This window comes from Podarcis tiliguerta, assembly GCF_965153285.1.
Source record: "Podarcis tiliguerta genome assembly, chromosome: 6".
NCBI classification, from domain to species: domain Eukaryota; kingdom Metazoa; phylum Chordata; class Lepidosauria; order Squamata; family Lacertidae; genus Podarcis; species Podarcis tiliguerta.
This window is the reverse complement of record NC_139539.1, coordinates 1,409,473-1,480,141: the sequence shown is the minus strand read 5'-3', so window position 1 is coordinate 1,480,141 and position 70,669 is coordinate 1,409,473. Positions and strand designations below refer to the sequence as shown.

General features: G+C 47.6%; 3 protein-coding genes and 1 long non-coding RNA gene across 4 annotated transcripts; 2 read left to right on the top strand and 2 right to left on the bottom strand.

Moving 5' to 3' along the window:
- Positions 1-2,376: 2,376 nt before the first annotated feature.
- On the bottom strand, positions 2,377-10,242 carry LOC310680239 (ring finger protein-like; the record flags this gene model as incomplete). The annotated part of the gene is made up of 2 exons (XM_083446592.1): positions 2,377-4,681; positions 10,171-10,242. 2 exons carry the CDS (start codon positions 10,240-10,242, stop codon positions 3,422-3,424), a joined length of 1,332 nt encoding a protein of 443 aa, XP_083302718.1. The 3' UTR covers positions 2,377-3,421.
- Positions 10,243-26,668: 16,426 nt separating this feature from the next.
- On the top strand, positions 26,669-31,580 carry LOC310680721 (veswaprin-a-like). Its single transcript, XM_083447740.1, has 4 exons — positions 26,669-26,858; positions 29,183-29,320; positions 30,382-30,522; positions 31,395-31,580. Exons 1-3 carry the CDS (start codon positions 26,777-26,779, stop codon positions 30,519-30,521), a joined length of 360 nt encoding a protein of 119 aa, XP_083303866.1. The 5' UTR covers positions 26,669-26,776; the 3' UTR covers position 30,522; positions 31,395-31,580.
- Positions 31,581-32,240: 660 nt separating this feature from the next.
- Positions 32,241-35,591, bottom strand: LOC310679460. Its single transcript, XR_014512277.1, has 3 exons — positions 35,509-35,591; positions 33,115-33,261; positions 32,241-32,409 (listed from the first exon to the last, which is right to left on the bottom strand). It is a non-coding gene; the product is annotated as an uncharacterized lncRNA (long non-coding RNA).
- A 13,342-nt stretch (positions 35,592-48,933) lies between these two features.
- LOC310680728 (WAP four-disulfide core domain protein 18-like) lies at positions 48,934-53,756 on the top strand. Its single transcript, XM_083447749.1, has 3 exons — positions 48,934-49,068; positions 52,554-52,688; positions 53,597-53,756. The coding sequence occupies exons 1-3, from the start codon at positions 48,984-48,986 to the stop codon at positions 53,599-53,601; spliced, it is 225 nt and encodes a 74-aa protein (XP_083303875.1). The 5' UTR covers positions 48,934-48,983; the 3' UTR covers positions 53,602-53,756.
- Positions 53,757-70,669: the final 16,913 nt, after the last annotated feature.

Here is a 70,669-nt window from a genome sequence, read left to right as displayed (position 1 = left end):
AGTGAAAAAAGAGGGGGGGGTGGAGGAAAAAACTTTTATTTTCTTTGCCTATGTGAGTATTTATAAACCCCCACCCCAAAGAGACGAATCGTTGCCTTTTACTAATCGCAAGCAAGAATTTAAGAGCTGTGTGGAGTGAATTATTGATTGAAGAGAGGACTGGTAAATATTGGAGAGCAGAGGGAAAATTCTATGACGCAGTTTTTAATGACGTCCTGCTAAGACAGGCTTGTTGAAGAAAAGCGAGGGGAGGAGGACCAGGGTCATTGGAATGTGAATGATAGATTGAAATGTGATAACCTGGCAGAGCCCCTTTGTGAAATACGTGGGAAGCTTGGGAAAATTAATAGGACAGACCGAAGATAAATTTTTGAAGAAGGGGAGGAATGGCAGCTGTCCTTACGAGATATGACTCTTGGACTGTGCAAAACCCACGCAGATGTTGTTTGTTTCTAAACTGCTTGTGAAGACTATCAGAGATCGCAAAGAAAGGAATATATAATAACAACAAAAAGACGAAGAAAGTAATAAAGAGACTGGACAGATCTGGATAGAACTGTTTGATAAAAGCAGGAACAGAAGTGATGTTTTGATCCTCGTTCAGAGCTTGATGTATGGGTACCCCCAATAAATTTAAAAATTTGGCTGTATAATTTGGAATTATGATTTGGAAATAATGTGATTGGATTGGCCTGCTAATAAAAATTATGTTTAAAAAAAAGAGAGAGAGAAGAGAAGACTCCCTGGAAAAGACCCTGATGTTGGGAAAGATGGAAGGCACAAGGAAAAGGGGACGACAGAGGACAAGATGGTTGGACAGTGTTCTCGAAGCTACCAGCATGAGTTTGACCAAACTGCGGGAGGCAGTGGAAGACAGAAGTGCCTGGAGTGCTCTGGTCCAGGGGGTCATGAAGAGTCGGATACGACTAAACAACTAAACAACAACAAGAGTTGGAATGGATGCAAAGGGTCATCTGGTCCAATGCAGGAGTCATGGCTTAACAGGACCACAACTTTAATATAGTTTGAAAAATCCAAGCAGTGTACAAAGGGGGGGGGGGGGAATGAATAAACACATTGTAACAATATGCAAAAACAGCATAAAAATACAACCACGCAGCTACAAAGTGACCTGTAATATCTATGTCTGACCAATAGCACTATTCTGAAATGGTTTGGGTGAATTATTATCAGGGCTTCTTTTCAGCCAGAACTCAGTGAGTTCCTCTCAGGTCTCACCAAGGCCAAGGCTGCCTTGATTTCTAATCTGCAGTGTGTGTGTGCAGAAAAAGATAAAAAATCAAAGTCTGCTTAGGAAAGCAACTCCCCTGGAGGAAGGGTATTTCCCAAGGTGACCGCAGAGCAAACCAAACAGAGGAAATGGCAGGAGGAGAATCGGTGACGCCAAGGAGGTGAGTTTGATTCCTATAGGTGCCAGCTGCGAAAGGTGGAAGGGATCCCCCAGAGGTCATCCAGGAATCATAGCTATTAAATCCTAGAATGAATGACGGGGAAGGGACCCTGAGGGTCATCTAGTTCAAAGGGTGTTGCTTAGGGAATGCTATTCAGCCCCATGGAACCCTCAATGTGGGATTCCGCAGGGCTCAATCCTGTCCCCCACATTGTTTAAGATCTATGTGAAACCTCTATCTGGAGGTTTGGAGTCTGATGTGAGCAATATGCTGATGACACTCAGATCTCTTTCTCCTTTACTTCTCAGGTGAGGCAGTGGAAGTTCTGAACCAGTGTCTTGCCTCAATAATGGAGCCAACAAACTGAAGCTCAACCCAGATAAGACGGAGGCCGTGTTAGTGGGTGGTTCCCTAGAATGCCTGGCTAGGAGGTTGCATGCTCTTGATGGGGTTACGCTCCACCTGAAGGAGCAGGTTCACAACTGGATCCTTTGCTGTCGCTTGAGGCTCAGGTGGCCTCAGTGGCCCAGAGTGCCTTCCATCAGCTTTGGCTGGTGGCCTAGCTATGCCCCTATCTGGACAGAGACAGTCTAACCCCTGTTGTCTATGCTCTGGTAACCCCAAGGTTAGATTATTGCAATGCGTTCTACATAGGGCTGCCTCTGAAGACAGTTTGGAAACTTCAGCTAGTGCAGAATTCAGCGGCCAGGTTGCTCACCGAGACAAGATGGTTTGAGCCTATTGCACCGATTCTGGTCCCACTGCACTGGCTGCCAATTAGTTTTCAGGCCCAATTAAAAGTCCAATTTTGACCTATAAAGCTTTAAACGGCTTAGGACCGCAATACCTCAAGGACTGACTATTTCCATATGAACCTACCCAGAACCTTAGATCATCTTCTGAGGCCCTTCTTTGTGTGCCACCTCCTTCAGCGGTCCAGAGGGTGGCGACATGAGAACGGGCCTTTTCTTTTCTCTTTGTGTATAATTTTTATTAAATTTTCTGTTTTACAATTTAGAATATTTATTTAAACAACCTGAAAATGTCAATGACTTCCCTTGTTCTCTTTCCATAGTTCATTTCACATTTCATAAATTCCTTCATATTTTACATAAACTAAACCATTCAGTCATCCATTATTACATCCATCAAAACTTGTTTGCATTGTTGAATATATATTAATGCTGCCAACGTTTTCAAGTGTACACAAGGCAAGAATCACAGTTATAAGAACATGGGGTGGTACAATAGGATGGGATGCCCCGGGTCATGTAGCCCAGACCGCTGCAAGGCAAGAATCTCCAGTAAAAGGATGGTCTCCCCGACCCCCTAGCAGGGGTGGGGGTGGGGGAGGAGGAACCCCAAAGGGCTACAGCAGCTGACTCCATTTCGCAAAAGGGAGAAAGAAAATCCTCCTTTACTTGGCCCATAGCTAAACCCTGGAACTCACAGCTGCAGGAGGTAGTTTTGGCCACCAACTTGGACGGCTTTAAAGGAGAGGTCGATAAATTAACGGAGGAGAAGAGGGATGAGGACGACTCCCAGCCATTATAGCTCTGTTTCTTGAATATCCCATTGGAGGTTTCCGAGCAGAGGTTGGGTGGCCATCTGTCCTGGAGGCTCAGGTGGAGATGCCTGTCCCGCAGGAGGTTGGGCTGGATGGCCCTCGGGTCCCTTTCCCCCTTCCCCACCACTCTGGGCTCCCAGAAGGACGCCACTCTCGTTTCCACGGCCCAAGCCCTCAGCACTTTCGCAGCTGCTTGGCCGGCGGCAGCAGGAGGGGCGAGGGGCGCCACTCTCGAATTCGAATCCTTTTTGGGCTCTGCAATTCCTGCTCAACCGAAGGCTGCTCTTGAGTTCGAATCCTGCAATGCGCAAAGAGCCTCCCGCTCTCATGTTGTGTAAAGCGCTTCCTCGCCTCCGAATCCTGCAGCCCTTTGAAAGGCCCGCGCGCGCCCCTCCCGCGAAGATCCGACTTGGAGAGCCACTCCTCTCCTATCCGACGGAACTCACCGCCACCTCTCCAGGATGGCGAAGAGCAGAAAGACCACCAGCAGCGGCAGGAAGAAGACCAACAGGCTGAGGGTCTCGGCGGCCAGCAGCCCCAGCAGGACCAACCGGTAAAGCCAGCGGCTGCGCCGCTCCAGCCGCTCCAGCGCCTGCACCATCCCGAGCGGGTAGCGCAGGCAGGGCAGGGCGCCGTGCTCCGGGCGGCTGGCGCGGAAGCGCATCTGGAAGCGGTGCTCCAGGCGGCCCCAGGCGCCGGGCCGGCGTTCGGGCAAGGGTTCGAATTCCGCGCGCCCCGCCGCCGATTCTTGCGGCGACTCGAGCAAGAGCATCTCTTCCTGAAGCTTCCGGATCTCCCACTCCATCACCGGCGTCTTCTGGCGGCACAGCGGGCAGCGCGCGCGCCCGATTTCGGCGGCGCCCGACGCCTCCAGGACAGCGCCCAGGCAGCGCGCGCACAGCTCGTGGCCGCAGTTCAGGCGCGACGGGCGGTGGACGTCGCCGTCGTAAAACTCTGTGCAAATCGGGCACTCCGCATCCTCCTCTCCGTCGGGGGACGCGCGGGGCAGCGCCGAAGGAGGCTCGTTCTCGCCCGTTCCCGCCGCGCCGTTCGCATCCTCTGGTCCACCGAGCGCCGGGAGAATGCAGTCGAACTCCCCTTCAGACACAGACGCCGGCCGCTCGGGCTCAAGCGCGTCCCCGGGGAGCCCTGGGGACTTTCTGGGCGCGCCGTCCTCCTCGTCGCCACTCCTCGCCGCGTCCTCGGGCACCACCGGGTCTCCTTGCCCTGCTGCCGAGGCGACAGTGGTGTCATCTTCTCCCGGCGCTCCCTCCTGGGCCTGGCAAAGGGTGCCGGTGTCCCGCGGGCCGCCCTCGCCTTCCTCCGGTGCGGCGAACCCCTCCGAACCGCTGGGGCTGGTGCTCGAAATCTCCGCGGGCGAACCAGGCCCGGGGCCCGCGACTCCGCCGCTCCAGGCCAGGCTTCGCTCCGTTTGGCGCCGCCGAGGCTCCGGGTTCGAGGGCAGAGAGCTGCGCCAGGCGGCCCCTGGCGATCCTCGGGGGCCGGTTCGGAGGTCCGCGCACCCCACTGGTGGGTGCGGCTGAGCGTCTCGGAGTTTGCCGGCTCTTTTTGCCCGTGGAGCGGTGAGGGTTTTCAGCTGCCAAATAATACGAGGACAGATTCTCGACGGACCGGTTTGGCGACTCGCAAGGCGGCTGTTTCCGTATCTGGAGACAGGCGCGACCTGCTCCACAGAGGAGGCCTTTCAGGTGGGCGGCTGCTCAACCGAAGCCACCCACGAATCTTTCGACGGAACGACCTGGCGCCCTTGGGCTGTTGGCTTGTTTTTGACGGAAGGAAGAAGAGGTCGATCCGAGGACGGAGCCCCGAGGATGAAAATGTGCTTCTCTCTGCCCCCCAAGCCGCTTCATGGTTCGAGGAGAAATGTCCTAAATTGTAGAAGGGGAGAAGAGGAGAGGAGAGTGGGAAAGGACCCGCTGAGGATCCTTCAGATATAAAAGCATAGAGTGGTACAATAGAATGGGATCCCAAGGGTCATCTAGCCCAACCCCCAGTGGGGCAAGAATCAGAGATATAAAAACACAGAAGGGGAGAGTTGGAAGGGAAGCCCAAGGGTCATCTAGTCCAACCTGCTGTAAAGCAGGAATCAGAGCTATAACCTCCTAGAAGGGAACCCTAGTGGTCATGTAGTCCAATCCCCCTGCCCATAGCAGTTCCTCGGTGGGCTCAAACCATCAACCTTCTGCTTAACAGCCAGACACCCTTACTCATTGTGGCACTTTCAGGCAAGGTAAAATAATAACAATGTTGTTCTTGTTTAGTGGTGTCCGACTCTCTGTGACCCCATGGACCAGAGCACGCCAGGCCCTCCTGTCTTCCACTGCCTCCCTCATGCTGGTAGCTTTAAGAACACTGTCCCACCATCTCATCCTCTGTCGTCCCCTTCTCCTTGTGCCTTCCATCTTTCCCAACATCAGGGTCTTTTTCAGGGAATCTTCTCTTCTCATGAGGTGGCCAATGTCTTGGAGCCTCAGCTTCAGGATCTGTCCTTCCAGTGAGCACTCAGGGCTGATTTCCTTCAGAATGGATAGGTTTGATCTTCTTGCAGTCCATGGGACTCTCAAGAGTCTCCTCCACACCAGAATTCAAAAGCATCAATTTTTCGGTGATCAGCCTTCTTTAAGGTTCAGCTCTCACTTCCATACATCACTACTGGGAAAACCATAGCTTTTACTATATGGACCTTTGTTGGCAAGGTGTTGTCTCTGCTTTTTAAGATGCTGTCTAGGTTTGTCATTGCTTTTCTTCCAAGAAGCAGGCATCTTTTAACTTTGTGACTGCTGTCACCATCTTAGAATTACAATTCTATTATTCTGGGGTCACTAAGATGTAAGTTTGAATTGTTTATTGCACAGATGGATCCCTTTACAGACTTCACACTTGATGATCTTATTGCACATTTAATAGAATGTGTAGAGAGAGAATAGCAATCTCCAAAAAGGAGTTCAAGACACTGTAACTCAAGCTATGTGTCCCAATTGAAAGAGGGTGGGGCAAGGCTCAACCCAGAAAAGTCATTTGCTTTAATTGCAACAAGGAAGGACATGTGGCAAAGTTTTGTAGAGCCCCCAAAGCATGGAAATCTTCTGAGAGTAAACAACCAAACCAGAACACATGAATCTCACTGCAACCAGTAGTGATGAGAAATCAGACAGATGGTTGATTTTAAATTTGGGGTGGCCACTTCACCGTTCATAAGCAATCTAGAGTTAGGGTTGAACGCTAGATTGCTTGTGAACCAGGTAAAAAAAATAAATCACATGTCCCAAAGGTGATCCTTGGGGGAATCCACTTTCTTCACCCCTCCATTGGGGGAACTGTCCGTTTATTCCTACTCTCTGTGGAGACACATTTCCACAGCTACTAACTCTACATGTGACCTTCCACACAGGGTTGTTGTGAAGATCCTAGGGGAGAATGATGAACAAAGAGCTGAACTGAAGCCACTTCCTCTTCACTTTGTTCAGCCTCCAAGTGGCTTCAGTCACCCACGAAATATTCTTAACCCTGCTTAAGTGCTTACAGTCACTCTAAGCACTCTGAAACTTGCCATCACATTTCGTAACTAAGGAATAGGCATTGCACAGAGCCATCTAGTGGATGCCTCTGAAAACTCACAGCAGTCCTTCTGCAAAAACTTACTCTGCATAACTGTGGCAGCAGCTGGCTTCCGTGAGCTTTAATGGGGCAGGAAATTTTCAACTGCTTCTCAGAACTTTGCCCAATTAGACCCAGCACTAACATATCCCCCGGTTGTACTTGTGGAAGACTCTGGAAGGTGGCTTTGAGGGGGTGGGGGAGATATTCAATGAATTGATTAAACAATTACAGGTATGACTTTTCCTACAAGGGCAGAACCTCTCCGTCAGCTTTAACTCTCTCTCTCTCTCTCTCTCTCTCTCTCTCTCTCTCTCTCTCTCTCTCGTCTACATCAGTACCCAGGTGGAGACCCAGAATCATTGTCCCATCCTGCATGGTGTCTAATGCTCTAGAGGTCGAGGCACATCTTCAAATCACTATGCCATAAACACAAAATCAAAGAGTACTCTTCTCTGCTCTCATTCCAATAAAGAATAGTCATCCCACCCCACCTGGTCTCCTTCTTGAGGGTTTTCCCTTCTCCTCTGAAACCAGCTCCTGCCTTTTGCCATATTGCTGCTCCCAAGCGGAGAGGGAAGGGGCTGAGAGCGGGGGCCACTTTCAGGAGGAAATTACTCAGTGAAGTCAGGGTGTCCTTTTGGCATCCTGCAGTTAAGGCTGCTATCGTGCACACATATGATTGATCAAACATCATCATCATCATCATCATTTATTATCTATACCCCGCCCATCTATCCCCAGCTACTCTGAGTGGCTCCCAACCAAATATTAAAAGCACGATAAAACATCAAACATTAAAAAAGGTTTGATCAAACCTTCCACATCCCTCAAAGTCGCTTCTGAAAATCATGGTGGCACCCATTGCCACTGAAAATGGCAATTAATCAGGTTGCATGACACCCCAACCTCCAAGCAGTGCAAGAATCCAGGGCTACCAGTCACTTACCCAGGCATTGGTTTCCTTGGATTCAGGGACAGTGGAGACTATGATGTCTTTATGATATATTTATTTACACATATAAACAACTTAGCAACTCTGCAAGTCTATGATTCTGTGAAATGAATGTCTTGTTCTTACAAGGAGGAGGGAGGGCATAGGTGGGAAGAGTGTTCTTCTGAGAAATGCCACCTGCCAGAAACCTCCACTTCCCAGCTGGCAAGACCCATTTCGGGAAAAGGCTCCCCAGGCAGAACAAGACAGGCAGGCCTGGGATCTGCTGACTGGTGGCATGAAGTCTGCTCCCACCAAATCCTTCTGCCACCCCGTCTGGCCTGCTCAGCATTCCAGGACTCCCAGGTGGAAGTGACATAAGGCTGGGATGACAGACCAATGGATCTGTCCCCATTTCCAAATGATTCTCCAAGCCAATGCTGGGGGCTGCCTCAGGTCAGTGTTGAGATTTCCATTCCACCTTAAGGAGCAGATGTGTGGAACTGTTGAGTGCCACATGTCTGTTTACATTCCAGCACAGCCTGCTGGGAACTTCCATTGTGTGTATAGCTTTTCCTTTTCCCTGTCTCTCAGAGAAGACAAAAAAAGAGAGACGACATGTTTCTTTGTCCGTAGTTGTAGTATGCTTTCACAAGCCTCATGCCTATTTTGTGTGCGCAGTTCACTCTGCTGATAGTGTGCCCTGGCTCTGAAGCCCAGGTCGCTGATTTACATTGGAGCAGAGGCCGATGGGTCTTCACAGCGGGATGGCTGGAAGGAGACAGCCAAGCAGGGGCTAGCCAGCTGGCCTTGTGACCCTCTGCATGTCTACAGTCAGGTCTTGTAGAAACACTGACAGCTCCAAGGCAGCAGCTTGTTTCATTGAGCCAAACTGGGCCTTCTGAAGTCTCTGCCCCCACGTAATTCTTCTAAGCTCTGCTGCCTTGAAAGGGCCAACCCTCTCTCATGAAGGTGGACCCTCCATGGCCTCCCACCCATTTCAACCCCCTGTGCTGGTTGCTGGGTGATTTGGGAGCCATCCAAAGTAGGATTTGCACAAGCCCCACCCTATTTCTCAAGGCCGCCCATACCTGTATAACATCACGTCCTGGGTATGGCTTGCCCCAAATGGTATTGAGGACCAAACGTGGAAGGCTGGTGGGGCAAGATCGGCAGGTGGGCTGAAGGTTCCTCAACCCTGCCCCATTGGGACAACAAAGTTGGGGACAACGCTGGCGAAGGAAGCAGGGAACACACACACACACTGTCTAGCATGCAAATGAGTCAATGCCTTTATTGTGCAAAAGAGAAAAGAGGGTGCCGGATGGAGCAAATTTTGCTCAATCACCAGAACCTGACAAGCTGGTGGAAAGCCAAGGTCTCAGATCGTGGTGCCTTGATTGCCATATATGGAGAGGTCAACAGGTCTTCAAATGATACAGGCTAAGCTCCACTCACTGTTTCTGGGCATCCGGTCCAGCCAAGGTCTGCTGCAGAAGAAGAAGAAGAGAAGAAGAGTTTGGATTTGATATCCCGCTTTATCACTACCCAAAGGATTCTCAAAGCGGCTAACATTCTCCTTTCCCTTCCTCCCCACAACAAACACTCTGTGAGGTGAGTGGGGCTGAGAGACTTCAAAGAAGTGTGACTGGCCCAAGGTCACCCAGCAGCTGCATGTAGAGGAGCGGAGACGCGAACCCGGTTCACCAGATTACGAAGACAATGGACAGCTGCAGCTTCCACACACAAGCTCAGTACTAAAGTCCTCTGAGCCATTGCAAGTGCTCTCCAGTCCACATGATGAGTGGGCAGGGAGAATCATCCCCTCGTCTTCTCTAAGGTGGCCACTAGCAGAGTCAATCACTTGGGGTGTGTGGATTCCGGTGGCAGATGCACCAGGCCTGGCAGGCAGAAAAGCCAGAGGAGCAGGGCAGCTGCTGCAGTCTGCTGCATACCCTTGTGGACTGCTCATTCACCAACTCTCATCATGCCCGCATCAAGCTTGCAACTCCACCTTCCTGTGGCGAAACTGCGGTGTGGCAACATTTCACTATTTTATATATTAAATAGATATTGAGGGCCATCTACAACACCTCCAAATATATACATTAAACAGAAGAAATTTGGGAAAGAAGGAAAGGCCACCAAATATTCTGAGCTCTGAGTCAGGCTGGGGATCCTCTCCAGATGTACTGTATTTTTCGCTCTATAAGACGCACCAGACCACAAGACGCACCTAGTTTTTGGAGGAGGAAAACAAGAAAAATAATATTCTGAATCTCAGAAGCCAGAACAGCAAGAGGGATCGCTGCACAGTGAAAGCAGCAATCCCTCTTGCTGTTCTGGCTTCTGGGATAGCTGCGCAGCCTGCATTCGCTCCATAAGACGCACACACATTTCCCCTTACTTTTTAGGAGGGAAAAAGTGAGTCTTATAGAGCAAAAAATATGGTATGTCTTTGAAAGGGTATGTGAAAGGTCATGCATTTAAGTTGTGGGTAGCAAAGCATAGACAGATTTACAAAGGAAAGGCTACTGGATATTTTGAGCTCCACAAACCCCAGTCATTCTGGCTCCTGCATTAAAGAAAAAGTCTGTGCAACTGCTCCCCACCCTCCACCAAATTCAAAACCATCTCACCTTAGACAGGATTACGGCAGTCTCGTGGGCATCCACCGCAGCACTTCTGAACACCGGGGCAGGACCAGTCATCTTTACACCGTGCAATGCAGATTCCCACACCCGTATCCCGGGGGCATCGTCCAGGCTTGTCTGCAAAAGAACAAAACTCCTGGTGACCCTTGGGCAAGCTTCCAACCTGACAGTTCTAGGGTTCTGTGGCTGAGAGACACCTTTTGGCCAGAGAGACCCTCACTGTGCAGCTGCAATGAAGTTCTCTCGTGTCTGGAACCCAGAGGATCCCAGAAATCCTCAAGTGGGCACTCTTGTCTTCAGAGGTCTGCCTGGAACTCCCCCAAAACACGACATCCCAATGACACAACCACCCGCTTCTCCTTTGCTGTTATCTTGAGAAGGAGAAAGGAAGGCATTTGTCGATGGGTAGACAATGCTGGAGATCTTGCTAGAAGTCGATGTTCATGCCAGCACATTGGAGGAAGAACTGCCTTGGGAGGAAGAGAAGAAAGTTCTTACCTGGCTTCTGGCTAGAGGCAGGTGTCAGTTGACCCCAGAGAGCGAGGAGCCCCACAAGGAGGAGAAGGCCACCACAACGCATGATGGACAGGCTTTGTCTGCTGCCCAGACCACCAGCTGACTACTTGATCTTAGGAAGCAGGTTATATAGGGAACTCCTGAAGCAGGAGGGACAGAGGAGGGGACTGTAAGTGGGACAGAGGGGGCATTCTTTTCTTTCCAACATGTTTTTGCAATAAACCGTTGTAAAGAAGCTAAAGCCGTTTTGTGACCCGCAGGCAGTACTGGACTCTAGGAAGGGAAGCAGGAAGTGCAAATTGTCCTTTGTCATCTCCCTGGTAAAAATCCCCCATAATTGAGATTCTTTGGCCTTAGGACATATCTGATCTCCCAGGCCTTTTAAGACCTTTGTGGTACAGATGGCAGTTAGACTTGTCTATGCATTTAATTACTAGCTTCCTTTTTCATTTTCAGTTCTGTGCTGTGTATTACCCTTTCCTGTGCTAGTTTTCTTGAAGTGTTATTTTATTTATTTATTGGTTTTCACATATTACATTACAATACAGATGTACCAAAGCCAACACCATTTCCTCCCCATCCCCCATACATTTACATTTCTATTTCCTCAATCCATCATATTATTCTTTTCTCCTTCCTCCCACTTCCCTTCGCCCCCGCTCGATTTCCTCCACATTATACAATTTACAATTTACAATAATCCTTGAATTCTACAATCCTCTCAAATCATCTATATATTCTTATTATCTTTCATTACTAATTTTTCTTCCATCCAGTACTTCACATTTTAATCTAGGCATATTAGCATATCTTTTTTTTTAAGCAATATTTTGCCATATATTCATCAAAACATTTCCACTCCTTTTTACATTTTTGATTTGACTGATTTCTTATTATAGCAGTTAATTTTGCCAAATTAAATATTCATTTAGTTTACAAATCCATTCCTCCTTTGTGGGTATAGTTTGTGACTTCCACCTAGCACCAATCACTATTCCAGCAGCTGTACCTGCATACAGAAAAATTCTCCCCCCCCCCCCCGTGGTATCTCTTCATCTATCAATCCAAGGGGATATGTGTTTTTATTGATATTTTAAACATCTTCTTTAGTTCTTCAAGTACTACTATCCAAAATTTCTTAATTTCCTCACACTTCCACCACATATGTATTGTTGTTCCTATTTCTCCACCACATCTCCAACAGAGGTTGGATTTCAATTTATATATCTTTGCCAACTTAACTGGTGTTAAGTACTAACTATAGAACATCTTTACAAAATTTTCTTTAATTGTATATGAGGCAGTAAATTGTATATCCTCTCACCAGAGTTTCTCCCATTGCTCTAGATAGATAGTATGTCCGAGATCCTGAGACCTTGAACTGTTATTTAAGCACGTTTTAATAACAGGCTTTGCCTGCTGTCCAGACCCCAGGCTCACTTATATCTCAGAAAACAGGTTCTATGGGGAATTCCTTGAGCAGGAGGTGAAGGAAGGAGGGACAGAGGTAAGGGCAGCAGGTGGGACAGAGTGGACATTCTTTTCTTTTAACCAGGTTTAACAACTAATGATCAAGGAGTAAGCCATAGCACTTCTTTTGACCTTGCTGCAGGGATTTCCGGTCCCTAGGAAGGAAGTGAAAATTTCCACTTGTCATCTCCCTGGTAAAACAGCAACCCATCACTGAGACTCTTGGGTCTTAGGACATTTCTGTTCTCCCAGACCTTTTAAGAGCTTTGTGGTACGTGTGGAGATTAGACCTGTCTATGCATTTTAATACTAGCTTTCTGAAATATACTCGGAGTCCTGTAGTGATTCCATGCTCTTTATTGCAGCTTGTAAAACAGTGATTCAATTGCCCCCCAAACTCAGGCTTTTATGTACATTATTTACACAATGCGTCCTGTCTGATTGGCTGATTCTGCTTCCCTCTGGAGCCTGATTGGTCTTTTCATGCAGGTCAATAAGGTCTCTGGTAGGGTAACAACAACAGCTACAACTACAACAACTACATCAGCAGCAGCAGCAGCCCTTTCCTCAATTACCTGTTTACTCTCTCTTTAAGCCAGGAGATCATGGATCTCTCTGCAATTTTGGCAAAAGCTGCTAATACTTGATTAAATCCCAAAGATCAGGGATGGGATTCTTTTCCAGGTGACAGGCGGGATCCTGGGCTCCCCCATCCCTGGCAGGTCACTTTGACAGGTGAGTGAGGCAGTGGTGGTTATGCTGCCAGGGACCTTATGGTGAAGGGCAGGTCACAAGAATTTTAAAATGTGCTTAAACAATGGACAATTTTCACTTCTCCCCTGCTGCCCTTCCCAGAGTCCAGTAATGCATGCAGGCCACAAAAAGCCTTAGCTTCTTTGTTGGAAAGAAAAGAATGTCCCCTCTGTCCCACTTACAGTCCCCTCCTCTGTCCCTCCTGCTTCAGGAGTTCCCTATATAACCTGCTTCCTGAGATCAAGAAGTCAGCTGGTGGTCTGGGCAGCAGACAAAGCCTGTCCATCATGCGTTGTGGTGGCCTTCTCCTCCTTGTGGGGCTCCTTACTCTTTGGGGTCAACTGACCCCTGCCTCTGGCCAGAAACCAGGTAAGAACTTTCTTCTCTTCCTCTCAAGGCAGTTCTTCCTCCAAGGTGCTGGCAGGAACATCAGCTTCTAGCAAGATCTCCAGCATTGTCTACCCATCGACAAATGCCTTCCTTTCTCCTTCTCAAGATAATAGCAAAGGAAAAGCGGGTGGTTGTGTCATTGGGATGTATTGTTTTTAGAGAGTTCCAGGCAGACCTCTGAAGACAAGAGTGGCCACTCGAGGATTTCTGGGATCCTCTGTGTTCCAGACATGAGAGAACTCCTTTGCAACTGCACAGGGAGGGTCTCTCCAGCCAAAAGGCATCTCTCAGCCACAGAACCCTAGAACTGTCAGGTTGGAAGGGAGCCCAAGGGTCACCAGGAGTTTTGTTCTTTTGCAGACAAGCCTGGACGATGCCCCCCGAATCCAGGTGTGGGATTCGGAAGGCCAAATCCTCTTCTTTGAATTTTATCCGTTTAATAACTTGAATTTTATCCGTGGCTTCTTCTTTTGCTTTGGGGTGGAGGAGCACCTTCAGTTTGCCCCTGAGTTTTGCCATGGTGAATGTTATGTACTGAAGTTCTCACCCTGGGCCAGCAGGGGGATACTGTAGATAGTTATGCAAATGAAGGATCGAAAGTGACGTTCAGTGATTGGATAGTTTGTATGCAAATGAAGGATCGAAAGTGACGTTCAGTGATTGGATAGTTTTAGAAAGTTGCTACAGTTAAGTTGTTCTGGAGCTCTATATAAGCAGGCTGACTGAGCTCTTCAGTTCAGTTCTGTTCCAGCTTACAAATAAAGAGCTGCTTTGGAAGAATCACTGTGTCGTCTGATATGTTCACCCACAACTTAACAGTCCAGGCAGCCTTCAGGGACCCAGGCTGAGCCCGTCAGGGGACTTGGGGAGGGCAGAAGAACCTCTCCCACTGGAGCTCCACCGCAGAATCACAGAATTGTAGAGGCAGAAGGTACCTTGAGGGTCATCTAGTCCAAGCCACTGCAATGCAGGAATCACCTTGCCTCCCTCTCTGCTGCCAGTGCAACTGGGAATAGCATGGAAGGGAATCCTGGCTTGCAGAATATTAGCCCCAAGTCCCCTTCTCCCTTGGGAGGTGGCAGGTGTGGTTTCAAACCACCCTCCTCACTCTGGCACCGCTGTGGAAAGGCTGACCACAGCTTTTCAGCCGTTGGGACGGTTTGTTTCAAAACCTGGTGAGGGAGGAAAGAGGTTCCACTCTGTCCTGCTCACCACCTTCCTGGGCGTGTTGTGGTTCTGCAATCCCCTGATGCTTCTGGGAGATATAAAGAGAGAGAAGCCAGGCTGGGCGATGGACTGCCCTCTTAGCCTGTCACACCATGAGGTCTGGTGGCTTGGTGCTTCTTGTGGGTCTCCTTGCTCTCTGGAGTGAGCTGACACCCACCTCTGGTCAGAGGCCAGCAGGTAAGAGATTGGGTGAAGGCAGGTGGTATGTGTTGTGAAGAGGGAGCCTAGACGGGGTTAATGGAGCCAGAGGGACTGCAGAAAACTCACTTCCTGGTCCCTGGTAAAACTGCCAGGTATGTTCTTTGTCAAGGAAGCAGCAGAATGGATGACTGGACTAAGAAGGCCAGGAACTTCTTTGGAAAAGCCAATTGGTCCAAATCAGAGACGATGACATTTAACTATGAGGAAGATGAAACACGAAATTTTTTGAAGGAAATAAAAATAGATGTAAAAGTAAGAAATGTATTCAAGTACTTGGGAATAAATATAACAAGAAATTAAAATATTTAGAACAAGCATAGGCAAACTCCAGCCTTTCAGATGTTTGGGACTACAATTCCCATCACCCCCGACCACTGGTCCTGTTAGCTAGGGATGATGGGAATTGTAGTCCCAAACATCTGGAGGGCCGGACTTTACCTATGCCTGATTTAGAACAAGAGAATATTAGCAAATTAAAGAAAGAAATTAAGGAAAAGCTAGAGGAATATAAGAAAATTAAGCTTTCACGGTTTTGAAGAATAGAGATTATTAAAATGAAAATTTTGTCTAGACTATTTTGTTATTTAGAATGTTACCAGTTAAGATATCAGAGACAGAGGGTTGGCAAAGCATGATGAATAAATTTTGTAATGGGGATAAGAAACCTTGAATTTATAGAAGAAGATTGTATAAAAGATTGGATTAAAGCTGACCGAAAGTCAAGAGGTATCATTATTATCAAATGACGATGGGGTGGGAGGATCACAGGCTGTGAAGGACTTGCTCACTAATGTATTGATAGCTGCACAAATTATTATAGCTAGGAAGTGGAAGGGGCAAGCAGAATATAAAATGGAAGAATGGTATAAAGAGGTGTGGGATCCAGTGGCACCTCAGGTTACAGATGCTTCAGGTTACAGACTCTGCTAACCCAGAAATAGTACCTCGGGTGAAGAACTTTGCTTCAGGATGAGAACAGAAATTGCGCAGTGGCAGCGAGAGGCCCCATTAGCTAAAGTGGTACCTCAGGTTAAGAACAGTTTCAGGTTAAGAACAGATCTCCGGAACGAATTAAGTTCTTAACCCGAGGTACCACTGTATAGCCATTAAGGTAAATTAGCGTGGGCCATTAAGGTAAGACGGGGAATATGCAGGAGAAATGATTTTGAGGAGATATGGAGGGTGTTTGTACAATTTCTGCTGTTAAAACGGAAAAGGGGTCAAACCACCGCAAGAGGTGTTGAAATCTTGGGAAATTGGATAGTTACAATGGAGTGGTCTCGGGGGTTGGAGGCACATGATTATTACTTATGATTATTACTTGTACCCTGCTAAAAAGAAAATTTTAAAAGGGAGGACCAAGAAGTAAAGGGTCTGGAAACAAAACGTTCTGAGGAATGGTGGAGGGAGTTGGGTCTGCTTAGCCTGGAGAAGAGATAGCCGAGAGGAGGTAGGAGAGCTATCTTCCAATACTTGAAGGGCCACGACATGGAAGATGGAAAATTTTTGTTTCCTGCTGCTCTGAAAGGCAGGACTTGTTCTGCTCCTGAGCTGCTGAGAGTGCAGGGACCACCCTACGGCAGGGGAGGGGTGCCACTGGGAAGTCTAGTTTTGTGTGACACCTCGGACCCCAGAGCAGAACAGAGGCCACCTTAGGAATCCTGGGCTCCTCTGGCTACTGGATGCAATGGAGCCCCATCCCACGTAAAGAGAGAGAGCCTCTCTGGCCAAAGGCATCTCTCAACCTTGGAATTCTGCTCTGTTGCAGGGAAGCCTGGGCAATGTCCTGGGGCTCAGCCAGGTATGGTCGGACCCTGCGTGGTTTGGTGTAAGAATGACTGGTCATGCCCTGGAGCTCAGAAGTGCTGTGGGAGTTGCCCACGAGCTTGTGCTAATCCTGTCAGAGGTGAGACCATTTATTCTGTGGAGGGTGGGGTGGGATAGGAAGCTCCTCTTCTTCGTGAACCAAAGCCATTGTGACTTATGAAGAATTGCAGAATCTCTATACTCAGAAGTGCTTACCTGGATTCTGGCTGGAGGCAGTTGAGGCAAGGAGCCCCACAAGGAGGAGAAGGCCACCACAACGCATGATGGACAAGCCTTGTCTGCTGCCCAGACCATCAGTTGACTAGAACTTTCAGGTTGGAAAAGGAGCCCAAGAGTCATGGACGGTTTTGCTCTTTTGCAGGGAAGCCTGGGAGATGCCCCCCGAACCAAGGTGTGGGAATCTGCATTGCAAAGTGTAGAGATGACTGGTCCTGCCCTGGAGCTCAGAAGTGCTGCGGTGGATGCCCACGAGATTGCCGTAATCCTGTCTAAGGTGAGATGGTTTTGAATTTGGTGGAGGGTGGGGTGCAGTGGGACAGACCTTTTCTTTAATGCAGGAGCCAGACTGACTGGGGTTTGTGGAAGATCTTGGAACCTCAGAGCTCAAAGTATCTGCTAGGCTTTCCTTCTTTCCTCAATTGATGGATTGAACGAAGTAATGCTTCTGTTTAATGTATGTATATAGTTGCATTGTGGATGACTGCCAATATCTATCTAATACAGTGGTAACTTAATTCGTTCCAGAGGTCTGTTCTTAACCTGAAACTGTTCTTAACCTGAGGTACCACTTTAGCTAATGGGGCCTCCCACTGCTGCTGTGCCGCCACCGCACAATTTCTGTTCTCATCCTGAAGCAAAGTTCTTAACCCGAGGTACTATTTCTGGGTTAGCAGAGTCTGTAACCTGAAGCGTCTGTAACCTGAGGTACCATTGCATATAAAATGATGAAACGTTGCCACACCGCAGTTTGTCCACAGGCAGATGGTGTTGCAAACTACAGAAGGTTGCTGAGATGTGGCAGTTGCGCCTGCCATCTTATGCAGAAATGACTTGTAGTTTTAATATTTTGTTGGGAGCAGGCCAGAGTGGCTGGGGAAACCCAACCAGATGGGCGGGGTATAAATATTAAATATTAAATATTAAATAGTAGTAGTGGTTGTTGTTGTTGTTGTTGTTGTTGTTGTTGTTGTTGTTTCAAAGCAATCTATTGCAGCCCAACCGGACGGCCTTCTGAATTGGTTACACAAACATGCACACACACACTTGATGTTGTAAATCTGTCTATACTTTGCTACCCACAACTTAAATGCATGACCTTTCACATACCCTTTCAAAGACATACCTTTGGAGAGGATCCCTAACTTGGCAGAGAGAGAGAGAGAGAGAGAGAGAGAGAGAGAGAGAGAGAAGCAAAAATACAGGACAAACTGTGTCCTATTGAATCAATACACGATGTAACATTTAACATCAAAATATGGAAGGATCCTTTATTATACAGGATGGTGGCAACCCTAGCAGTGTGTGGGAATTTTGTGGATAGTAGGAGAGGATAGCTTGACTAAATGTTATCACACTACTGAGTCAGTAGCAGAATACATTCCCTGGTATATAGCAGAAAGCTAGTTGGTAGATTTGTTTGAATCTCTTTACTTAAGCAATCCAATCTGGCTTGTCCAGATTGGGTTTGATCCGGGTAAAGTCCCCTTTAATCCATCTTAAAAAGAATAAAGACACAACAGTCTTCTTTCAAAGTAACAATAAGTTTACTTACATTCAGTTCACAGTGGGTTCCCTGAAGGAAGGCTTTAGCTTGTAGTTACAGAAAAAAAGTGTGGCTTACATCCTTTGTGAAGATGACCCCATGTCCTGCCGGCTGAGAGCCTGTAGACAGCAAAATAGATCAAGAGAACAGCATCAAGAGAAAGGGGTCTCTCAGGGTCATGCCCATCTACCTGGTCACATGCAGGGGGAGGATGCTCCAGACCAGGTGTGGCAGGAAGTCCTCCAGGCTGGACCAACATTCTCCTGTGTGTCCCTTCTAGGCAAACAGGGAATGTTGTACTTGATTGCTTATGTTACATCTCACACACTGAAGGGCTCTTGCACTGGCCAAAAGGACTTCAGTATTGAGCTTGTGTGTGGAAGCTGCAGCTGTCCATCGTGACCCTCTTGGTCTTCTTCTGTTCAGTTTCTCTGCCGCAGAAGACCTTGGATGGACTGGATGACCAGAAACAAGGAATGGAGCTTAGCCTGTATCATCTGAAGACCTGCTGACCTCTCCGAATGTGACCATCAAGGCACCACGATCTGAGACCTTGGCTTTCCACCAACTTGTCAAGTTTCTGGTCGTTGAGCAAAGTTTGCTCCATTTGGCATCCCCTTTTTCTTTTGCACAATAAAGGCAGTGACTCATCTGCATGCTAGACTGTGTGTTTTGTGTGTGTGTGTGTGTGTGTGTTCCCTGCTTCCTTCTCCAGCGTTGTGCCCAACTTTGTTGTCCCAATGGGGCAGGGTTGAGGAACCTTCAGCCCACCTGCCAATCTTGCCCCACCAGCCTTCCACGTTTGGTCATCAATGCCATTTGGGGCAAGCCATACCCACCTGTCCAATACCTGATGTGATACATGTATTGGCGACCTTGAGAAATAGGGTGGGGCCATCACAGAGCCCACTTTGGAGAGCTCTCAAATCACCCGGCAACCATTGTCCAGAACCATTGACACACTGCCAAGTGGAGAACAGCACCAAGCAGAATTGTACTCCCTTCCCATCAGCTCACGCAAAGGGAGAGGGATCCTGCTTAGCACTGGGTTCAGGTTCACAAGCCCAGTACTAAGCAGAATTATTCTCCTTCCCCAATCAGCTGATGGCAAGGGAAAGTGATTTTGCTGAGTGTTGGCCCACCAGAGAACTCCCTGCAGAGGAGTTCCAGAGCCCAGTGAGGACCCAGAATCTGAGTCAGGGTGGTGCAGCAGGTGGGATGTCACGGAGGGTCCAGGTGAGAGTCTTGGCCCTTTATTAGGGGGCAGAGCTTGGGAGAAGTTGCCAGGGGGCAGAGACTTCAGAAGGCTCAGTTTGGCTCACTGGAGGAAGCTGCTGCCTTGGAACTGTCGGTGTTTCTTCAAGACTTGGCCTGAGGCAGCCCCCAGCACTGCTTTGGAGAATCATTTGGGAATGGGGAGAGATCCAGTGGCCTGTCATCCCAGCCTTATGTCGCCTCCCCCGGGGAGTCCTGGAAAGCTGAGCGGGCCAGACAGGGTGGCAGAAGGATTTGGTGGGAGCAGACATCATGCCACCAGTCAGCAGATCCCAGGCCTGCCTGCCTTGGTATGTCTGGGGAGCCATTTCCCGAAATGGGTCTTGCCAGCTGGGAAGTGGAGGTGCCTGGCAGGAGGCCTTTCTCAGAAGAACTGTCTTCCCATCAATGGTCTTCCTCCTCCTTAAGAAAACAAAGCACATTCATTTCACAGAATCACAGACTTGTAGAGTTGGAAGGGATTCAAAGCATCATCTAGTCCAACTTCCTGAAATTATCACTTGGAAATAATATTGTGATGGATATACTCAGTGGCAGCTGCTTCTGTTCCTTTAGTCATCCAGCCCAATGGGTGGGGGCCAAAGTTAGAGCATTACTTGTTATTTTCATTGATTTCATTCATTGTTCCCTTTACCCAAAAGGAAATTGTCTGAAAGACACTTGACATCCGTGTACCCTCTTAACTCCTGTCCCTCCTGCCCTATTAAGTGACCCTGATGATTTTGGAGGTGCAAAAGCCTCTCCTCCAGGCCCCCCTCCCTTGAAACAGAACCTCATAGAGGAGGTTGCTGATCTGGTCATACAAGTTTCTTTCCAAGGTTATGGCTTTAGCTGGCCACCTAGGTGTCCTCATCAGCATCCCAAAGGAATTCTCCAAGCCACAAGAACTACCTCCAGGTCAACGGGTGGACTTTTCCTTCACCGGCTTCAGCTACCTGCTAGATAGAAGAACAAGAGCCAGAAGTAGTTATGTGAGCCATACTGGAAGCAGGCTAGAGGCTGGAAACACAGAGACGTGCTTGACACCACATTTCTCCACTGACCACATTTCAAGGAAACCAAAGCTGGTTGGAACCCCTGGAGCCTCTGAGCACTCGGAGGTTTAGGTGGCATTTAACAGGGGCAATTTAAGCTGCGATCCTGCTTGGGAGCGAGTCTCAATAAAGTCAATGAGCCTACTTAAGGGTAGACATGCATCGGAGTGTGTTTTTAAACCCAATAGTATTAAAGCCCTTGGCTTCTTGCCTCGCTTCTTGGAAGTGGCTGGAGGATGCTTGTTCCTGCCATGAATCTTGTTCTCCTTCAGCACATGGAAAGAGGTGTGTCCCTGAACCCCTGGACCCTTCTGCTTCTTCTGCAGTCTGGAAGTGTGGTGCATATTGGCCACACCTTCCTCCACCACCTCTGTCCTCCTGAGGCAGGTTCTGTTAAAACTCCGAAGCCCGCGAGCACTTTCTGAAGTCCTTTCGCGTGCTACTAGGATCAGTCTCTTCACTTCTGAACTTCTTCAGTGATGCACAACTTAGCAGAGTAGTGCAGCTTTTCCTAGGCAACGATCAAGACTGCTCAGTCAGGGTGATGATCAGGAACAAAGCTGACGACTAGTAACTTGATTTTGTAGTTTATTATATATGGCAGTAAACTCACAAGGTATATACAAGTTACTATATACAGACAAGGGACGCGGGTGGCGCTGTGGGCTAAAGCCTCAGCGCCTAGGGCTTGCCGATCGAAAGGTCGGCGGTTTGAATCCCCGCGGCGGGGTGCGCTCCCGCTGTTCGGTCCCAGCGCCTGCCAACCTAGCAGTTCGAAAGCACTCTCGGGTGCAAGTAGATAAATAGGGACCGCTTACTAGCGGGAAGGTAAACGGCGTTTCCGTGTGCGGCTCTGGCTCGCCAGAGCAGCGATGTCACGCTGGCCACGTGACCCGGAAGTGTCTCCGGACAGCGCTGGCCCCCGGCCTCTTTGAGTGAGATGGGTGCACAACCCTAGAGTCTGTCAAGACTGGCCCGTACGGGCAGGGGTACCTTTACCTTTACCTTTATATACAGACACGAACTTCATCACTCTCCAAGCACACCAGAATACTCCTAACTAGCCAAACAATGTCACAGGTCATGCTGCCTATATGAGAGACCTCAGCCAATCACCCTGTTACGTGGTCCTCTTATCTCCAGGCAAATTTTTTCCGTGTTCTGTCTCCCTAGCCTGTAGCCAAAATACTAATTGCTCACTTGCCCAAGCTGCACATAGACTGTGAACTCCAACGGGTTCTTGAGTTACTAAACTTGGTTTCTGGCAGGCTCACCAGCATTTCCCAACCTCTCCTTTCCGTGCTGTTTTCGTGCTCCATAAGTGGGGCAAAAATGAGTGAGTATGCAAGGGGGTGTGAGTCATATGAGCAATGGAACATGCAGCACATAGTCAAGCAATGGAACTCCCAAAGAGGGCAGTGATGGCCACCATCCTAGATGGAGAAGAGAGCTCACAATGATTTGGCTCTGCCTCCACAGTTAGAGGCAGCAAAACTTCTGAATAAGAGCTGGTGGAAACTGAAGGAGGGGAGAGTTGCTCTTGTGCTCGGGATCTCCTTGTGGGTTTCCCACAGGCAACTGTTTGACCCCTCTGAGAACAGGATGCTGGACTAGATGGGCCTGTTGACTTGGAGCAAAGGTCCAAAATCGTTGTCCTTCCCGGTCAATAAAAACAAAGGGGCAGTGGTTGGAAAGGTAAGAAGAGAGCTTATTCTGGCTGCAGCCCATAGTCCCTGTCTGGATGAACCCAAAGGTACCAGGCCCGAAACTTTTATACAACTGTAGCACAAACCCCACAACACATGACCTCCAGCATCACCATTGGCTAGGAAATCGCGTGATCCAGGCATGCTTGAGTCAGGTTCTTCCACCTGGCTTCAGGACAGTTATCCACTGACCTTTATCATGCTCTCTCTGTCTCTCTATCTCTCTTTTGTAAATAATTTTAATTAATTTTCAATTAAAAACACCACAATTAATGAAATCACAATGCATTACATTCCAAATTACATTCCAAATTAAAAAGATGGGGGGGGGGGAGGTGCTTCCCATGTTCTGGACGTCCGGAGCAATCTTCTCACACATTGTTTTTTTCTGCCTTCTTCCCCTGTTGTTATCCTGTTTCCAAATTCAGATATTAACCTCTCAAAGTCTCCAGTCACTGGTGCAAATCTCTAATCGTGTTAAAATGAATCCATATGTCCAATTCACCTACCGGAACACACTTTTCTTCTTGCTTTTATCCATCTCAACTCTGCTCCCTCAAAGATCTGGGCTGTTGTCCAAGCCTGCTCCAATTAATGATAATGACGCTGTGAGCTATCAGTTATTTACTTCTGCTGTCAAGGTCTTATTTAGAAAGTCAAGAGAATAGGATATTTTCACTTTTACATTCAGCAATCATTTGGCAATTGATCGGCTTTTCCCGGAATCGATACCTGCCCCCTCCACGGGCCCTTTATCTCAATTTTGGGCCTGCTAAGCATAACTGGCCTTGGAGCTGCAAATCTAGATATGTCCTTGTGGCCTAAGCAATCATGGATGCACCTTGCAGTTGGGCTGTGGGAAGGTGTTTCTGCAGACTCAGCACTTAGCAGGCTGAAGTCACCTGTGTACGTGATGTGATTGATGGAGAGCCTTGGCATCTCTGAATTATAAAACTCAGGTATGGTATAACACTCAGGCATAACGCTCAGGTATGGTACTCCTGAGTTATACCTCTCAGGTATCCGAAACATGTTCTGTGTAAGCAGCAGCACAGCCTAGGGATACTGTACTCTGCCTTTCTACCAGCGCATAGTTCCTCTTCCAACTAGCCTGAAGGAACTTGGCAGCTTTTCTGCATTCCTAATGGGCCCAAGCTCTCTTCAGTTTCCTTCTAGCTGCTGCTAGCAGACTGTAAGCTATTGTCCATAGAAACTGACTCAAAGCAGAAATATTAGTATTGTGTAAGCAATGTATAAGAGTGATGTATGATTGGAAATGCCTGCCTGCTGTGATGACCCCAGTGGATCTCAGGTCATGACATTCACCTGGGACCCAGGTAATGATACTCAGGTTATCAGGCCAATGGCTTGAACCAGCAGGTCTCATCTCATGTTTTTAACATAAAATGCACCTGCTGAAGAACCTAAGAAGATCCTGCTGGAACAGGCCAATGTCCTTAGAATCTTAGCAGAATCCAAGCATTGCTTTCTCCCAGCTTCTGCCAGCCTCCTCTCAGCTCTCTCTCACCACTCTGGCTTGTTTCTTTCTCACTATCAGGCAGGGAGCTCCATCCATTTTCCTTCTGGCACAGTGAAGAAAGTGGAGACCCCCAAGGGTCATTATGGGGACCTGTCTGTGCTTTTTAGCTGGTTCAAACACAATCCAGAGTTAGGGCTGAGCAGTGAGGTGGCCAAGTTTGCTGAAGACACAAAACTGTTCAGGATCATTCAAACAAGCTGTGATTTTGAGGAGTTCCAAAAGGACATATGCAAACTGAGTGGACAGGGAGTAAAATGTCAAATGCAATTCAATCTAAAAAAAGTGATGCATAATGGCACACATCTTAATTGTGTATATGCATGCTCAATGGGCTGAACTGGCATAGACTGACCTTGGGGTCATGGTGGGTAGCTCAATGACTCAACATTTTCATCAAGCTCTCTACTATGAGCCCAAGGTCTCACCCTTAGCCCATCACCACTAGTGCAGAACCCATTCGCATATATGTGAAATTAAGATTTATTTGCCCCAACAAAGGAGAAAGTGCTTGCCTGCAGGGTGGCTGGTGGCAGGTGGCAGCTGAGCCAAGAGAGCAAGGAGCCCCACCAGGAGGAGAAGGCCACTAGATCACATAATGGACAAGCTTAGGAGCCCACTGCCCAGCATGGCGGGCATCTGTCTGTCTTGAGAGACAGTGGAGTGTGCCTCAGAGAAAGAAGCCAAACTGCCGGAGAATCACAGCTCCTGCTATGGCTGCAGACTGCTAACTTGCAACTGCTGTCTCCTATGTCATTTTTGCTGGGTGACCTCCCTGGGACACATGCCAGGGCAGTGTGTATGGAGGTCCTGGGCTTCCCAGACAACAAAACCTTCCTCTCAGCCTCACTGATTTAACCCAAAGGAAAGCAAAAGAAGGCATTTGGCACCAGCTTGGCTGCAGGAGTTGCTGGAGGGAGGAATACAAGGTGCCATCCAAACATCTTAGGGGCTCCACTCTGGATTTGTGTAGGAATCACAAAGTCTTTTCCCTAGTCTTTTCTTCTCCCAAAGAGGTCCCACAAGGCAGCGGGTATGGGTTTTTCCTTGGGGTTTACTTCCAAAGCCTTTCTCATGAATGAGTATAGCTGCAAGGCAGCAGAAGTTTAAATTTAGCTTTAGCCAGGGCAGTGCCTCTTTTATATCTCAGAAAACAGGTTTAACAGGGAATTTCTGAAGCAGGAGGTTTAAGGAAGCTGGCAGACCCGATGAGGGCAGAGAGGACATCCTTCGCTCTCTAACGTGATTTTGCAACCAACTATTATGAAACAGCTAAGGCACTTTTTGTGACCTTTCTGAAGGTATTTCTGCCTCAGAAATGCATTGCTTTCCTCCATGGGCAAGACCACATGTAGTGGGTGACTTGGGTACTACGACGCCCTGTGAGAAGCAAAAAAACCTGGGCCCCTCCAGGCCTCTCACTTTGGGAAGGAGACAAGAGTGCTCTGGGAGGGTTCTAGAGCCTTCCCACCCGCTTTCCCAAGGGGAAAAAGAGATAACTAGGTTTTGGGAAGGAAGCAAGAAGACTCTCAGAGCCTCATGGCTCCTTCCAAAAGTCCAGCACCTCTCTTACCAGGATTTGAGACACCTCTCTTACCAGGCTCCCTCAGCTCAGCACCCAGTGCATGCGTACCACTCACGCAGCCCTAAATCTGCCCCTGCTATCTGGATGGATCCATTTTCCACATGAGTGGGGGTCCTAGTGGGGCCCCCTTCTGAGCTCTACCACCTCCCAGATTTTCAGGCTGTTGTTGCTGTTTAGTCATTTAGTCGTGTCTGCCTCTTCGTGACCCCCTGGACCACAGCAAGCCAGGCACTCCTGTCTTCCGCTGCCTCCCGCAGTTTGGTCAAACTCATGCTGGTAGCTTCGAAAACACTGTCCCACCATCTCGTTCTCTGTCGTCCCCTTCTCCTTGTGCCCTCCATCTTTCCCAGCATCAGGGTCTTTCCCAGGGAGTCTTCTCTTCTCATGAGGTGGCCAAAGTCTTGGAGCCTCAGCTTCACCATCTGTCCTTCCAGTGAGCACTCAGGGCTGATTTCCTTAAGAATGGAGAGGTTGGATCTTCTTGCAGTCCATGGGACTCTCAAGAGTCTCCTCCAGCACCATAATTCAAAAGCGTCAATTCTTCGGCGATCAGCGTTCTTTATGGTCCAGCTGTCACTTCCATACATCACTACTGGGAAAACCATAGCTTTAACTATACGGACCTTTGTTGGCAAGGTGATGTCTCTGCTTTTTACGCTGTTCAGGCTAGGGGACTGCAAGTGTGCCATGGAAGGCTGAAAAGTGACTTGTCCAGGTGCATTTTCTTGGGGTTGCACACTGGACCCCACATTCTCAGCCTGCATTTTGTGCTGTTTCACCCCCTGAGTGTGCATTATTACTGCATTGCAGGGGGTTATACTGCCATGTGCAGCACAGGAACAAGTGAGGAAGGAGAATTCAGATTAAATAAAACTGCAACTGACAACCAAGCACTTAATATGGCATTTTCTTTGAATGTTGTATCTCCAATAAATTGATATATGAAGAGAATTTAAGAGAATATGCAAGAGAATTCTTGAGGCCACCCAGACTCAGTGCTGGCATTGAGCCTCTGGGTTTCAGCTGCACTTCTCCTGGTGCCTGGAAGTGCCTGAAGGCAGCTCCTCACCTCTGCAATCATGAGAAAGGCACACCCCTGCCTAGACTCAGGCGATTCCTCTTTTGCCTACTAAGGTGTTGTTGGCTTGGAAATGCTTCACTTCCAGGCACCCAGGACCTCCAGCCTTTCCCTGCCAATTTTTGCTTTTTGTTTCATCTGGGTGGAGCTCAAGAACTTTCCAGTCGGTTCTTTCTGGATGTTCTATAAAGCCTCCTGGGTGCAGGCTAGGGACTCAAACCTGCTTCGCCATGAACTCCGTCAACCTCTACCTTGTCGTGCTCTTAGCCTTCTGGGGTGAGCTGGCACCTGTCTTTGGTCAGAAACGTCCAGGTGAGTGACCCATTGAATTCCTTTTTCTCCATCCCCTCCATATTGTTGAGCCCCAGAAGAAACACTCTCTAGGTCAGCCATAGATTAGCAAACTGCCTATGGGTAGCTGAAAGAGTCCTCATCTCCAACATCTCTCCACCTCCCCTTCTATAGCTCTGCCTCCACTACAGACCCTCCTGTCTGGGTCAAGAGGGAACACCCTCACCCCTTGAGGAAAAAATGGCATGGGTCAATTATTTTATGTTTTCATCATTTACAAAAAGAACTTTATGTTCTGCCAAACCATTTCAAATTAGTTGTTGGTCAAATATAGATATTACTGGTCACTTTTTAGCAGCGAAGCTGTATTGTTCTCTTTCCACATGTTTTTATGATGCATTTTTGTGCTATTTATGCTCATTTACACTGCTTGGGGCTTTTAAAATATTATAGCAGTGATGAGCAGCTAGCTGATCCTTGGCTGGCACCCCTAAGCTCCTACCACCCACTCCTTTGGGGCGGAGGAATATCTTCAGTTTGCCCCTGAATTTTGCCATGGTCCCGGCAGCCTTCAGGGACCCAGGCTGAGCCCTTCAGGGGACTTGGGGAGGGCAGAAGAACCTCTCCCACGGGAGCTCCACCGTAGAATCACAGAATTGTAGAGGCGGAAGGGACCTTGAGGGTCATCTAGTCCAAGCCACTGCAATGCAGGAATCCCCTTGCCTCCCTCTCTGCTGTCAGTGCAACGGGGAATAGCATGGAAGGGCATCCTGGCTTGCAGAATATCAGCCCCAAATCCCCCTCTTTCAAACCACCCTCCTCACTCTGGCACCGCTGTGGAAAGGCTGCCCACAGCTTTTCAGCTGTTGGGACAGTTTGTTGCAAAACCTGGTGAGGGAGAAAAGAAGTTCCACTCTGTCCTGCTCACCACCTTCCTGGGCGTGTTGTGGTTCTGTAATACTAATAATTTATTATTTGTACCCCACCCATCTGGCTGGGTTTCCCCAGCCACTCTGGGCAGCTTCCAACAAAGATTAAAAATACATTAAAATGTCACACATTAAAAACGTCCCTGAACAGGGCTGCCTTCAGATGTCTTCTAAATGTCAGGTAGTTGTTTATCTCTTTGACATCTGGTGGGAGGGAGTTCCACAGGGTGGATGCCACCACCGAGAAGGCCCTCTGCCTGGTTCCCTGTAACTTGGCTTCTCACAGTGAGGGAGCCACCAGAAGGCCCTCAGCGCTGGACCTCAGTGTCCAGGCAGAATGATGGGGGTGGAGACGCTCCTTCAGGTGTACTCCTTCAGGTTCTGTAACCCCCCTGATGCTTTTGGGAGATATAAAGAGAGAGAAGCCAGGCTGGGAGGTGGTCTCTCCACTTAGCCTACCCCACCATGTCTTCTGGTGGTTTGGTGCTTCTTGTGGGGCTCCTTCCCCTCTGGACTGAGCTGACACCCACCTCCAAAACAGATAGATCTAGGTAAAGCAACTGACAAACACAGAGTTGTCCATTCCATTACTGTTGCAGTGGCACACAGAGCAGATATCTGAAGGGATTCAAAGTCTGCCCTGCCCAAAGCTGCAAAGTCCCTTGGAAGCAAGAGCCAGTGACCACAGCAAAGGATGGTTTTGCAGATCTCTGCTTGAGGTCAAGTATGCAGACTCCCCAAGGGGACCACCCCCTGCAAAACAATAATGCAGTTGTGCTTCTTCAACTCAGCCACCAGGACATGTGCATGTTGTGCACCTGGCACCTGTGGAGGTAATCCAACACCCCTACCAGGGTGTGGCAAGTGAAAGACCTGCTGGGGCAAGTGCAAAAAGTGACCAGTGAACAAAGGTGGGTTTCTTCAAGGCAGCTGATCTTCTGCTCCCCCTTCATCCACACACCTGCATTCCTCCTACCTGAGAGCATCCAGTGCAGGAGTCCTAATGAGACTTGACCTGGCCCCGGTGCCTCATACAGTGTCCTCGAAGCTACCAGCATGAGTTTGACCAAACTGCGGGAGGCAGTGGAGGACAGGAGTGCCTGGCGTGCTCTGGTCCAGGGGGTCACGAAGAGTCGGACACAACTAAATGACTAAACAACAACAAAGTTTTGTGTGACCCCTGAGCAGAACAGAGCCCACCTTAGGAATCCTGGGCTCCTCTGAATACTGGATGCAAAGGAGCTCCATCCCACATGAAGAGAAAGAGCCATAGCTGTCAACGTTTCCCTTTTTTAAAAGGGAAATTCCCTTATTCCAAATAGGATTCCTCGCAAGAAAAGGGAAAAGTTGACAGCTATGGAGACAGCCTCTCTGGCCAAAGACATCTCTCAACCTTGGAATTCTGCTCTGTTGCAGAGAAGCCTGGGCAATGTCCTGGGGCTCAGCCAGGTATGGCCGGAATCTGCGTGGTGAACTGTGATGATGACTGGTCATGCCCTGGAGCTAAGAAGTGCTGCGGGAGTTGCCCACGAGATTGTGCTTATCCTGTCAGAGGTGAGACCATTTATTCTGCGGAGGGTGGGGTGGGATAGGAAGCTCCTCCTCTTCATGAACCAAAGCCATTGTGACTTATGAAGAATTGCAGAATCTCTAAACTCAAATAATTCATGGAGGAGGAGAGCTATCCAGGGTGGTGGCCCTCACTGCCTCCTGTTAAACTACCATACTTTTCTGTGTATAAGACGTGTTTTTTTCCACCAGCTGGCATTCAGAAGCATCACTGTCTCCAACCATGGAGGCAAACAGTGCCATCCTGTGAGAAGTCATTGAGGACCCGATTGGTTGATTGGCTGCTGCTGTGGCAATTGGCAGCGTCAGGCAGGCAGGTGTGCGATTTATGCCCCCCCCCCCAAAAAAAATAGCTCAACAACTCTGGGCAATCTCCCTCCTGTGTATAAGATGCGTCGGCGTCGCTGAATCCACCAACCATCTGCCCACTTGCCACCAGCAGCCACCAATCACCTGCCCAATTGCCACAGCAAGCAGGCCTTGCCACAGCCACCAATCACCCACCCAATCACCTCTGGCAATCTCCTGCTTGTGGCTGCAAGCAATCGCCCACCCTCCCCTCTGCACTATCCGTGTATAAGATGACCCCAAATTTTTAACATTCTTTTGTAATTAGAAAAACACATCTTATACAGGAGGCAGTGAGGGCCACCAACCTGGATGGCTTTAAAAGAGGATAAGAAAAATCCAAGGAACAGGTTATATCGAGGGCTCCTACCCAGGATGGCTGTACTCTGCCTCCTACCCAGGATGGCTCTACTCTGCCTTCACAGTCAGAGGCAGCAGTGCTTATGAATACCAGTTGCTGGAAACTGCAGGAGAGGAGAGTTGCTCTCGTGCTTGAATTATCCTTGCTTGTTCCCAATGGGCAACTGTTTGGCCACTGTAAGAACAGAATGCTGGACTAGAATAAAAGGTCTCCACACCAAACAATCTCACCCCACTCCCCAAAGGACATTTTGGTTCTCTGGCTGCGGGAATATGCTTGAGCTGCAGCCCACCATTTGGGGAGGGTCTGAGAGCCTTGGGGTTGTTTTGTGTTGCAGAGAGGTCTGGGAGATGCCCTATACCACCTCAAGGTACTTTGACAACCTGTGAATTACGGTGTATGAATGACTATGAATGCCCCTGGCCCAAGAAGTGCTGCAAATATGGGTGCAAGACAGACTGCTTCTACCCCGTCTAAGGTGAGCTAATTCAAATCATTCTTGGGTTACCCTGGAGGCAGTTGTCAGAGAAATTTCCCTTGGGAGTTCCAGTACTGAGGGTCACACCAAACTCCCCGCTGGTCAACAAGAGCTTTCCATTATGACTCCCTCTGTATAGGAAAAATGTACACCATCTTAGCTGTTCATCCTCTGGTCAACAATTTATGACACCCCCACTGCCCCACCCCACTGCCCCACCATTGCTTCATCCAACCTCGAAATGCAACTTTACTCAACCCATTTTCACCAGCAGAACCCCCATTGTACCTTATATGGAGTTGGTCTTCACTTTAATTGTCATTGTTAAGTTCCTTCTAAACTGGTTCTTACCACTTTGTGCTCAGGCTGCACTCTTGCGCATGGACACTGGCCTTACTGATAATGTGTCAGCATGGATGCCTGTCACCACCCCAAAAAAGCAGTGGAGGCTCCCTCTGGGGTGCTTGTCTTCCTTGCCCCATTAAAGCAAGGGAGGAGGGTGGGAGGGAGCAGTAGCAAGGCTTTGCACAAGGCATTGGGACATGAATCAAGGAATACTATACAGATAAAGAATTATAAGGAAGAAGGCAGAAGTCAAGGACCTGCCTTTTACTGTGTTGCATCATAGGGTCATCAAGCTCAGCTGACACCTATACTGGCTGGCAGAAGCACCCCAGGATTTCCAGCAAGTCTCCTTTCCCAGTCCTACCCAGAGAGGCCAGGGAACTTGGGCCCTTCTGCATGCAAGGCAGAGTTCTGCCGCTGAGCTACAGCTCTGAAGAGGGTCCTTGAGAGTGGAACTTCAGCCTATCTTTGGGTTCTTCTTCCTCCTTTTCCTCCTCTTGTCTGACTCTGTTTTCTATCCTCAGCAGAGCCCTGAAAGAAGTCCAGCACCAAGGACAGCACCCAGTCCTGACTTTTCCAGAAGGGTCTCTGAGCTGGCCCCTGGGAATTTCAGCCAGCTATCTCCTTGCTCCTACTTCCTCCTCCTGGAGCCCATTTCACTCAAGTTCCCCTTTGCTATTTGCAATAAATAAACCTGGATATTTGCATCTGAATCCTAGAAATGTGTCTGACTTGGTGGGTGGGTGTTTGGCAGGGAGAGGGCTCTCTTTTTCTGACTGCGCTCTGCTTGCTGAACTTCCATGACATTATTCCTCAGTGGGAAGCAGAAAGAGGCCTTCCTGGGCTTCCACTGGTGATGCCTTTTTCAGAAAAATAATAATTACAAAAAAGGCCAGAGGCTTCAGAATTTTCTCTTTGTGTGGATGCCTCAAATCTGACAGCAGCCGGATGCATTTTTTTTCTGATTAAACAATATTGCAGAATCATAGAATGGTAGAGTTAGAAGGGACCCTGAATGTCATCTAGTCCAACCCCCTGCAATGCAGGAATCTCAGCTGAAGTATCCCTGACAGATGGCCACCCAACCTCTGCTTCAAAACCCACCAGCTTCCAAGGGAGCCTCTTCCTCCTGTCAACAGCTCTTACCGCTAGAAAGTTCTTCCTGATGCTTAGTTGGAATCTCCTTTCTTGCTATTCATCTAGTCCAATGCAGGAATCACAGCTAAATCATCGCTGGCAGAACAAAGTAAAGCAGAACAAAGTCAACACTGACACGCCATTATTGTGGCAGCAACATGCTCTTTCTTCCCAAAACAATTTCCGGATGATAAAAGCAAATGAGACTCAAGAACAAGACACTCTGGAGTGCAGTGATGTGGGTCATTTTATTGAAGGGAGGGGAGGGGGCTGGGTTGATCCCCCCAGGGTCAGGAGGGAGCTGGAATAATCATTCCCTTTGCACGCTGGGTCCTGAGTTCAAATCTCCAAAACCAAGACTGCAGAAGCTGCTGGGATTTCAGACTTGGTGTCACTGTCATGGCCCTGATGAGAGAAGAGAGAAGTCTTGAGACTTGTGCCTAATTATTTTGTCTTTGACAATACTTACCATCACTTTCCCTCACACAAACATTTTATGCATTTCCCATCCTATTATCTGCTTATCACACATAATGGAGCAAAATTCAGGCGACGAGTTTCAGGAATTTCCATAGAACTAAACGCTTTGGCATCTTGGATCTTTTGAGATAATAATTGTAGTTATCCATTGCAAACATTTGCATACCCCTCTTCAGATACAAGCAGGCATCTCAAAATGTAATTAAAAATAGTCATACAGTAAAGGCCAGGGACATTTGCTTGCTTGCTTGTTTGCAATTAATTCTATCATTTATTTATTAGATTTATATACCACCCTTCATCATAAAAACTCAGTGTGGTTTGCCAAACAAAATACAGAATAAAAATAAGTAAATAATGAAAAACAAAACTGCAAAACAATACCCCACCCCTTTCCATGGAGACATTTAAAAGGCTGTGGAATATTAATCAGCCAAAGGCCTGGTTGAGGAGGAAGATTTTCGCCTGGTGCCTAAAAACGGATAATAAAATTAAATAATTTGTAATTATATAAAACTGATTTGTTTTAACTGGCTTTAATATTGCAGTTTCAAATTATAACCCAATAAACAAGAACAAATCATCCACATCCACATAATAGTGCTGCGTCCTTCCACAAAGGGATCTTACTTGGATATACGCAGACCATGGAGCACATGTTTGGGCAGCATTTCTTGGGGCTAGGACAGTGAAGATCAAGCGTACATTTCTGCTGGCAAGGTTTCTTCACTCTTCTCAAGTTGAAGGGGCAGACTCCAGCCCTTGACCTCCAAGGCCCTGTGACACAGACCAACGTCCTCGCTTAGAGACCTCTTTTGAAAACAAGGCCACTTTGGGGCAGAACAGAACTGTGCCTCTTCTTGCATATCCCTAACCCAAAGAATGCTTGCCTTTCCAGGATGAGCACAGCTTGGATGAAGAGGGTCCTAGTTTTTGCCTGTCTCCATCCCAGTAGAGAGATGGACATCTGCGTTGAAGCTGGATCAGTGTTCGCCGGGGCGGGCCAACTTCCCCCACAGCTGCCACCCTCTTCCCTTCACGTCCCTCCATGTTCTTTCATTTATGGGATGTGTGGCTAGCATTTCCTTTCTCAGCCTGCTCCGCTCTTGGGCTGAAACTATTAGGACCAGCTTCAGTTGTGTGTGTGTGTGTTAGGGAGGTGTCTCCATCATCTCCCCCTCCCTCCCCAGCTATCAGCCCACTTCTCTTCCTTCCTCCTATCCAAACTGAGCTCTCAGGTTTGCTGCAGAAGATGGCAACCCAAACAAGAGAAGCGAAGGATTCGCTTTGGAGCCCCCTAAAACAAATTAGGGGGTCCAAATTAGGGGGTCCAGGGACCCCTGGGGGTCCACTGAACACACCCTGGGAGTGGGCGTCCCCCATCCCTTGCCTCCCCCCACAGTAAATTTTATTTGTTTGTTTGTTTGTTTATTTGTATATACCCCACCCATCTGGCCGCCCCCCCCCCCCCGCCACTCTGGGCGGCTTCCAACAAAATCTTAAAATACAGTAATGCATCAAACATTAAAAGCTTCCCTAAACAGGGCTGCCTTCAGATGTCTTCTAAATGTCACATAGTTGTTTATTACCTTGATATCTGTCAGGAGGGCACCCCACAGGGCGGGCACCACTACCGAGAAGGCCCTCTGCCTGGTTGTCATTTTTCCATGGCAATACCACAAATTTTATGGTCTGTTTTAGAAGTCTGTGATTTTTCAATATATTGGCCCAAATCAGTTTTGAAATCACACCGCGATAGCGATTTTGACCCGGCAATACACAGCAACATATCTCTTCTCGCATGAGGGAGAGCAGGGCAGCCAATTTCAAGGCATTGCTGATATCTCACAATGATCTCAGCCGAAAACACTGCTGACCTGAGCAGTCTTCTTTCACGCTGAGGAAGAACAAGGGAGATGATTGCCCTCACTTCAAGGCACCCTGGCATTACCTTCCCCTGGCACTGAGACGGAGCAGCTTTTCTCAGTCAGAAGGAAAGCAGTAGCAGCCACAGTGGATGTGCCTCTTCACTGGCTGCCACTGCTGGTTGCCCAGCTGACGGCGCTTGACGCACCCCCCCATCCCCATCTCCCCTCACTCAAACCATGCAGTGGGGGGGGGGACTCCGCTTCCTCTCCTCCCCCCACCCCATCTCCGTGGCTGCTCCTTCCCTCATCCCCACACCTAATCTCCAATTTCAGACATTTTGATATATCGCGATAGTTAGCTGCTGATATAAAGATAAAGGGACCCCTGACCATTAAGTCCAGTCGTGGCCGACTCTGGGGTTGCGGCGCTCATCTTGCTTTACTGGCCGAGGGAGCCGGTGTACAGCTTCCGGGTCATGTGGCCAGCATGACTAAGCCACTTCTGACGAACCAGAGCAGCACACGAAAACGACATTTACCTTCCCGCCGGAATGGTACCTATTTATTTACTTGCACTTTGACGTGCTTTCGAACTGCTAGGTTGGCAGACGCAGGGACTGAGCAACGGGAGCTCACCCTCTTGCGGGGATTCAAACCACTGACCTTCTGATCAGCAAGTCCTAGGCTCTGTGGTTTAACCCACAGCGCCACCCGCGTCCCTTAGCTGATATATCATGCTGTTAAAAACCAGATATTTCTTAGCCCTAGTCTGTTTTTTTTTTAGTATACCTTTGCTTATTAGAGGCTACCCCCCATTTTTAAAAAAATGCTTTGCAGAGGCAACTACCATAGAGTTATCAAAATTCTCAAAATTGGGAGTCCATGGCCTGGCTTTTGAAAAATAGAGGGTCCTCAGTAATTAGCTAATTGGGACCCACCACCCTAAAACATTCCCAGGCAGACCACTTGACAACCTTCTGTGGCACAGAAATATCTGTGTTCCTCTGAAGGGTCTTGGGGGTGAGGGGCAAAGGGGGTCCCACTCAGAGCTGCCCACAAAGTAGCACCAGCGCTAGAAGAATAGACCTGTCCAGAGAGCTTTGCCCAGGCAGAAAAGGGTCCGTCTTTGAGTCAGGATCCAAAAGGCGTCACGTACAATTGCCGGAGGCAGGAGGCACCATGGCACAGAAAGCAAGGAGCCCCACAAGGAGGAAGACGAGGCCATCAGACTTCATGACCGGGTCGGATGGGATGCCCTCCAGCCACCAGCCAGGTGGCTTTATAATGCCCCATCCCACCAAGAGCCCCACCCAGACTAAACATTTAAACAATGGGAAGAGGAGGGGTTGGCAAATACCCCTGAAATGTGCAAAGAATCACAAGGAGAATGTAAAGGGGAAGGTCCCTCTGCAGGGCAAGATCCAGGAGAGCACTTCAGGTTCTGTTGCACCTCCCTAGGGAATCCCACCCTGCCAGGGACTGGTACCACCCACTTTGAGAACCACTGGTTTGCACAAAAACAACCGTGGTCAGATGGGGACCATCACTGTATCTTGGGGAAGAGACCCCCACCCCACCCACCCCAGGACTGATGTCTCTGTTGGCAGTGACACCCCCAACACCAGGCTCTGAGTTACTAAGTTCTCTACTGACTTTCTTTGACAGCAGACATTCAAAAGATCAGCCTCAAAATTAACTTCATACCTGGTTGGTGTGTGAGTTGAAGGCGCCACACATGCTTTATTCTTCTTTCCCATGGGAAAATTGCTTTGGTTTTGCTTTTCGTCAGTTTTAAAGTCCATCTGTGTCCACAAAGCTTATGAAAGCAAACAGTGGTGATGCCAAATTGTCTAAGAGAATGAGCACGAAGGCTTTTTTTTCAGGAGGGGTAAATTTGTCCAGGGAAATACAGTGTACAAATTGGTCATGCTTCAGATTACATTGTTGTAAGTACTATCCAGAAAATGATCTGTTCTAATCTCTCCACTCTCAATAATGTCACGAGGAGAGACTGTTTCCTGGTGGTTCTCATTGTTGTGACACGTACAGCAGGCTAGCCCAGCCCGGAGGCAGGAGAGGAACCCCCTCCTCTCTTAATCCTAAGGAACCGAGGGATTCTTTAGCTGCGATTCCTGCACTGCAGTGGGTTGGACTAGATGGCCTCTGGGGTGCCTGCCAACTCTGCATTTCCATGAATCTGTGAACCCTTCTTTCCTTCCATCCTTCCCTTCTTTTTCACATGCTTGCAAGCACTGAACCTGGGGGAAAATATATTCAATTCTGCTTTTGAAAATGAGTGTCCACTACCTCCATTTAACTTATCTCACAGGGTCATTGTGGGGTTTAAATGAGGAAAGGGAGAACCATTGTATGCCCCCTTGATTTCCTTGGAGCAGAAGGTGGGATATAAATGCAATGAACACACAATAGATAAATGAAAAGAAATAGGAACAGGGAGGGTAATTATCACAGCGTCTACAATGGCCTTGGGAGGTAAGGCAGCTGTGCTTGCTTTGTATATGTCCAAGCCACCAACTCCCTTTTTCCTCTAACACTTGGCCAAGGAGGAGACCAAAACTTTGAGCTGGAAGAGGAACTGGCTGGCTAGCCAGCTCCCTCCTGCCTCCACAAGGCTTCCCTCAGACCCCCTTTTAGGCAGAAATAGAGTCACCCCTTTAGAGTCACCTTTATGGACCATAAAGAAGGCTTGAAGAATTGATACCTTTGAATTATGGTGCTGGAGGAGACTCTTGAGAGTCCCATGGACTGCAAGAAGATCCAACCTCTCCATTCTGAAGGAAATCAGCCCTGAGTGCTCACTGGAAGGACAGATCCTGAAGCTGAGGCTCCAATACTTTGGCCACCTCATGAGAAGAGAAGACTCCCTGGAAAAGACCCTGATGCTGGGAAAGATGGAGGGTACAAGGAGAAGGGGACGACAGAGGACGAGATGGTTGGACAATGTTCTCGAAGCTACAAACATGAGTTTGACCAAACTGCTCGAGGCCGTGGAAGACAGGAGAGCCTGGCGTGCTCTGGTCCAGGGGGTCATGAAGAGTCGGACACGACTAAACGACTAAACAACAACAAAGAGTCACCCCCAAGCACTTAGCAGGTGGGGTCTGGAGGCGTGCAAATGATAAATGCTCCCTCAAAATTCTAATGCTAAATTAAAGAAAGATTGTTGCTATAACTGCGAGCAGGATGTAAGAGACAAGAAGAAAGCAGGCAGGGACTCTGAGAAGGTAAACAATGGCTTAAAGGCTAGCTTTTGGAATGAGTCCCAGGATTTGGGCCCATCAGACCCACACAGTGTGCACTGAACATGCAGCAGAAGGAGCAAGTAACTTGAATCCATTAGATCTACCCCCAAGAACAGGAGGAAACAAACTTCATCCAAGCTTGTGACAGCCCTTTAGAGATTTGAAGATGGCTCTCATATCTCCTGTCAATCTCTTTCCCGAGGTAAACGTCTCCAACTCCCTCAATCATTGTTCATAAGGCTTGGTTTCCAGACCCTGGAATGTCTTGGTCAGCCTCCTCTGCACACACCCCAACTTGTCAATATCTTCCATAAATTGTGGTGCCCAGAATTAGACACAATATTGAGCAGATTCATCCTCTAAGGAATGCATTGCCTACCACCGCCACTGATTGTGAGATGTGCTAATTCCTCAAAGTAAACAAGATTGAATCATAGAATCATAGAATCATAGAATCATAGAGTTGGAAGAGACCACAAGGGCCATCGAGTCCAACCCCCTGCCAAGCAGGAAACACCATCAGAGCACTCCTGACATATGGTTGTCAAGCCTCTGCTTAAAGACCTCCAAAGAAGGAGACTCCACCACACTCCTTGGCAGCAAATTCCACTGTCGAACAGCTCTTACTGTCAGGAAGTTCTTCCTAATGTTTAGGTGGAATCTTCTTTCTTGTAGTTTGGATCCATTGCTCCGTGTCCGCTTCTCTGGAGCAGCAGAAAACAACCTTTCTCCCTCCTCTATGTGATATCCTTTTATATATTTGAACATGGCTATCATATCCCCCCTTAACCTCCTCTTCTCCAGGCTAAACATGCCCAGCTCCCTTAGCCGTTCCTCATAAGGCATCGTTTCCAGGCCTTTGACCATTTTGGTTGCCCTCCTCTGGACACGTTCCAGTTTGTCAGTGTCCTTCTTGAACTGTGGTGCCCAGAACTGGACACAGTACTCCAGGTGAGGTCTGACCAGAGCAGAATACAGTGGCACTATAACTTCCCTTGATCTAGATGCTATACTCCTATTGATGTAGCCCAGAATTGCATTGGCTTTTTTAGCTGCAGCGTCACACTGTCGGCTCATGTCAAGTTTGTGGTCAACCAAGACTCCTAGATCCTTTTCACATGTACTGCTCTCAAGCCAGGTGTCACCCATCTTGTATTTGTGCCTCTCCTTTTTTTTGCCCAAGTGCAATACTTTACATTTCTCCCTGTTAAAATTCATCTTGTTTGTTTTGGCCCAGTTCTCTAATCTGTCAAGGTCGTTTTGAAATGTGATCCTGTCCTCTGGGGTGTTAGCCACCCCTCCCAGTTTGGTGTCATCTGCAAATTTGATCAGGATGCCCTTGAGTCCATCATCCAAGTCATTGATAAAGATGTTGAATAAGACTAGGACCAAGACAGAACCCTGTGGCACCCCACTAGTCACTCTTCTCCAGGATGAAGAGGAACCATTGATGAGCACCCTTTGGGTCCGGTCAGTCAGCCAGTTACAAATCCACTGAGTGGTAGCATAGTCAAGCCCACATTTTACCCACATTTTGGGCCTAGAATTACTGATACACTTGCCTCTAATTATGTATCCAGAAGGCGTTTCAGTTGCAGTGAATGGTTTATCATTGCGGTGTATTGTGCTGTCATTGTTGCAGAGTAGAGTTTTAAAAAACGAACCATAAATCCATCCATAATGTTTTTCAGGTTGGTGATGGTATCTTTCGCTTCCTCTTCGTATCTTCCTCTTCTTATACGGGTGCCTTAAGGAGTTGCAAATTCTTACTTTTGTCATGGATGTATTTGCAGATATTTGCTCTGTCTCAGTGACACCTGGATGTTGTGATGAATGTAGAAATTGTCTTGCAGTTTCACATTCAGATGTTGCTGTTTTATATTTGATGAATGTCTTTTAGCTAAATTGGCAATAATCTGGATGGTTTGTTGGCAGAGTCAAACCATCATTGTCTAGCTGAATTACTGCATCGTTCCAGCTTTTCCAGCTGAAGCCATTGGTATTTTCTTTTTGTATAAGAACTAGTACGGAAGAGGCCTCCCGGCATTCTCTCAGGCCCATATAAGATCAGCAGAAACAGCTGGGCCTGATGAACATTTACTGTTCCCAACCCTAATCCTGCGGAAAGGCATCTAACTAGATTTTAATTTGACCCTGACCTGTTTTTAGGAGGTCATTTAATTATTGTTTGATTTTATACCAATGTTATATATTTGATGTTAGCCATCCTGAGCCCAGTTTCGGCCGGGGAGGGAGGGATATAAATAAAAGTTTATTATTATTATTATTATTCCCCTTCATGGATCACTGCCTTGCCATGGCGAAGGGGCTTGAATAACTCAGAGAAGCTATGAACTATGCCAAGCAGGGCACTCAAGATGAACAGGTCATAGTGGAGAGTTTTGACCAAAGGTGATCCACCTGGAGGAGGAACCGGCAAGCCACTCCAGTATCCCTGCCAAGAAAACTCCATGGACAAAGACAACAGGTATATTGTTCATGGGAAAGAAATGGGAGTGTCTGATCACCTCATCTGTCTTCTGAGAAATCTCTATGTGGGACAAGAAGCTATAGTTAGAACTGGATATGGAACAACTGACTGGTTCAAAATTGGGAAAGGAGGCAGGGCAAGAAACCTCGAATAAAATTTAAGATATTAACAGATGCTAAAGAAAGAGGTGGATTTGCCCTGCCAGACCTTAAACTTTATTATGAATCAGCCGCTTTTTACTGGCTGAAAGAATGGATGCTTCTTGAAAACACTGATGTTTTGGATTTGGAAGGTTTTAACAATGTATTTGGCTGGCATGCATACTTGTGGTATGACAAGGTCAAGGTTCATAGAGCCTTTAAGAATCATATTATCAGGAAAGCATTGTTTAATGTTTGGATAAGGTATAAGGACTTGCTAGAAAATAAAACCCCAAGATGGTTGTCACCAATGGAAGCGAAAGCATTGAAAAAACTCAATATGGAGGCCAAATGGCCGAGGTATTGGGAAATTCTGGAGCAAGAGGGAGACAGGCTAAAACTGCAGAGTTTTGAAAAATTAAAAAATAAAGTGAGAGATTGGCTCCATTATTATCAAATAATGGAGGCATATAAATTGGACAAAAAATTAGGCTTCCAGGTGGAAAAATCAAAACCAGAAACAGAATTGTTAGATCCTAAAGTTAAAAACTTGTCAAGAATGTATAACTTGCTGTTGAAATGAATACTCAAGATGAAACGGTGAAATCTGCTATGATTAAATGGGCACAAGATGTTGGACATAACATTATGATGGCTGACTGGGAACAGTTATGGACCACGGGTATGAAGTTTACGGCATGTAATGCCTTAAAGGAGAATTTAATGAAAATGATTTATAGGTGGTACATAACACCAGTCAAGCTGGCAAAAATCTATCATCTGCCTGATAACAAATGTTGGAAATGTAAAGAGACGGAAGGTACCTTTTTTCACCTTTGGTGGACGTGCCCAAGGATTAAGACCTTCTGGGAAATGATATATAATGAAATGAAAAAGGTATTTAAATATACCTCCCTGAAGAAACCAGAGGCCTTTCTCCTGAGCATGGTCGGCCAATTGGTGTTAAAGAAAGACAGAACCTTTTTCATGTACGCCACAACAGCAGCAAGAATGCTCATCGGAAAGTATTGGAAGACACAAGACCTACCCACCCGGGAAGAATGGCAGTTGAGGCTGATGGTCTATATGGAAATGGCGGAAAATGACCGGCAGAATCCGAGACCAGGGAGAAGAGTCGATGGAAGAAGATTGGAAAAAAATTAAAGTATATTTACAGAAATATTACAAAATTAATGAATGTTAGAAGAATATTGGAATGAAGTTGTATGGTTTTAGCAGAAGTGTTATTAAGAATTATATGAATATTAATTGTTAATGCGCTACAGTGGAAAATTTAAAGTTAAACTGTGTTAGGATAAATTATAGAACAAAAATTGGGAAAGAGGGAAAGGATTTGTTGAACTAGCTAATTTGAACTAGAATACAAAAAAGGGAGGCGCGAGGAAGTCGAGGAAACAAGCAAATGAAAGATAATGAAATGAAAATTGGATGTGTTTTTAAATGTTTTAATTTTTTTCTTGTTGTTTTGTGGTATTGTTTTTTCTTTTTATTTTTTTGATGTATTGTGTGTTAAATTTTCATTGTTTCTTGTTCTCTTTTTTCCTTTTCTTTTTGTAACTATTAAACATTTAATAAATATCATTCAAAAAAACAAAAACAAAATTGGGAAAGGAGTACGACAAGGCTGTATATTGTCTCTCTGCTTATTTAACAGTTGAACGACGTGGCCCAGGGAGAGAGAGGAAAATAGTGGAAGTAAACAGCTGGCTTCGCAAATGGTGTAAACAGGAACGGTTTGGATTCTTAGATCACGGACTGCAGTTTCTTGAGGATGGACTTCTGGCAAGCGATGGGCTGCACCTCACAACGGTTGGGAGGAATGTTTTTGCCAAAAAACTAAGAAACCTCATCAGGAGGGCTTTAAACTGACTAATGTGGGGGAGGGAGACAGTGCTCCTGAAGGTAGGAGTCTATTAATTGATGAAGATGATCATCCAAATGTCATAGACCAAATGGAGCAAACAGCAAGCAGACCTAGTGGTGGGAGGAAAAAATCCTTAAATAAGAGACACGGGGGAATGACTAATGGACTTCAATGTCTGTACACTAATGCACAAAGCATGGGAAATAAACAAGATGAGCTTGAGCTCTTGGTACAGCAAACTAAATATGACATAATAGGCATCACTGAAACCTGGTGGGATAAGTCCCACGATTGGAATGTAAAAATGGAGGGATACAATCTATTTCAGAGAAACAGACCAGACAAGAAAGGAGGAGGAGTGGCGTTATATGTCAGGGATGTGTATACCTGTGAAGAGATCCAAGATTTAGAACCTCAAAGCCAAAGTGAGAGCATTTGGGTCAAAATTAAGGGAGAGAAGAATAATAGTGACCTCATTGTGGGAGTTTACTATAGATCCCCAAGCCAAACGGAGGACATAGATGATGCCTTCCTGGAACAGATGGCCAAGCATGCAAAAGGAAGGGAGATAGTAGTAATGGGGGACTTCAATTACCCGGATATTTGTTGGATGTCAAACTCAGCCAAGAGCATAAGGTCAAACAGATTCCTCACTGGCCTTGCAGACAACTTCATTGTCCAGAAAGTGGGAGAAGCAACAAGAGGAACAGCCATTTTAGATCTGGTCCTAACCAATGTCGATGACCTGGTTAATGGGGTAGAAGTGGAAGGATCATTAGGCGCAAGTGATCATGCTCTTCTGAAGTTTACTATACAACGGAAAGGAGCAGCCAAGCATACTAGGACTCAATTTCTTGACTTTAAGAAAGCCGACTTCATAAAACTTAGGGAAGTGCTGGGTGAGATCCCATGGACAGTAATACTAAAAGGAAAGGGAGTTCATGATGGCTGGGAGTTTGTTAAGAGGGAGATAGTAAAAGCACAACTTCAGGCAATACCAATGAGACGGAAACATGGAAGGTGCCTAAAGAAGCCAGGGTGGCTATCTAAAGAACTTTTAACTGAGTTAAGATTAAAAAAGGATGTGTACAAAAAATGGAAAAGGGGGGAAACCACCAAAGAGGAATTCAAACAAATAGCCAGCACGTGTAGACACAAAGTCAGAAAAGCTAAAGCACAGAATGAACTCAGGCTTGCTAGAGAGGTTAAAAGCAACAAAAAAGGCTTCTATGGGTATGTTCGTAGCAAAAGGAAGAACAAAGAAACAGTGGGGTCACTCAGAGGAGAAGATGGTGAAATGCAAACAGGGGACACAGAAAGGGCTGAACTCCTCAATGCCTTCTTTGCCTCAGTCTTCTCCGATAAAGAAAACAATGCCCGACCTGAAGAATTTGGAGGAAATGATTCAGCAGAGGAAACACAGCCCAGAATAACTAAGGAGATAGTACAAGAATACTTGGCTAGTTTAGATGTATTCAAGTCTCCAGGGCCAGATGAACTGCATCCAAGAGTATTAAAAGAACTGGCAGATGTGATCTCAGAACCACTGGCAGTCATCTTTGAGAATTCCTGGAGAACAGGCGAAGTCCCGGCAGACTGGAGGAGGGCAAATGTTGTCCCTATTTTCAAAAAGGGGAAAAGAGAGGACCCAAATAATTACCGCCCAGTCAGTCTAACATCAATACCAGGGAAGATTCTGGAGCAGATCATTAAGCAAACAATCTTTGAGCACCTAGAAAGGAATGCTGTGATCACCAATAGTCAGCATGGATTTCTGAAAAATAAGTCATGTCAGACTAACCTGATCTCATTTTTTGACAGAATTACAAGCCTGGTAGATGAAGGGAACGCAGTGGATGTAGTCTACCTTGATTACAGCAAGGCATTTGACAAGGTGCCCCATGATATTCTTGTAAAGAAGCTGGTAAAATGCGGTCTTGACTATGCTACCACTCAGTGGATTTGTAACTGGCTGACTGACCGGACCCAAAGGGTGCTCATCAATGGTTCCTCTTCATCCTGGAGAAGAGTGACTAGTGGGGTGCCACAGGGTTCTGTCTTGGGCCCGGTCTTATTCAACATCTTTATCAACGACTTGGATGATGGACTCAAGGGCATCCTGATCAAATTTGCAGATGACACCAAACTGGGAGGGGTGGCTAACACCCCAGAAGACAGGATCACACTTCAAAACGACCTTGACAGATTAGAGAACTGGGCCAAAACAAACAAGATGAATTTTAACAGGGAGAAATGTAAAGTATTGCACTTGGGCAAAAAAAATGAGAGGCACAAATACAAGATGGGTGACACCTGGCTTGAGAGCAGTACATGTGAAAAGGATCTAGGAGTCTTGGTTGACCACAAACTTAACATGAGCCAACAGTGTGACGCGGCAGCTAAAAAAGCCAATGCAATTCTGGGCTGCATCAATAGGAGTATAGCATCTAGATCAAGGGAAGTTATAGTGCCACTGTATTCTGCTCTGGTCAGACCTCACCTGGAGTACTGTGTCCAGTTCTGGGCACCACAGTTCAAGAAGGACACTGACAAACTAGAACGTGTACAGAGGAGGGCAACCAAAATGGTCAAAGGCCTGGAAACAATGCCTTATGAAGAACGGCTAAGGGAGCTGGGCATGTTTAGCCTGGAGAAGAGGAGGTTAAGGGGTGATATGATAGCCATGTTCAAATATATAAAAGGATGTCACATAGAGGAGGGAGAAAGGTTGTTTTCTGCTGCTCCAGAGAAGCGGACACGGAGCAATGGATACAAACTACAAGAAAGAAGATTCCACCTCAACATTAGGAAGAACTTCCTGACAGTAAGAGCTGTTCGACAGTGGAATTTGCTGCCAAGGAGTGTGGTGGAGTCTCCTTCTTTGGAGGTCTTTAAGCAGAGGCTTGACAACCATATGTCAGGAGTGCTCTGATGGTGTTTCCTGCTTGGCAGGGGGTTGGACTCGATGGCCCTTGTGGTCTCTTCCAACTCTATGATTCTAACTTATGTGCAGAATTCATCATGCGAAAGGCTGGGCTGGATGAATCCCAAGCCAGAATTAAGATTGCCAGAAGAAATATCAACAACCTCAGATATGCAGATGACACAACCTTGATGGCAGAAAGTGAGGAGGAATTAAAGAACCTTTTAATGAGGGTGAAAGAGGAGAGCGCAAAATATGGTCTGAAGCTCAACATCAAAAAAATGAAAATTATGGCCACTGGTCCCATCACCTACTGGCAAATAGAAGGGGAAGAAATGGAGGCAGTGAGAGATTTTACTTTCTTGGCCTCCATGATCACTGCAGATGGTGACAGCAGCCACGAAATTAAAAGACGCCTGCACCTTGGGAGAAAAGCAATGACAAACCTAGACAGCATCTTAAAAAGCAGAGACATCACCTTGCCAACAAAGGTCCATATAGTTAAAGCTACGGTTTTCCCAGTAGTGATGTATGGAAGTGAGAGCTGGACCATAAAGAAGGCTGATCGCCAAAGAATTGATGCTTTTGAATTCTGGTGCTGGAGGAGACTCTTGAGAGTCCCATGGACTGCAAGAAGATCAAACTCATCCATTCTGAAGGAAATCAGCCCTGAGTGCTCACTGGAAGGACAGATCCTGAAGCTGAGGCTCCAAGACTTTGGCCACCTCATGAGAAGAGAAGACTCTCTGGAAAAGACCCTGATGTTGGGAAAGATGGAGGGCACAAGGAGAAGGGGACGACAGAGGACGAGATGGTGGGACCGTGTTCTCGAAGCTACCAGCATGAGTTTGACCAAACTGCGGGAGGCAGTGGAAGACAGGAGTGCCTGGCGTGCTCTGGTCCAGGGGGGCACAAAGAGGCAGACACGACTAAACAACTAAACAACATTATTATTATTATTATTATTATTATTATTATTATTATTATTATTATTAAAGGCATGACTGCAGGGAGGGAGGGGTGAGGGAGGGGTGACATGATGGGGCGTGCCGTGTGCTGATTGGCTGAGGGTGGGGTGTGGCACCTAGAACATCCAAACCTCTTCACATACATTGTGCCTGTAATCTTGGCCATAGGGGGTGGGACACCTGCAGCCCACCCAACGCTGCCCCTCCCTCATGTTGACTGGGTGCTGCCTGGCAGATTTCTAAAAGACAGAACCAGAGAGGAAGAGAGTAGCTGAAGAAATTTGCTCTTCTAACACAGTACATTGTGTAGGCTACTTATTAAGACATTCATCCAAGTGCCCTTACCGAAAAGTTTGTGTGTGTCAACTTTGCATTTAAAAATCTTGCTCAAGCATTCTCTGTGTGCTAAGCTCAACTTCTGCTTATGTCACAAATTCCTAACTGCTTTCGCCACGATTATGTATTAATCTTGCGGTTCTGTGTCCGCATAGTCTTGCGTTCCTCCTTGATTTCCTCTATATTTAATCAGAAAATGCTTTATATGCTATGTAAATATGTGCAGGGACGCGGGTGGCACTGTGGTTAAATCCTCAGCGCCTAGGACTTGCCGATCGTATGGTCGGCAGTTCGAATCCCCGCGACGGGGTGAGCTCCCATTGCTTTGTCCCAGCTCCTGCCCACCTAGCAGTTCGAAAGCACATCAAAGTGCAAGTAGATAAATAGGTACCGCTCCGGCGGGAAGGTAAACGGCGTTTCCATTTGCTGCGCTGGTGCCGGCTCGCCAGAGCAGCTTCGTCACGCTGGCCACGTGACCCGGAAGTGTCTCCAGACAGCACTGGCCCCCGGCCTCTTAAGCGAGATGAGCATGCAACCCCAGAGTCGGTCACGACTGGCCCGTACGGGCAGAGGTACCTTTACCTTTAAATACGTGCATATTATTCTGGTCCTACAACAACTGCTGCACATTGGGTCAGTATCTTCATAAAAGCAAGGTCTAGTTCCTGATCTGCCACCACCAGTCCAGACCCCATGAATTCCTGTATGACTCCTGGTCCTCTGAAGGTCAGGGAGAGGGGATTGGGGGCAGCATCTGCCTGGGTGACAAGGCCCATCTCAGGGGCTGGGCTTGTTTTGCAGTCTCCCCTCTCCCCCCCCCCCCAGTTAGGCATTTGAAAGGAACATGTTGATAACAACAACAACAACAACAACAACAACAACAATTTATTTATACCCCGCCCATCTGATTGGGTTTCACCAACTACTCTGGGCAGCTTCCAACAAAATATTAAAATATAATAATCCAACAAATATTAAAAGCTTCCCTAAACAGGGCTGCCTTCAGATGTCGTCCAAAAGTCTGGTAATTGTTCTTCTCTTTGAGATCTGGTGGGAGGGCGTTCCACAGGGCAGGCGCCACCACCGAGAAGGCCCTCTGCCTGGTTCCCTGTAACTTGGCTTCTCAAAGTGAGGGAACCGTCAGAAGGCCCTCAGAGCTGGACCTCAGTGTCTGGGCTGAATGATGGGGGTGGAGATGCTCCTTCAGGTATACTGGGCCTTTGAGGCTGTTTAGGGTTTTAAAGGTCAGCACCAACACTTTGAACTGTGCTCGGAAACATACTGGGAGCCAATGAAGGTCTTTCAGGACCAGTGTTATGTGGTCTCAGCAGCTGCTCCCAGTCACCAGTCCAGCTGCCGCATTCTGGATTAGTTGTAGTTTCTGGGTCACCTTCAAAGGTAGCTGCATGTATAGCATGTGGCAGTAGTCCAGGAGGGAGATAACTAGAGCATGCACCACTCTAGTGAGACAGTCTGTGGGCAGGGAGGGTCTCAGCCTGCATAACAGATGGAGCTGGTAGACAGCTGCCCTGGACACAGAATTAATTTGCGCTCCACGGACAGCTGTGAGTTCAGAATGACTCCCAGGCTGCGCACCTGGTCCTTCAGGGGCACAGTTGCCCCATTCAGAACCAGGGAGCACACCAGCCCTCCTCCTGTCCCCCAAAAACAGTAATTCTGTATTGTCAGGATTGAACCTCGATCCATTAGCTGCCATTCATCCTCCAGACACTCACAGGACCTTCACCGCCTTCACTGGTTCTGATTTAAAAGAGAGGGAGAGCTGTTGAAACCTACTTTGGAGGCTGCTCACCTACAAAGGGACAGAGTCCCTGCTCAGCAAGGAGCCTTTGGGTGCAATGCAGGAGAAGTGACTCATTTTTCCTTGCAGGTTTATTACCTTAACATCGGTTTTTAGGAAAAACTTATGAGGAACAGCTAAGGGAGCTGGGCATGTTTAGCCTGGAGAAGAGGAGGTTAAGGGGTGATATGATAGCCATGTTCAAATATATAAAAGGATGTCACCTAGAGGAGGGAGAAAGGTTGTTTTCTGCTGCTCCAGAGAAGCGGACACGGAGCAATGGATCCAAACTACAAGAAAGAAGATTCCATCTAAACATTAGGAAGAACTTCCTGACAGTAAGAGCTGTTTGACAGTGGAATTTGCTGCCAAGGAGTGTGGTGGAGTCTCCTTCTTTGGAGGTCTTTAAGCAGAGGCTTGACAACCATATGTCAGGAGTGCTCTGATGGTGTTTCCTGCTTGGCAGGGGGTTGGACTCGATGGCCCTTGTGGTCTCTTCCAGCTCTCTGATTCTATGATTCTTTATCCTTGCAGGAGGAGATGCTCACTTGCTCCTACTCTGAGGATTGCATCCTGCACACCTCTGGGCAAATTTGGGGAGGGCGTGGGGTGCACACATAGGGGGAAGCAGTTCTGTTGCACAAGTGTAACTCTTTGTGTTATGCCATCCCGGTGATGAAAGCCAACTGTCCCTTTGTTGCTGAAGTTTCCTCTTGCCCAACCAAGGGCTGTGCTCACCTCTCTCTCTAACCAAGGGTTTAAATCTTGGCCCAGATCAGCCACAGCACCCAGACTCTTCTGCTAGCTGCCTCAGGAACAGCACCATGAAAGCCAGGCTCTTCCTCGTCTTCTTCCTCATGGGCCTCCTCAGCATCTGTGTTGAGCTGCCGTCTGCAGCTGGACAAAAAGGTAAGGGCAGAATCCCAGGCCAGCCAGGCTTCCTTCTCCTCTGGCGGTGTTGACCATCTGCACAGCCTTCCTCTGAACCTGCTCCAACCTCTCTCCACCCTTCTTAGAGTCCACCACCTTCTGGGGAAGTCTGTTCCATTGTTGAAGAACGCTTAGCATCAGAAAGCTCATAATAATAATAATAATAATAATAATAATAATAATAATAATAATATATTTATATCCCACCCTCTCCAGCTGAAGCGGGGTTCAGAGCGGCTAACAGCAATAAAAGCAACACAGTTTACATAAAATCGCAATCAATTAATTGAAATACATTCTAAAATCAATTCATTCTAAAATCAATTCATTCTAAAATTCATGGCAACCATTGGGCTAGAATTCTATGAGGATTACAGAGAGAGGAGGGTCAGACTGTGCCTTGGCCAAAGCCCTGGTGGAACAGCTCTGTCTTGCAGGCCCTGCGGAAAGATGTCAAGTCCCGCATGGCCCTAGTCTCTTGGGACAGAGTGTTCCACCAGATCGGGGCCACAGCTGAAAAAGCCCTGGCTCTAGTTGAGGCCAGCCTAACCTCCCTGTGGCCTGGGACCTCCAAGATATTTTTGTTTGAAGACCGTAAGGTCCTCCGTGGGACATATTAGGAAAGGTGGTCCCGTAGGTACGAGGGTCCTAGGCCATATAGGGCTTTAAAGGTTAAAACCAGCACCTTGAACCTGACCCTGTACTCCACCGGGAGCCAGTGCAGCTGGTATAGCACCGGGTGAATGTGATCTCGCAGCGAAGACCCCGTAAGGAGTGAGAATCCCCTTTCTTGTCATTTGAATCTGGAATAAACCAGCTTCCTTCAACTTCCATGTGACGGCCCTCCAGATATTTGCTCCACATGTCACCCCTCAGTCTTCTCTTCTCCAGGCGGAGCCTACCCAGCTCCCTCAACTGTTTCTCACAAGGCTTGGTTTCCAGCCCCTGGGTATCTTTAGCCTGGGGAAGAGAAGCCCCACAGTTGACCTGATAGCCATCTTCAGATATCCAAAGGGCTGTCTCGTAGAAGATGGAGCAAGTTTGTTTGATGCTGCTCCAGAGGTGGGGACCTGAAGCAATGGATTCAAATGGCCAGAAAGGAGATTCTGACTCAACATTGTTGTTGTTGTTGTTTAGTCGTTCAGTCGTGTCCGACTCTTCGTGACCCCATGGACCAGAGCACGCCAGGCACTTCTGTCTTCCACTGCCACCCGCAGTTTGGTCAGATTCATGTTTGTAGCTTCGAGAACACTGTCTAACCATCTCGTCCTCTGTCGTCCCCTTCTCCTTGTGCCCTCCATCTTTCCCAACATCAAGGTCTTTTCCAGTGAGTCTTCTCTTCTCATGAGGTGGCCAAAGTATTGGAGCCTCAGCTTCACAATCTGTCCTTCCAGTGAGCACTCAGGGTTGATTTCCTTAAGAATGGATGCGTTTGATCTTCTTGCAGTCCATGGGACTCTCAAGAGTCTCCTCCAGCACCATAATTCAAAAGCGTCAATTCTTCGGCGATCAGCCTTCTTTATGGTCCAGCTCTCACTTCCATACATCACTACTGGGAAAACCATAGCTTTTACTATACGGACCTTTGTTGGCATGGTAATGTCTCTACTTTTTAGAATGCTATCTAGGTTTGCCATTGCTTTCCTCCCAAGAAGCAGGCGTCTCTTAATTTCATGGCTGCTGTCACCATCTGCAGTGATCATGGAACCCAAGAAAGTAAAATCTCTCACTGCCTCCATTTCCTCCCCTTCTATTTGCCAGGAGGTGATGGGACCAGTGGCCATGATCTTCGTTTTTTTGATGTTGAGCTTCAGACCATATTTTTCGCTCTCCTCTTTCACCCTCAATAAAAGGTTCTTTAATTCCTCCTCACTTTCTGCCATCAAGGTTGTGTCATCTGCATATCTGAGGTTGTTGATATTTCTTCCAGCAATCTTAATTCCGGTTAGGGATTCATCCAGCCCAGCCTTTCGCATGATGAATTCTGCATATAAGTTAAATAAGCAGGGAGACAAAATACAGCCTTGTCGTACTCCTTTCCCAATTTTGAACCAGTCAGTTGTTCCATATCCAGTTCTAACTGTAGCTTCTTGTCCCACATAGAGATTTCTCAGGAGACAGATGAGGTGATCAGGCACTCCCATTTCTTTAAGAACTTGCCATAGTTTGCTGTGATCGACACAATCAAAGGCTTTTGCATAGTCAATGAAGCAGAAGTAGATGTCTTTCTGGAACTCTACTTCTGCTTCATTGACTATGCAAAAGCCTTTGATTGTGTCGACTCAACATTAGGGAGAACTTTTTGGTGGTCAGAGCTGTTTGACATTTTAGGGGTGCCAGCACATCTCTTAGGCTGGCCACTGAGGACTGTGTTGGTGTCTTTGTGATAGATGGTTTCATCTTCCCATAGGAGCTGGTTGAGCAGAAGGTGGAAGGGCTCACAGCATTAGCCTTCCAGTAGATACTGAACCGGGGAATGTGGGTGGCTCTGTGGTCTAAAGCACTGAGCCTTGGGCTTGCTTATCAAAAGGTCAGCGGTTTGAATCCCCACGACAGGGTGAGCTCCCGTTGCTCAGTCCCTGCTCCTGCCAACCTAGCAGTTCGAAAGCACGTCAAAGTGCAAGCAGATAAATAGGTACCACTCCGGCGGGAAGGTAAATGGCATTTCTGTGCACTGCTCTGGTTTCGCCATAAGTGGCTTAGTCATGCTGGGCACATGACCTGGAAGCTGTACGCCGGCTCCCTTGGGCTATAGAGCGAGATAAGCGCTGCAACCCCAGAGTTGTTCGCGACTGGACATGACTGTCAGGGGTCCTCCTTCTCTAGTTACTGAACCCCCAAGAGGTCTTGGGCTGGGGGGCTGAGTGGGGCTGCCCTGGATTCTCACATAGGCTTGTGCTTGTTCTGGCCTGAGATCTGTATTCCAAAGTCCAAATTCTCATTCCCAGCCCATTGATGATGGCCCAGGAGTTGTACCCCTGTTCCCTTCACTTGCCAACCTACCCCCACCCATCCTCTTATTCAACTGCCCTCCCCTGATATTTCACCAAACCTTACACCTTGCACCGTGACACCTCGCCATTACCTGTCTAGAGCTCACTAGACCACCCATACTTCCCTTAGGCCCCACTGCCCTATCCTTAGAAGCATTCCGGCAGGTCCTGCTTGCGCTGTTGCCCCAGCTGCATCTCTTTCCTCCACACCCTCCCATCTCGCTTGCCAGCACTGCTGTCATGGCCCAGCAGCTCTCAGAAGTTATCACACTGTAGGTCACAGCATTACCTGTTGGCAGCCGAGCAAAGTGCTGCGTGATGACAACCTTGCCTTTTTATTCTATATCAAGATACAGCATCCTTTCAAAGTGCTGTGTGGAGTTTCCATTTTCATTCCACTGCTTGCTACCCGTTGAAAACCAAATCCCTTGTAGAGCATCCCAGTATGGGAGTCACCTTTTTCTCTTCCAGTGCATCCTGGACGGTGTCCCCGGCCCACTGGACCTGGGCCCTGCGTGGAATACTGTCAGAGTGATGCCTCTTGCTCACCTGAGCAGAAGTGTTGCAGCAATGGCTGTGGCCACCAATGCATGACAGCCATTCGAGGTAAGAGAAGCCAGCGGGTGCCAAGCCCGTCACTCACAGCAAGGCCCCCAGAAGAGCTGTGGCAGGAAGGGAGTTAGGCGAGGAGCTTGATGTGTTAGAAGGGAGAGGCAACTTCTCTCGTTGGGTAAGGAGGATGGAAGTGATTATTCTCCACCAAATGATTAGATCAGCGGTTCCCAAAGGTTTTGAGTCGTGGAGCACTTCTCAGGAGAGAAATTTTTTATGGAGCACAGTTGCCTCCCTGATGCCAAAGGCACATCTTTATTTATTTTTATTTCCAGTCTCTTTGCGGAGCCCTTGGAGATGCTTCACGGGGCACCAAGCGCTCTGTGGAGCCCAGTTTAGGAACCGCTAAGTTAGATGGTATAGCAGCTGCACACTTTGCCCCCTCTCTTATGGTTCCGCAAGGGCCAGCGGCTTGTTGTTTTATTTGAATTCTTTAAATGAAAGCTGGGGAGATGAGCTAACGGTGACGAGGAGACCAGGTGGCCCGGGAAGCATGGCTAATTAGAGTGCTGATAAAGCTCGTGTCCAGAATCGCTTGGCTATAATCTGCCGCACAATACAGCACAATTATTTTGTGTTGATGGTTTCCATGGCTAGTTAGCAACCCACAAACATCTGGGATGAGTGACCTGCATTGTTAAATTACGGCATTCGTTCCCAGAATAAGTAATGATGGCCACCAACTGGGATGGCTTTGGAAGAGGGTTAGACAAAGGATGCTTTACTAAAATGTGCCACTGGCCTGCTCTAGGGGCTCTTAGGTTCTTCTGGGGCCTCCAGAGGCAGCCTGTCCAGAGGTTCTTGGGGACATCTGACTGCTTTGAGAACAGCATGCTGGGCCAGATGGGTCACTGGTCTGATCCTGCTGCCAAGCTCTTCTGACACTGTCTCTTCTGTCCTAGGGTAACCTGGACTGCAGAGTGGATGAGCCCCTCCGTGAGACTCCTCACCTTGAACAGGCACCACAGCCAACTTCTCTCTGGCTTCCTTGGGAGCAGAAGACTGTGCAGTGGCCTGAAACCCTAGGCTTACCCAATAAAAATGATATGAGTTTCCCATGAACCTTGGTCTCCGCCATCAAGTTACTGGGGAGACAAAGGAGAGGTTACTGGGCTGCTGTGAATGTATAGCAGTGTGTAAACGGGATGGCCTGCTGGTCTCCGGGGAAACTGGTTCATCTGGAAGGACTTCCCTTTGGAGAAGCCATGCTGGTTTTGCTCCACCAAGCTTGTTCTTCTATAGGCTTGTTCATTCTATCTTTAACAATGCTCTGAAACACATGTTAAGGTAATCAACCCGTAATTTCCCAGATTCCCCCTGGTTCTTTTTTAAAAAATAAATAAATAGCATGACATGTCCAATTAAGGTCCAGGGGCTGATCTTAGGGACAAGTTACACACATATATATTTATGACTTCACATTTGCATTCTTTAAGTGCTCCAGTGCCGGGAATTGACAGGGGAAGTACCAGGTATTGTTTCCCAGCAGTAAAGGAAGCCTCTGGGCTGAGCTTGCTGCCCAGGTAATTGGTCCCGCCCACTCATCTGATCAGTGAATCGTGAGCAGGCATGTGCCCCCAGGGGCGGGATCACCCTGCCCTTCCGGTATATGATGAAGGCCTGTGGCTTGCCCTACAGCCATGTTTCCTTGGCTCCTCCTTGATATTTTAATGTATTTTTGATCTTTGTTGGAAGCCGCCCAGAGTGGCTGGGGAACCCAGCCGGATGGGCAGGGTACAAATAAATCAATAATAATAATAATAATAATAATAATAATAATAATATATTGTTGTCACTTGTTGCTCTGCTAGACCTTGCTATGGCATAATCGGTTGCTGTATTTGGGTCCAGGTTGGAATTTTCCCACTTGGAAAATGGGCTCTAGCCCTCTGGTTTTCGCCATTCTCACAGCAGCTTTAGCGGTTTGGGCATTTCATAGCCGTTTGAACTCTGGGTGGGTAGGGGGCTGATTCTGCAAGACAAGCTGCTGATCACCTGGTTCCCCCTGATGCCTCCAATGGACCCCCTCCCCACAATTCCCAGAGCTGCTTTACACTTAAAATAAAAAAAACTGTGTGTGCGATGCCAAGGGGCAATGTGTGAATGTAGCGCCCCACAATGGTTGTGACCATATTTGGCACAGGCGCTTCGCGCATTTGAGTTGGAACCATCTTCAGAAGGCACCAGAATTGACAGAAGGGTGCAAATTTAGGAGTTGTGGAAAGTTTTTAGATTGCAATGCATGTAAGCAGGCCAAAGTTGTGACATGCTCCTATCCAAAGTCAGAGAGACAGACCACACAACCCTTTGAATTGATTCATGCAGATTTTTGTGGACCCATGTCTGTTGAGTCACTGGGAAAGTCAAGGTTCTCTCTGATCTTGATTGATGATTTCACGATATCCGCTTGGACCTTTGCTTTGAGGTCTAAAGGGGAGGCGGCTAAAATGATCAGGGATTGGATCACTGCAGTGGAGATAACCTTTTCCACCAAAGTTCGAGGTTTTCAAAGTGATAGAGGTTCTGAGTTCACTGGTTCTGCTTTACAGGATTTCTTTAGGGAGAAGGGGATTAGCCACAGATTGACCGCTCCTTACTCTCCGCAACAGAATGGCGTGGCAGAGAGAAAGAACAGGACGGTGCAAGAAGCAGTGTCTGCGATCCTGTGGGATGCAGGGCTACCCCAAAAGTTTTGGTCTGAAGCTTGGAAATATGTGGTACATACGCAGAACAGAGTGTACAACTCTAGTGTGGGGAATACACCGTATTTCTTACTGCATGGGAATAAGCCAAAGGTTCACTACCTTCATGTGTTTGGTTGTGAGGCCTGGGTGCTCATCCCAAAGGCTCTACGCAAGAAAGGTGAACCAAGGTCAAAAAGGATGATCTTTGTAGGGTATGAGCCTGGCTCAAAAGCCTGGTGATTTGCGTACCCAAGTGGAGACCAGTCTAGATTTGTTGTGAGCAATAGTTCTGAGTTCTGTGAACAAGCCGGTTGGAAACGTCTGCACGCTAATCCAGACGTGATTTCACAGCAGTTCTATGACTCAGACGTTGAGGAGGAAGAGGAAGTTGTTGCTGGGGACCAAGGTCCAGAGCAACAGAGTCCAAGGCAGGGACAGCTCAGGATCCCTCAGAGGGGGGAACCTAGAACACCTCCTCAGGCAAGTGTCAAGTTTGAACCAAAGAGTGAGCCTTCTTCACCTGTTGAACCAGCTGTAAGGCCCAAGAGGCGCAGCAGGTCAGAGGGGGAAGATTTGATCCCTAATCCATGTCCTACAGTGGGAAGGGACCCCGATCATCTAGACCAACCCCTGCAAAGCAGTGATTACAGCTAAAGAATCCATGGCAGATGGCCATCCAACCTCTGCTTAAAAACTTCCAAGGAAGGAAAGTCCATCACCTTCAAAGGGAATCTTTTCCACTGTCAAAGTGCTCTTACTGCCAGATGTTTTGGTTCTCAATAATAACAAATCATTAGCATCAGCATCTGCCTAATTGTGCTGTGTCCTCACACCAGGGGCTCAGCCTCTTACTTGGATCTATGCATTCCCTGGAGCACCTGACTGAACAGCATTTCTGGGGAAATAAGCTGGGATGTTTCTCTGTCACTGTTATGGCTGACATCATAAGGCTATTGGGCTGCTTGGCTTAACTGGAAAGGGGATGGGGGCTGGAAGATGGAAGGCCATGACAGCATCCCTGGCCAGCCAACTTTGCTTTAAAAACCTCCAGTGAAGGAGAGTCCACCATATTCCGAGAGAGTCTGTTCTACTGTCAAACAACTTTTACTGTCAGAAAGTCCTTCCTAATGCTTAGTTGAAACCTCCTTTCTTTTGACTTCATCCCATTGGTGTGGGTCCTCCCCTCTCCTTTTTCGTGATGCAGAAAGAGGGCTTGGGATGACTTTGTATATTTGACTTGGCTGGGAATCTGAGTCTCTGTGAAATGGGTGTCTTTGCTCTGGGGTGGCATGAAGAGGACGCCTCGCTACCCTATGGAAATGGGGTCCAGCTCAGGATGCTGCCTCCAAGGAACAGGACTCCCAGCCTGAAAGGCCAGGCTCCATGTGGTTAAAAAGGTAAAGGGACCCCTAACCATTAGGTCCAGTCATGACCAACTCTCGGGCTCATCTCGCTTTACTGGCTGAGGGAGCCGGCGTACAGCTTCCGGGTCATGTGGCCAGCATGACTAAGCCGCTTCTGGTGAACCAGAGCAGTGCACGGAAACACCGTTTACCTTCCCGCCAGAACGCTACCTATTTATTTACTTGCACTGCGTGCTTTCGAACTGCTAGGTGGGCAGGAGGTGGGACCAAGCAACGGGAGCTCACCCCGTCGTGGGAATTCGAAGCTTCTGATCGGCAAGTCCTGGGCTCTGTGGTTTAACCCATTGTGCCACCTGTGTCCCTCCATGTGGTTAGGACTCCTCATATTCACACTGCTCCCACCTGAGTCTTCCACCTGAGGGTGTTGAACTGTTTCTTTAAATCTAAAGGTTCATCATTGTTTCACCCAATGTGTATACCTTTAAGGGGCCAGAGCAAGGGCCAGAGTAAACTAATGAGATCCAGCCTTGCAGCTGTGAGGCATAGCAGGTGCTGCTGAGTTGCATTGATTAAGCTGTGTTGGGAATTGGCCACAGTATATAAGGAGCAGCACCTAGCTCTGCCATTTTACCCTGGGGATGGGTTGGTGGTTGGGTCGTGTTTGTTTGTTAAAGTATTTAGTGTTTAAGGAGTTTTTGTTTTTCTTATTAAAACCTTGTTTAAGTTATTTTTGAGTCCCTTCTTCTTAATGCAAGCTCTCCCCAGCAAGCTCTCTGCGCTACTACACTGCGAAAAGCCAACAGAGGGCCCCACAATGCTGCCACTTTGGAACAGAAATCAGCTCTTGGCTGCTGAACGACCAGAGGAAGAGGCCCCAGGAGTTCTGGCCACCCTCCCTGCCCAGAACTGCAGGGGGGTCCTGTGCACACAGCTGGTGCCATCCTGTGTCCTGTTCCTTTCAGAAGAGGAAGGTGGGCACAAAAGCAGCAACACACTCCAGGAGGGAGACCACAAAGGACCTGGGTCCCAGAGGCAGGACACAGCAAGCCCTGCTTCGTTAGTCAAATATTTGGGAACTAGGGATGGAAGTCAAGAAAGGGGAGCATTATTTGACCTACAAGATCCTGTTACACCCAGCCTGCTTTAAATCAGTGGCCTTAGTTCTCCTGCTTCTACCCCCCAGCGGACAGTGACCCTTCGCCCTTCACCCAGTGCATTTCCCCTCCTAACTCTGCCCCATTGCGAAGCTGCCCTTCCCTGGCTGTATGTGTGCTCTGTTGGGTTTCCCCAGCCCTCAGCCAAGGGCTCTTCCTCCCTCCCTCCTGCCAACACCCTTTTGGAAAGATATTAGCAAGCAAGACTCAAGAACAAGACACTCTGGTATGCAGGCACAGGGATCATTTTATTGCAGGCAGGGAAGGATGCTGGATCGGGCCCATTGGGTCAAGAGGGAGCTGGGTCTCTCGTTGCCTTCACTCCTTGGGTGCTGGGTTCACCTCTCCAAAACTGTAGAAGTTGCAGGGATTTCAGGCTGCGCATCACTGCCATCACTTTGCTGCAGGAGTAAAAGAGTGTTCAGGCACCCATGGAAATGTGGGATGTGAAACACAAGAGCAGTCAAGTTCAACATTCCTAGACTGAACATGTTTACACATGGGGAGGAATCTTTGTCCAGCTAGCAGGTAAACTTCATGCTTCCTCCTGGGTTGGGACAGACTTCCTCTGCATGGGACTAGAGGTGGGCATGGCCTCACCTGTGCAGGTAACAACAAAAGCACAGGGCAGGGCAGCCATCTCTCTCTTTTTGACTACATGCATCGAAGAAGCAACATCTGCTTAGCCAAAGATGCTCTCTGAGCTTCCAGCCGAGAGAGGACAAAGGGACTGTCCCCTTATGAGATAGTTTCCAGGTATATATTACTTTTCTAAGCTAAGTCTGCCTTCTGGGATCCTATTGTGAACAGAATGATGTGTGAGTAAACATTTTTATACTTTTATAGAAGACTGTGTCTTATCTTTTATGAGGGAATAAGGGGGAAATACCAGAACAGTTATTATAGAGGCCTTAGCAACGCATCCACTGTGAGTTTAAAAAGGGGGATGTTACTCTGCTAAATTGTGAACTTGTTAACACAAGTTGGAAAGGCTATAATCAGACAATATATCCTCTCCTGCATCCCTGAACATTCCCACAGGAAATGCAGGGCAAAGAACCCTGGAGAGATCGGTGCTCATCACCCTAGCTAAGCAGATGACAAGGGTTTCCCTTACCTGGAGATGCCCAGATGGAGCCTTGGACCAAGGTACTCAATGACAGAGCCCCATCCCCTTGTTCCCATGTCATAATTATGGACCATCTCTTAGCTGTCAGTTCAGAGGCAACAGGCGTCCCTCCTCGAGCAAAACTGCACTTGAGCAATGTAAGTAGATCCCCTTTTTCATTCATCTTACTAAAAATGCTTGGTTCATTCTCACAACAGGGGTGAAGAGGTATTTCTGCTTCTCTTTCTCTTTCTCCTTCTTTCTCTCCAGATACATAAAGGCTACCAGATATTTTGATCTATGAGACTCCAAAATCTTCCACAAACCACAGACAGTCAGTCTCTATCCCACTGCACCCCACCCTCCACCAAATTCAAAATCATCTCACCTTAGACAGGATTACGGCAATCTCGTGGGCATCCACCGCAGCACTTCTGAACACCGGGGCAGGACCAGTCATCTCTACACTTTGCAATGCAGATTCCCACACCTGGATCCTGGGGGCATCTCCCAGGCTTCTCTGCAAAAGAGCAAAGCCCTCAGTGACCCTTAGGCTCCTTTCCAACCTGACAGTTCTAGGGTTCTGTGGCTGAGAGATGCCTTTTGGTCAGAGAGACCCTCCCTGTGAAGCTGCAATGGAGTTCACTTTTGTCTGGAACCCAGAGGACCCCAAAAATCCTCAAGTGGGTTTCAGAAATCCACACTTTGCAATGCAGCTTCCCACACCTCAATTGAGAGGGTATTGTTCAGGCTTCCCTGCAAAAGAGCAAAACTGTCCGTGACTCTTGGGCTCCCTTTCCAACCTGAAAGTTCTAGTCAACTGATGGTCTGGGCAGCAGACAAAGCCTGTCCATCATGTGTTGTGGTGGCCTTCTCCTCCTTGTGGGGCTCCTTGCCTCAACTGCCTCCAGCCAGAATCCAGGTAAGCACTTCTGAGTATAGAGATTCTGCAATTCTTCATAAGTCACAATGGCTTTGGTTCATGAAGAAGAGGAGCTTCCTATCCCACCCCACCCTCCACAGAATAAATGGTCTCACCTCTGACAGGATTAGCACAAGCTCGTGGGCAACTGCCGCAGCACTTCTGAGCTCCAGGGCATGACCAGTCATTCTTACACCAAACCACGCAGGGTCCGGCCATACCTGGCTGACCCCCAGGACATTGCCCAGGCTTCCCTGCAACAGAGCAGAAATCCAAGGTTGAGAGATGCCTTTGGCCATAGAGGCTCTCTCTCTTCATGTGGGATGGGGCTCCTTTGCAACCAGTATTCAGAGGAGCCCAGGATTCCTAAGGTGGCCTCTGTTCTGCTCAGGGGTCTGAGGTGTCACACAAAACTAGACTTCCCAGTGGCACCCCTCCCCTGCCGTAGGGTGGTCCCTGCACTCTCAGCAGCTCAGGAGCAGAACAAGTCTTGTCTTTCGGAGCAGCAGGAAAGAAGATTGCTCCATCTTCCATGTGGTGGCACTTCAGGTATTTGAAGAGAGCTCTCCTACTTACTCTTAGTCGTCTCTTGTCCAGGCTAAGCAGACCCAATAAAAAACAATAAATCATCAGCAGCAGCAGCAGCATCTGCCTAATTGTGCTGTGTCCTCACACCAGGGGCTCAGCCTCTTACCTGGATCTATGCAGAGCCTGGAGCACATGCTTGAACAGCATTTCTTGGGGAAAGGACAATCATAATCTTTATGGCATTCCTTTCTGCAAGGTGGCTTCACTACTGCAGGAAAGAAAGGGCAGCTTCCAGGCCTTTCTGCAAGACAGAACAATATTATGGCTCAGAGACATCTTTTCAAAGAAGGGCAACAGTGGTGTAGAATTAGTTGTGGCTTTTCGCATCCCAGCAACCAAAGATTGTGTATTTCTAGGAGGAGCACAGCTCAGATGAAGAGGCCCCAAGTTCTACCCTCCCAGCAGAGGGATGGACATCTGGGCTGAAGCTGGATCAGTCTTTGCTGGGGCTGGCCAAGTTTCCCCACTGTGGCCACTCCTATCCCTGATGCAATGTTCTTTCCAGCTACAGAGTGGGCATCAGAGATTTCCTTCCTGCATCTACTTTACCTTTAAAGCCCCATGTGGCCTAGGACCCACGTACCTACGGGACCGCCTCTCCTGGTCTGTGGACCTTAAGGTCCACAAATAACAACACTTTGGAGGTCCCAAGCCTCAAGGAGGTTAGATTGGTTTCAACTAGGGCCAGGGCCTTTTCAGCACCGGCCCTGATGTGGTGGAACGCTCTGTCACAAGAGACCAGGGCCCTGCGGGACTTGACATCTATTTGCAGGGCCTGCAAGACAGAGCTGTTCCGCCTGGCCTTTGGTTTGGACTCGGTCTGACCCTTATATTTCCCTCCCCCTATGGCCTTGATTTATCGGCTACTTTAAAATGAGGCTGCATTTTATATTGCATTTTAACCTGTATTTTAAATTGTCCCCCCTTCTCTTTTCCCCCTATTATGTTTTTACTGTGATTTTACTGGTGTTAGCCGCCCTGAGCCTGGCTCTGGCCAGGGAGGGCGGGGTATAAATAAAATTTATTACTATTATTATTATTTATTAGTCTGCTTCTGAGGGGAAAGGACTTCCTCCCGTTGTTTGGTGGGGAGTTTTATCAGAGCCGAGGGCTACACTTGTCCTTTTGAGTATATCTCAAGAGCGCTTGAAAGCCTTTGTGCCAGAAGCACAGTGAAGTCCTGGGGAATTGATAAAGCTAAGAATCTTAACAGCTGCTGAATGGCTGGATTCTGACCTCTCAGTTCTTGCTGAGCTCCTGGTAAAGAGCGGACAAGCTCACAGGTCCCAGCTCTTTCCCATACACCCCACCTCCCTCTGATATAGGGGACATCCTATTGAAGGCGAGACTGGGGAACCCCAAGACCCCAGTCTGCTTCTGAGGGGAAAGGACTTCTTACCTTTTAGTGGAGTTTGGCAAGTGTGGCCACAGTTGTTGCTGCAGCACTTCAAGTCTCCAGGACATGAATCATCTCCAGTACATGCCTCCACACATAGTCCAACGCCTTCTCGTGGGGGGCAGTATCCTGGCTTCCCTGGAACAGAACAACCACATGACTGCCCGGCAGTGGAGGGGGGGTCTTTTAAGTCAGCCCACTCTGGGCTCCAGGCTCCCTTATAGATTGGAATTGGAAGACATCCCCAAGTCCAAGCCTCGGCAATGTAGGAACCACAGCTCAAGAACCTCTTGGAGACATCTGCTTTACTCTTGGGCTGCAGCTTAAGGGCTGTGGGTGGGTATTGGAGAGGCATCTGCATCCCTTCCCCCTCCTCCCCAGCTGTCATTCACAGAATCCTAGAACTGGAGATGTGATGGCCTGGGATTCAGACTCGGATGCTGAACCTGAGGGATCCCAGCCTGCACAGGATTCCCTGCCTCCAGAACCAGCTGAGCCGGGGCTGGGGCCTGAGCCTGAAGGGTCCTCACCTGTGCTGGATCCTCAGGTGCCCCGTCAGGGGAAGCTGAGGTTGCCTCTGGGTCTGGGAACCCTCCAGCCTCTCCTGAGCTGCAGAGGCTCAGGGCAGAGAGGCGGAGGGAACTAAGTTCCTGCAGGAGGAGTGCTCACCTCCAGGCCAGGAGAGGTGAGTCACCAGAGGATCGGGGCCGCCCTATGCCTCAGGGCAGATAAAAGCCGGCCAGCCCCAGTCCCAAGTTGCGGGAGCAACATTGTTGGTTGCTACTTCCTGCCTGAACCCTGTCCTGCTCTTCTGCCAGAGTTCCTGACCCGCCCTGGCTCCCTGTTTGCATGTCTGTTCCTGACTTCACCTGACTCCCTGCCCTGCACCCAGCTTCAGCTACTACGGACTGACCACGGACTGGACTTGTACCTTGCCTTTCTGGTAACCCATGGGACCAGCACAGTAGAGTTGGAAGGGACCCCCAAGGGCCATCTAGTCCAACTGCCTCCAATGCAGAAATCAGAACTAACAAATCCCTGAAAGATGTCCTCTGCTAAAAAGCCTCCAGTTTTGATGATAAATTTTGCAAGAATTCCCTGCACAATTTAGTGCTAGCCTACAAAAGCAAGCCCAGCTGTGGGATTGTAAAGCCACTGGTGGAGGAGAAGGCAGAGGCTGGAGAAGGGACTTTGAGTGGAAAGTGTCCTTTCCCCAACCTGGGCACCCCTTGAGGAGCTTGCCAAAGCTGCCACACCAGAAATTGGGTGTGGAGGGGGTAAAAGGTACAGGTAAAGGGACCCCTGACCATTAGGTCCAGTCGTGACCGACTCTGGGGCTGTGGCGCTCATCTCGCTTTACTGGCCGAGGGAGCTGGTGTACAGCTTCCGGGTCATGTGGCCAGCATGACTAAGCCGCTTCTGGCGAACCAGAGCAGCGCACGGAAACGCCGTTTACCTTCCCGCTGGAGCGGTACCTATTTATCTACTTGCACTTTGACGTACTTTCGAAGTGCTAGGTTGGCAGGAGCAGGGACCGAGCAACGGGAGCTCACCCCGTCGTGGGGATTCAAACTGCTGACCTTCTGATCGGCAAGCCCTAGGCTCAGTGGTTTAACCCACAGTGCCACCCGCGTCTCATGGATGGGGTAGCTGCCTTCTGAATGGGACACAGGTGTTGGCAGCCTCTGTCCAACCTTGATGCCTGCTTCCTCTCATTTCAAGAGAGCTCTATGGTTTGTTGCAGCTGATGTCAATCAAAACAAGAGCCATAAAGTGCAGGGGGTCCATGGTAGAGCCCCCTTAAACACTCCCAGACAGATGGCCCTCCATGGCTCAGAAATGCCTGCTCCTCTGGAGGATCTGAACTCTGCACACAGAGCAGCAGCAGCAGAAGAGCAGACGTGTAGAGAGAGCCTTGCTCAGGTAGAAAGGGCTCCATCTTTCAGGCAGGGTCCAAAGGGGGTCACATACCTTGGCCAGAGGCAGAGGGCACCATGGCACAGAGAGAGAGGAGCCCCGCGAGGAGGAAGATGAGAGCACCAGGCCTCATGGCTAGGCAGGTCACTGTGCCCTCCAGCCTCCAGCCAGGTGGTTTTTATATTCCCCAGTGCAGCAGGAGCCCCACCCAGACCAGAGAGGAGACAATGAGGAAAGGTGGTGCTGGCAAGTGTTCCCGCATTGCACAAGAAACTATGAGGAGAATGTAAAGGTCACTGTCCCTCGGCAAGCTAAGATCAAAGGGGCCACTTCACATTGCGTTCTCCATTTGCAATCCAATTTCCAAGAAAGTGTCTCAGGGGTCAATGCTCCTTTTGCAAAACAAATGTCCTTGTGCAGAAGAAGTGGGAAGATGTTGGGTAAATGGGAGAGGGCTTTTGCACGCCCTGGGTATGGCTCCATCTGGGCTCTGGTATTATAAACCAGCGGCTGAGAGGCTGGAGGGTGCTCCATCCTGCCTAACCATGAAGTCTGGTGGCCTCCTCATCTCCCTCCTCCTTGGGCTCTTCACTCTCTGTGCCTTGATTCCCTCTGCCAAGATAGGTCATCCCTTTTGGACCCTTCCCTTTCCTCCAAGGGCAAGACTATCTGGACAGTTCTAGTTCCCACATGGGCGGTGGTTCTTCTGGACCTTTTCATGCTCCAACGCCTCTGAGATGTTCAGGAGAGAGAAGAACAGGAGGGTTTCTGTCATGGAGGTCTGGCAAGTGACTTTCCCAAGAGTGTTTAAACAGTGGCTTTAGCAGTGATTCCAGCATTGGTGGAGGTTGGATTAGATGAGCCTTGGGGTTACCTTCAAGCTCTACTTTTCTATGATGCTATCCTATTGTCAAGGAGTTGTCAGGCGAGCTCAGGTCATCCACAGGGCTGGAAAGAACGTGAGGCATGAAATGCAATTAGCTTTTATTCGCAGAAAGCAACAACACAACCGAGTCACACTGGCTCGACTAAGCTTGAGACGTTGCTGGAAACCTTGCCTTTTAGCCTCTCACACTGGATCCCTCCCATTCCATGGAGGAGGAGAGCCTCTGATTCCTCTCTGTCCAGGTCCTCTTCTTCCATGTCCTCCTGGACTGGTAGCAGCACCACTCTTCCTCATCCAGCCAGTCCCTGACACCTACCACGCAGCTCCGCTGAAGGTCCTATGTTTGCAGCATGCATTTCCCCCTATGGACATGAACATGAGAATCTTTCTTTCCTGCTGAAGCAATCTAGAGGACTCTGTGTTGAGAGTAGGAGCCGCGGCTGCAGCCCAGCACCAGGGCAGAAGGGATAACATGCAGGGGGAGGAGGTCTCTGAGGGACAGGCCTCAGTTGGGGAAAGCCCAGCATCAAGCCAAAGGCGGGGGCCTTGCAGAAAAAAGGAGCCAGCCTCAGCCTTCTCCCCTTCCACCCCTTTCCTCTTGAAATGCCATTCCTCTGCAAAAGGATAAAACATAAAATACTTACAGATATAAAAGACAGAGGCAATTTTGCCCTCCCAGACCTTAAATTATATTATGAAGCCGCATGTCTGGTATGGATTAGGGACTGGATAAAGTTGGAAAAGCAAGAAGCATTAGAATTGGAAGGACATGACAACAGATTTGGATGGCACACATATCTATGGTATGGGAAAGGGAAAGTACACAAAAGTTTCTATAACCACATAATTAGGAAATCATTAATGAGAGTATGGGAGAGATATAAAGATTTACGAGAACAGAAGACTCCTTGGTGGCTTTCACCACATGAAGCTTTACGGCTCAAACCACTTGGAAAGAAAGGAAAGTGGCTAATGTAGACTGACTTGTTAAAGGACCAAGAAATAAAATGGAAATTAAGAGATTATGAGGAAATAAAAGAGTTGGTTACCAGCAATTACACGAGATATATAAAGAAGACAATAAGAAAGGATTCAGTTATACGACATCTAGATTTCAAAAGGAAGTTGTGGAAGGGAAAGTAAAGTTGCTGAAAGGTGTGTGTAGTATTCTGCTAGAATGCGAAACAAACGATGAGGAGGTGAAATCAGTCATGATTAAATGGGCACAAGACATAGGTCATAATATAATGTTTGAAGATTGGGAAAGATTGTGGAAAACTGATTTAAAATTCACAGACTGTTCTTTACTGAAAGAAAACTACATGAAAATGATGTATAGATGGTACATAACACCAGTACAGATACCCATTGCTCTGGAAAGGGAAAGGGAGAAAACAAGGCTTCTACCACTCTTCCCCCTCCAGCTACAGGGTGCCAACTTGAATAAAATATTGGAGGAGGCTAGGTAAGCCCCACCCTGCATAATCAATCACAAGTCATGGTGCTCCAACACACCATTTGAATGGCAATCCCCATCAACTGGGTGTGGGGCTGGTCCACTGGTATATTTTTTTGGGGGGGCGAAGGGCCCTTGGCCCCTAGGAGTTGGCTCCTATGCCTCCATCTCACACCTTGTGTCCACCCCAGGAATGAAGATTCACAGAATTGTGAGATGTGAAACACAAGAGCAGTCAAGTACAACATTTCTAGAGTGAACATGTTTACACATGGGGAGGAATGTTTGTCCAGCCAGCAGGTAAACTTCCTGTTTCCTTCTGGGCTGTTGCAGACTTCCTCTGCATGTGACTAGAGGTGGGCGTGGCCTCACCTGTGCAGATAACGGGAAAAAGCACAGGGCAGGGCAGCCATCTCTCTCCTTTTGACTACATGCATCGAAGAAGCAACATCTGATTAGCCAAAGATGCTCTCTTGGCTTCCAGACCAGAAAGGACAAAGGGACTGTCTTCTTATGAGATAGTTTCCAGGTATATATTACTTTTCTAAGCTAAGTCTGCCTTCTGGGATCCTATTGTGAACAGAATGATATGTGAGTAAACTTTTTTATACTTTTGTAGAAGGCTGTGTTGTGTCTTATCTTTTATGAGGGAATAAGGGGAAAATACCAGAACAGTTATTATAGAGGCTTTAGCGAGCCTGAGCAAACGCATCCGCTGCAAGTTTAAAAAGGGGAATGTTACTCTGCTAAATTGTGAACTTCTTTACACAAGTTGGAAGGCTATAATCAAACAATATATCCTCTCCTGCATCCCTGAACATTCCCACAGCACCTTTCGCTTCTTCTTCCTCTGATTTTAATTCCTTATATCTTCTCTGAAATTTCCCTGTTTCTTCTGGGCTTGTCAGCCTGTGCTTTTTACTTTTATAAAAAAACGAAATTCCCTCCGGAAACTCCCATTTGAATTCAATGATGTTTTTCTTGAGAATCTGCACCAATGGCTTATACGGGTCTCTTCGTTTCAGCAGTCTTATTGGTATGTCTTTAAAAATAATTATATAATTCCTGTCTATGTTTAATCTTTTTTCTCTGTTCTTCTGTAATATCAAATTTCTCATTTCTCTATCCTTAAATGTGATTAGGCAGTCTCCTGGAAATTTTCTTGCCTTGTTTGTTCTGACTCTCATTCTAAATGCACTTTGTACTGTTTGGGCTACCTCCTCTGTTGGTATCTCCAACCACTGCGCTAATTCTGTTATTAATCTCTCTTTGATATTTTCATTCTGAATCTCTGGTACAGATTTCAGCCTCAGGTTAACTTCCCTCTGTCTCAGTTCATTCATAGCAATTGCATCTTTGATCTCTTCTTGTGATTTATTTAATTCCATCATCTCCACCCTGCGCCTCTCCTCCTATCGTTTCAGTTCCTTCATTTCCAATTTTGTCCTTTTCATCCCTTCCTCCAAAGATAGTGTTCTCTTGGATACCTCTCTTATTTGTCCTTTAAGTTCATTAACTGTCTCATCAATTTTTTTATCCATTTTCCCAATCCTATTATCCACTTGTTCTAATTTTGTTTCCAAATTCTTTTCACTTTGTTTAATATCAACAAACATTTTCAAAATCTCTGCTTTAAAATCTGCCTCCTGTTTAGAGGCCCGCCTTTCTGCTGTGGTCCCCCCTTCCACCCCTTTCTTTTGCTGGTGTGCCATCTTCTATAGATTGTTCAACAGTACTCCACCGAACCTTTTTATGTCACCACCAGCCCCTCTAAAAGCAAACCCAACAAAGTTACCAAATTACCAAATCAATTTCTAAATTTTTCAATCCAGTTCTTTTTGGTCGGGTCTCCAAATGACAATTTAAACTTTATAATATTTGTTCTCTATTTTCGGCCCGACCCTAAAATATTACAGAGGCGTAGGAGAGCACCACTATTCGGAAGAGTGAAGGGTCAAAACAAAAGCCAATCTTCTTGCCACCATTTAGGCTAAATCCTTATTCATCGAATCTTCAGAAAATTCTTTTTATACCAATTATAATCCAATTTGTAATTCAATTTATAGTCCAACTTGTGATTCAATTTGTAATCCAATTTATGCCATCTATAATCCGATTAAATTTTGGCTATTTCTTCAACTAACAAAAAGTGAAGGAAAGGAAGCAGAATATTCCCTCTAATTCAGTCCAAGGAACAGCTCTTAAAAAAAAAAAAAGACTTATTCCACCACCAGATCCATCAATTCTAAATAGGTCTTCCACAGCATTCAATAATAAGAATGAATGAGAACTGTTACAGGAGAGTCCAAAGTTCAATTCGAAGTTTTAAGTCTTTATTAAATCCAAATATCAAATATCAAAATACCAAATATCAAAATTAATCCAAATATCAGGGTCGTTAGTTCAGAGGACAAGAGTTCTAAAATGTCAATTTAGAAAAAAGAAAAAAAATGAAAAAAAATAGGGGAAGCTGGAGCATGAGCGAAAAACCAAAATCTAGCATCTGTTTTGAATCAGCCTTTCATAGAATTTTTTTTGAAAAACAAGTTGTAGTACTATATTCCTTCCACTAGGGACATAAGCTCCAGTCCTGCGTAATTAAAAGTTCTCGAAATAGCTGGGGGGGGGGGGAGAGGTTTTTATATCTTCAAATGACAATAATTATGTTTGGCTAGGGTCCTAAATAGCCTTTTTCAAAATACAAAAAAGTGACCAGGTGTGCAAATTTTATTTACTTCACCTCCTTTCTGCCTTTAAGTTCAACTTTTGAAAGTATTAATGGCGTCGGAAGTCCTTTTTCCGCTACGCAGTTCTTTGTTCTAAAACCGAAAGTAAGCAACAACTTCACGTTTTTTACCCTCCATTAGATCAAAGGCTGTTATTTTCAGAAATAAAGTCACTCTGTCCCCCCTTTTAACTTAGTAGTCTTTTGTTTCTTTTTGGATGAAAAAAAAGTTAAAGGAGAGAAGGCAACAGTAACCGCTAGCGGCAACTCACTTTCCTTTTTCGCTGCTCTGTGCGACACGCTGCGTCTGTGCTGATCCCAGATGACAGCTGAGCTCTGTAAGCTTCTCACTTTTTCAATTCGAATCCTTTCTTTATTAATCACCATCCAATCTGTACTTTTGGGTCCGAAATTTCTTGTCATTGAGAGCGGAGCGCTTTCCCTGCAAGCTCGGGGCTTCGCTATTCGGAAGTAGATAATGGCTTCCCTTCGCCTGCTATCCGCCGTACTCCTCACTCCTTTCTGGAGTTACCTGACAGCCGGGCGGGTAGTTCTTGGCGTCGCTGGGAACCTGGCTCTCTGGACACCCTCCAGAGATTAAATTTGGGGGCTATGGGGCCGGAGCAGGATAGGAACCGGAATCGGAAGAAGGAGAAGAAGAAAATGGAAAGAAGTCAGAAGAAGATGAAGAAGAAGAGGACGGGGAAAAGACGGATAGGTTATAAGAAAATAAATCAGATTTATTTTAATCAGGAATCATCATGGCGCTAAAGTTATGGAATTGGAATATTAATGGGATGAACGAGAAGAAAAACTGGAATAAAATTGAACAATTTCTAAAAAAATAATAATCTGGACATCATATGTTTACAAGAAACACATGTGGCAAGAAAGCATAGAAAAATTTTGATTAACAAAAGATTAGGAAACGAATTCATATCCTCGGATAGAGAGAAGAAAAGAGGGGTGGTTTTGTACATAAAAAGTAAAATTGAATCGCAACAATTTTTTAAAGACGAAGAAGAGACTACGAGGCTATGGGCAGGAAATTGAAGCAATTAAATGCACAAATTGTCATCTCATCTGTCCTCCCAGTTGAATGATGTGGCCCAGGGAGAGAGGGAAAAATAGTGAACAGCTGGCTTCGCAAATGGTGTAAACAGGAACCACATGGACGGACGCGGGTGGCGCTGTGGGTTAAACCACAGAGCCTAGGACTTGCCGATCAGAAGGTCCGCCATGGAGTGAGCTCCCGTTGCTCGGTTCCTGCTCCTGCCAACCTAGCAGTTCAAAAGCACGTCAAAGTGCAAGTAGATAAATAGGTACCGCTCCGGCGGGAAGGTAAACGGCATTTCCGTGCGCTGCTCTGGCTCGCCAGAAGCGGCTTAGTCATGGTGGCCACAGGACCCGGAAGCTGTACGCCGGCTCCCTTGGCCAACAAAGCGAGATGAGCGCCACAACCCCAGAGTCAGCCATGACTGGACCTAATGCTCAGGGGTCCCTTTACTTTTTTAACCACATGAAGCCTGGCTGGGAGTCCTGTTCCTTGGAGGCAGCATCCTGGACTGAGACCCCATTTCCATAGGGTAGTGAGGCGTCCTCTTCATGCCACCCCAGATCAAAGACACCCATTTCACAGAGAGTCAGATTCCCAACCAAGTCAAATATACTCAGCCATCCCAAGCCCTCTTTCTGGGTCATGAAAAAGGAGAGGGGAGGACCCACACCAATGGGATGAAGTCAAAAGAAAGGGGGTTTCAGCTAAGCATTAGGAA

Bases quoted from the DNA above. Each gene is read 5' to 3' on its own strand.
- LOC310680728 (XM_083447749.1), top strand. From the start codon at position 48,984: ATGAAAGCCAGGCTCTTCCTCGTCTTCTTCCTCATGGGCCTCCTCAGC. The intron at 49,069-52,553 runs GTAAGGGCAGAA...TTTCTCTTCCAG, and splicing joins GTCTGCAGCTGGACAAAAAG to TGCATCCTGGACGGTGTCCC.
- LOC310680721 (XM_083447740.1), top strand. From the start codon at position 26,777: ATGAACTCCGTCAACCTCTACCTTGTCGTGCTCTTAGCCTTCTGGGGT. The intron at 26,859-29,182 runs GTGAGTGACCCA...GCTCTGTTGCAG, and splicing joins CTTTGGTCAGAAACGTCCAG to AGAAGCCTGGGCAATGTCCT. The intron at 29,321-30,381 runs GTGAGACCATTT...TTTGTGTTGCAG, and splicing joins TTGTGCTTATCCTGTCAGAG to AGAGGTCTGGGAGATGCCCT.